This window comes from Zootoca vivipara, chromosome 3 (genome assembly GCF_963506605.1).
Source record: "Zootoca vivipara chromosome 3, rZooViv1.1, whole genome shotgun sequence".
In the NCBI taxonomy this organism is placed as follows: Eukaryota; Metazoa; Chordata; class Lepidosauria; order Squamata; family Lacertidae; genus Zootoca; species Zootoca vivipara.
In genome coordinates this window covers 9,951,705-10,023,793 of record NC_083278.1, presented here as the reverse complement: position 1 = coordinate 10,023,793, position 72,089 = coordinate 9,951,705, and the positions used below count along the sequence as shown (strand labels likewise).

General features: G+C 45.3%; 1 protein-coding gene across 1 annotated transcript; it reads left to right on the top strand.

Moving 5' to 3' along the window:
* The first annotated feature begins 34,123 nt into the window (after positions 1-34,123).
* Positions 34,124-60,244, top strand: LOC118082796 (uncharacterized). Its single transcript, XM_035110625.1, has 4 exons — positions 34,124-34,267; positions 34,370-34,477; positions 57,775-57,831; positions 59,555-60,244. Exons 1-4 carry the CDS (start codon positions 34,124-34,126, stop codon positions 60,242-60,244), a joined length of 999 nt encoding a protein of 332 aa, XP_034966516.1.
* Positions 60,245-72,089: the final 11,845 nt, after the last annotated feature.

Sequence of the window (72,089 nt, the reverse complement as noted above, 5' to 3'; positions counted from 1 at the left end):
GTCCTGGCAGAATGATGGGGTTGGAGACGCAACTTCAGGTATACTGGGCCAAGGCCGTTTAGGGCTTTGAAGGTAAAAACCTGAACCATCCCCACCTCATTTATGACCACATATGCTTTGTCCCCTGGAGAACACACAGGGCACAGGATTCAAACTTTTCAGTGATTCTCTGGGTCTTATAACTACTGTTGTAGCCTCAAACTGATTCCAATACCATTCTCCTCCTGATGACAATAGGATGAATGTTTTATATTTCTTTACACTTAGAGTGATAACTGCTTCCTTGTCGCGCGCCCCCAAAACACACACACACACACACACACACACACACACACACACACTTCATACCTGGTCTGAATAAAACATTGTCAGGTCGCCTAAAAATCCACCTCCATCAAAGTGGTCCATCAGCACCACTAGAGAAAAGGTTGTACATGGTTTCTTCGACTTTCCTTTGAAATCAACTCCACTAATAGGGGTTACAGACAAACCTGTAGTAAACATAACTGGAACTGTTCCCTGTGGTTCTACACTAAAAACATTTTGATCAGAATTGTTTGGATTCTGGCTCACATGACTGCCAGGATAGCCAAAGATGAGGAACTTTTTTAGTAGTTCTGATGGAAAGCGAGTGTAGCAGAGTGCTAAGAAATCACACCGCAAATCAGTAACTCTCTGGTTTGAATTTCAGCTCCACTATGAACTCATGAGTGAGTTATCTCCTTCTTCCTCATCTGCATTGCCGGTGCAATCATACTGACCTACCTTGGAAGGTCCTCGTGTTGATTGATACTGTTATTTATCATCAATATCAGCAGCACTTTTCCTAAATGATAATATCAATCAATGCAACAGTGATTCATTTTGCACTTATATACTAAGTGCAGTGCTCACTGGAAGGACAGATCGTGAAGCTGAGGCTCCAATACTTTGGCCACCTCACGAGAAGAGAAGAATCCTTGGAAAAGACCCTGATGTTGGGAAAGATGGAGGGCACTAGGAGAAGGGGACGACAATGGGATTTGCAAGTGTGATTTGAAGGCAAGCAAACATGACATTTGGCCACTGAAAACTTCACTGTCCTTAGTACTGTATATAAGAGCTGGGAATATACCACATTCTTCTGTGCGTATATGCACACACATACATGAAAGCCCACTATTATGTTACAGTGTGCAAAAGGAGGCAATAAAATCATACAGTGATTTAAAACATGGAATTTATTGAATTACAATGCATAACTGAAACCAGTAGAGCTAATGTAAAATGTGATGAGAGACTCGTTAATCTGGGATACTAGCATTTTACAAACCAAAAAGCATTATACACTGATGTGATGTGAGACTCGTTATAACCAGAGTGAGAAGGAAATCCAGCATATTATGAGGTGCAATAGAAACCAATATAAATGTGAGTTATGATGTGTGGAGCCGGACACTTCATAACCAAGGAAAATGGATATGAAAACAAGCTTTCTATCGAAACACGGAAAGATAAACGTCAACTTAGCAAACATGCACAACCAGCCATGTAAGCAGCATGCCAAAGGCAGTCCATTTCCTTGCTCACAAAAAGTAATTTTACACAGTGCAATCAAACTAATATTTCAAAAATGATACTTCTGTATATGAAAAAATATATAGAAATGTCAATAATGACACAAATAAAAAAGCATAAGGGCATACGTAGACATAAAATATCACAACATTTTAAATGCTTTTTTTTTTAGATTTTACTGTTTCATATCAGTGTGGTGCAGGATATAACATAATTATTCTTCTGTACTGGGATATTTTTATACCCCAGGGGCACATCTCTTGCAGCAACTTTCAAATTAGTGGTTCTGCAGCTATGCCCTTTTAACAGCATGTTGCATTTTTAAAAGTCCCTGGTTTTGCTACAGAAATTTTTAAATGCAATCTCTCAACCTTTGTAAAGATGACAAATATTACTTTATCAAGCAATTGAGTGAAACGATATACTGTTTTCGTTATTACTAATCAAATCCAAAGAGTGTGTTGGCTGGTACAAACATCTGTACCCAAATATTTCTCAGATAGCTTGCTTTTGCAGGTTCTGTTCATGAAGTGGATGAAACTATATGGCTGTATTTTAATATACTGCTGGAAACCCAGCCAGATGGACGGGGTATAAATAAATTATTATTAATATTATTATTATAACGTATGGGGCTCCTTGGTGCTGTGCACTTTGAGGGAACTGTAGGAAAGAAACATGGTGGCCTCTGGTTTTTCCATGGGGGCAGCCATGTTTGTTTCCATACAATTATCTCTGAGATTGATTGGATGTCATTAAGGCTCATCACTCCCAGGCATAGCTGCCAAGTTTTCCCTTTTCTCGCGAGGAAGCCTATTCAGCATAAGGGAAAATCCCTTTTAAATAGGGATAACTTGGCAGCTATGCTCCCAGGGGGACTTGCTCTGTTGCTGCATTTCTAAAACTTTGTTCTGCAACACCCTGGGGTTTCAAGAAGCAGTCCACGGGGTTCCCCTAAATTAAAAAAAAATGGTGGAGAAGCATAGACGTTGAGCTGCAGCCATTGGGATTAAATGCACCACTCGAGCAATTTTCTCGAGAATTTCCTTCTCTTACTGTGCTTTCCGAGGTTTAAATCAGTAGGGACTGGAAGGGTGATGTTACTTACCTGACCTGGGAATGCTGCAAATGGCTGCCAGTTACTGAGCGGAGAAATGTTGAGGCAGTGGGCAGATGGCTGCAGTGCAAGCAGAGCAGTGGACCCAATCCAATGTTCCTACTACTCCCCACTTGAAATATACTCGGAGTCGAGAGTGAATTTCATGCTCTTTATTCAGCTCGTAGTCATCAAGGAGAATAAGAGAAGAATGCCCTTTTCCCAAAACCATCTGCTTATATACATTATTTACACAATGGGCTTTGCGTGATTGGCTACTTCAGGGCTACACCTGTGGGCCAATCAGTTTGTGGGTTGACTTCTGCCGGCAGCCTGATTGGCTGCTGCTGCAGGCCAATCAGGTTGCAGATTCACTTCTGCCAGCCGCCTGATAGGCTGCTCCTGCAGGCCAATCAGGTTGCGGATTCACTTCCACCTGGAGTTGGATTGGGTGGCTCCTGCAGACCAATCAGACTGCTGATTCTGGATCCTATTGTTCTATGCTTCAGCTCAGTACATAACACCACTGCTTCTCCTTCCCCCTTCTTGGTAACTAGAAGTGACATGAGGCATTGAGAACCCAGGTAAGGTAAAAAGTAAAGGTCCCCTGTATGGTGAAGTCCAGTCAAAGGCGACTATGGAGTTGCGGCGCTCATCTCACTTTCAGGCTGAGGGAGCTGCTGTTTGTCCACAGACAGCTTTCTTTTTTCTTTTTAAAAAATATATATTTATTGATTTTTTATGACAACACAACATAAAAAAAGAAACAAAGCATAAAACATAACAAAAAACATAATAGAACAAAACAAGAAACATAATAGATAACAATACAACACAACAAAAACAACAATATTTTCAATCTATTTTATATCCCGTATCTTTGTCGACTTCCTCCATTCCCTCCCACCTACGTTTCTATATATCACTTCCTTAGCACTTTCCGAATCTTGATTCTACAGACAGCTTTCTGGATCATGTGGCCAGCGTGACTAAACTGCTTCTGGCGCAATGGGACACCGTGACAGAAACCAGAGTGCATGAAAATCCTGTTTGCCTTCCCGCCACAGCAGTACCTATTTATCTACTTGCACTGGCGTGCTTTCAAACTGCTAGGTAGGCAGGAGCTGGGACAGAACTACAGGAGCTCACCCCCTTGTGCGGATTTGAACCGCCAACCTTTTGATTGGCAAGCCCAAGAGGCTCAGTGGTTTAGACCACAGCGCCATCTGCATTCCTATATCCAGGTAAGCAATGGTGCTCTGCCCCTGCCACCTCGCTATCGGATCAAAAATACTGTTCAAACACTTCTTGTGGGAATCCTTCATTTCCGTCTTGCTGAGCCTGGCAGCAAGATTTAAATATGCTGCTCCTTTAATGCTGATGAAGAAATAAGAATTCGCTTTCTGATAGAAACAGAAGCCCTAGACATAACAAAGAAAACAAGGGCGTCTCCAATCAAAGCACTTCAGGAAATGGGCAGCAAAGTTTTTCAAAGTTTTAAAGTTGCTGCTTTTTAAAATTGCAACTCTGGTTGCCTCTCCCTTACTTTCCATCCCAACAAACCAACTCCTTCCCTCCTCCACATACACAGTGAGTTTTTTAAAAAAATAATTTAACAGTTTTGTAGGGATGTGCAAAAGCCAGGGGTAGGCAACCTAAGGCCTGTGGGCCGGATGCGGCCCAATTGCCTTCTCAATCAGGCCCATGGACGGTCTGGGAATCAGCATGTTTTTACATGAGTACAATGTGTCCTTTTATTTAAAATGCATCTCTGGGTTATTTGTGGGGCCTGCCTGGTGTTTTTACGTGAGTAGAAGGTGTCCTTTTATTTAAAATGCATCTCTGGCTTATTTGTGGGGCATAGGAATTCATTCATATTTTTTTCTTCAAAATATAGTCTGGCCCACCACATGGTCTGAGGGACGGTGGACCGGCCCACGACTGAAAAAGGTTGCTGACCCCTGGCAAAAGTGTTTCAATCCATTCTAACATCCATTCACACTTCCACTTGGGTATTGTACTTTCTGCTACAATTGTTGTTGTTGTGCAGAAGTATTCCCTTTGCTTTGATGTTCACTGATGTGGAAATATATATTTTGGGTTTTTTGCATACAGTGGTACCTCGACTTACGAATAACTCTACTTACGAATGTTTCTACTTACGGACGGAGCTCCGTCCGCCATATTGGATGCGGTTTAGATAGGATTTTTTCAACTTACGAATTTTTAGATAGGGTTGCTTCGACTTACGAATTTTTTCTCCCAATGCATTCCTATGGGATTCGAACTTACAATTTTTTTCGACTTACGAATGTGCGTTCGGAACGCATTAAATTCGTAAGTCGAGGTACCACTGTATATCATAACACACAATAGACTTGCGTATCTCATCCATCAAAAGATATTTACAATTGTGTTCTTGTGTGTTCTTTTTCAGAATTAATGAATTTCCAGAAGGGAAGCCCTGTTAGACTGCTGTAAGAAAGACATCAAAGAGTCTTATGGAATCTTAAAAATAATGCGAGAGAGAGAAAGTGCCCAACAGCCCATCACAAAGCCATCTATGGCTGCAATCCTAACCTTGCCTTTCAGAAATAAGTCCCATTCAATAAGGCACACTCCCTGGTAAGTGGGGTTTCGATTGCAGCCTATTTTACTTAACCACATTTAAGTCCTTTTTACTGCAACATTTTATGCCATAAAGTTGTATTTTATACTGAAAATAGTCATGTGTGCGTCTGTTGAAACAAAACACTCAAGCTGATTTATGTTTTAAATGTTTCTGGTAAACATGATTTTGTATTTGACAGTTTTAAATCCTCTTTTTTTTTTGTTCCAATGTATTCCTGCCATGTGAAAAAGAACAATAATGAATGATGTGTTCCATTGGTTTTGTAAAAATTCTATCGGGGTTTGGCTGGGAGAAGTGCAAGGACATCTTTAAAACAAAACTTTTAAAGCAAAGATTTGGTGGATAGATGGTAAACAAATGAGCAGTCAAATCCAGATGGTTCTCCCCAGATAAAGTCTACCGGTAACAAAGAGATCATTGCTTTCCATGCAAAAAATATTTGCAGTAGGAAGTGGACTAAGGCTGCAATCCTAACCACACTTAACCGGGAGTAGCTGCACTCAGTTCAATGGGACATACCTCTGAGTAGACGTGGTTAGCACTGCAGCCTTAGTGCTTATGGGCAGTTTCTAACAACAAACACCTTACACAGTCAACAAACAAAGAACAGAGGAAACCCCTGACTGAGAGAAATGAGGTTACAGGGAACCAGGAAGGGGGCCTTCTTGGTAGTGGCGCCCACCCTGTGGAACACCCTCCCATCAGATGTCAAACAGATAGACAACAATCTGGCTTTTAGAAGACACCTGGAGGCAGCCCTGTTTAGGGAAGTTTTTAATGTTTGATGTTTTATCGTGTTTTTAATATTCTGTTGGGAGACACCCAGGTGGGCAGGGTATACGGTAAATAATAAATTATAAGAATTATTATTATTATTATTATTATTATTATTATTATTATTACTGCACTGTTATTCGAATCATGTTTTGTTTAGAAGTAGTCAGGTCTTTTTGTCAGTTTGCATCATGCAAGCTACACACATGGAACAAATGGCATAAGTGTTGCAAACCTCATGTAAGTCTATGGGATATTTAGTCAAGAGTCGCATTGCTGTGGAGAAGGGAAGGGGGAGGAGAATCTTGCAACCCAATCTAGGAACATGAGTTTCGGTGCCCAAGCAGTTACAGCAAAGTGTTGGAATGCGGCGCTACAGCTTGTAACAGTTATCCAATGAACAATGACATTCCAAGGCCACACATACCTGGGTCGCAAGCCAGCAGCGCACGGTTTTATAGCTTACGCTGAGAAAGAAGCACTGTTGCAATCTCCCCATTAATTTAAATCAATTAGGCAAATTAGCAGTTTCCATTTAGATGTTTTGCTACATCAGCCACATTCCAGGGGAACCTGTTTCTTCTCATAAACCTTCGTTTCTCTCCCCCGCTCCCAGTTCCCGGTCCTGCTCATGGCATGGTTTTCATTATGGCCCGAAAACTATTGCTAAGTTGCCTGCCTTTGGCTTTTGTGTTAAAATCAGGTGGTCTTAACTTTTCAAGCTGTTTTCTCCATAGGAGGAGGATGGGGGGGGGAGAAGAAGAAGAAGAAGAAGAAGAAGAAGAAGAAGAAGAAGAAGAAGAAGAAGAAGAAGAAGAAGAAGAAGAAGAAGAAGAAGAAGAAGAGAACCAACTTGCTATATGGCTTGGCCTCCTGCCACCCTTTGGAATATGCAATGTTGCATTTTAGTAAGATACTGCTCTACCAGTATCTCTTTGTGTGGGAGCTCATATCTACGGGACCGCCTCTCCTGGTATGCCCTGCGGAGGACCTTAAGGTCCACAAAAAACAATATTCTGGAGATCCCGAGCCATAAGATGGCTAGATTGGCCTCTACTAGAGCCAGGGCCTTTTCAGTATTGGCCCCAACTTGGTGGAACGCTCTTTCCCAGGAGACCAGGGCCCTGCGGGATTTGTCATCTTTCTGCAGGGCCTGCAAGGCAGAGCTGTTCCGCCTGGCCTTTGGGTTAGACTCAGCCTGACACCTGTGTTTTCCTCCCTCATGGCTTGGATTTATGGACTACTTGAAATGAGGCTGCATTTTTAAATTTTAATTCTGTATTTTAATTAATTGTTTTTATGTTTTGTTGTGATTCTGTTGGTGTGAGCCGCCCTAGGCCCGGTTTTTGACTGGGGAGGGCGGGGTATAAATAAAAATTTATTATTATTATTATTATTATTATTATTATTATTATTATTATTATGTCTGGAATCACAGAGGTCATAAGCAGAGAAAGTAATGCAGGCAAAGCGATCCCTTTCACATTTTTGCCGTAGCAGGATGAGAATGTTTGCAGAGTGCCATGTTTTGATGCTCACTCCATAAACACCACAGGGCCCTGGCGGTACACATGGTATTATTAAATATCAGCAAAATTTGCATTAGAACAGAGATGGGGAACGCCCATTACCCTCCATCGAGGATAATGGGGGTTGCGGAAGAGCTTGAAAGAAACCTGGGAGGGGGTGGGCTGAGTTTAGGCTGAAGTCATAGGGTGTAACTGTGTTTGATTGACAGGCTGACCTCTATTTAAGCCCAGCTACTTTCGTTTTCAGCTCACTCTCAGCAAGCGTTTGAATCTCCCTCCCGCCTGCCCGCCGCTTTTTCTATAGGTTTTAGCCTGACGTTGCTTTGCCTTTCATGGGGTCGCCTGTATTCAGGGGCCCAGTAGGAATTTTGCCACTTGGCTGATTGGCTGTTGCCATTTGGTTTTTGCCTACTGCTTAGCAAATTGTCACAACTTGTTAGGTTGGCCGTTAGGCTTTGGTTAATAAATTGGTTATAGGAGGGGCATGGCAGTAAATTGCCTACCCCCTATTTTGCTCCTCATAGAAGTATTCCGTTAAAGGAATCCTGGGGCTCAGGGACTCTAGTCCATTCATCCCCACTGTAGAAGAAGAAGAAGAGTTTGGATTTGATATCCCGCTTTATCACTACCCGAAGGAGTCTCAAAGTGGCTAACATTCTCCTTTTCCTTCCTCCCCCACAACAAACACTCTGTGAGGTGGGTGGGGCTGAGAGACTTCAAAGAAGTGTGACTAGCCCAAGGTCACCCAGCAGCTGCATGTGGAGGAGCAGAGACGCGAACCCGGTTCCCCAGATTATGAGTCTACCACTCTTAACCACTACACTACACTGGCTCTCACCGTAGGCGGAGGTGATGGGCCATTACAGAGCCGAGCCTTGGGGAACATTCCTGGGTCGAGGGGAGAGTGCCTGTGAACAGTACCTCCACTCCCTTGGGGTGTTTACTTGACTTACCTACGCATAGGTAAGTCGGAGCTGGTCCTGCCCCAAGCGGGGCAGATGGAATGGTCTTGTCCCTTAGAGGGGACAGATGGATTAGCCAAAGCCTAAGCCAACACTCAGAATTAAATTGTATTTTAAATAAAGCTGTGGCCAAAAACAATGCCAAAAGTACCCAAACATAAAATAACGTGTGAGTTGTGATTTATTGGGGGGGGGATTTCTGGGAGCTTCGTCACGCAACCTATATCACTCTTTCCAATGTTGTCAGGCTCCAACTTCCTTCACCCTCAGCTAACACAACTAGGGGTAATGTGAGCTGCAGGCAGTGCTTTTGGTATGCATACACCTCAACATTTTGTGAGTCTTTGTCCTTTTGTCCATTTACTGTATTTATTTTTCCTGATTTGAACTATAAAATGGTGGTTTTCTTGAGTCAAAATGAGAGTACCCCTTAACATTTTTAAGGGGGTGGGAAGCACTGGGTGCAGGAGTACAGAAAATGGAGGGTCACACCCCCCCCCCGGTGTTTGAGTGGCAGGTAAGGATACGTGAATCTGTCGATAATTCAGTTTCTCTTTTTCTTTCAATGTTAAGTTCAGTTCTCTGCACTGCTATGTCAGTTTGTAGCATGAAAATCCACTAGCAGTTTAGTGCAAATGTAAACATGTTTTGGGATGCAGTTTCCCCTAATATAAGGCATTTTTTTTTCATGCTATTTTGTGCGCACTTTAGCCTAGTGCAGACATGTCCAACCGGTCGACCGCGATCGACAGGTAGATCCCCAGCTGTTCGTGGTCGACCGTGGTCTCATTTACGACCACTGAATTAAAAGAACTGGGTGGTGAGCGTCTCTACCCCACGCCCCCTTCCCCTGTCCTTCCGCCGCGTCAATTGGTCGGTAGTTAGGCATCTAATGCTGTGTGCGTTTTTTAGCAGTGGATATTTAAGCGATCCTCCCACCCCCCAAAAGGGGCGCGGGTGGCGCTGTGGGTTAAACCACTGAGCCTAGGGCTTGCCAATCAGAAGGTTGGCGGTTCGAATCCCCGTGACGGGGTGAGCTCCCGTTGTTCTGTCCCTGCTCCTGCCAACCTAGCAGTTCAAAAGCACATCAAAGTGCAAGTAGATAAATAGGTACCGCTACAGCGGGAAGGTAAATGGTGTTTCCATGTGCTGCTCTGGTTCGCCAGAAACAGCTTTGTCATGCTGGCCACATGACCTGGGGCCAATAACGCGAGATGAGCGCCGCAACCCCAGAGTCAGTCATCACTGGACCTAATGGTCAGGGGTCCCTTTACCTTTTAACACACACCCCCAAAACAGCTCATCAACTTTGGCCAATTCTCCCCTTCCACCCACCCACCCCCTCCAATGACAATGGGTAGATTACTGCCCTTTTTAATACTGGGAGTAGGTTGCAGCCTCTTGAGAGTTGGCTGTGCCTAGTGCATGCAATTTCGTACCTGGTTTCTTGAGCAGCCTGCCTCACCTCTGCTTCTTGGCCTTCCTCCTGCTGCTTCTGCCTCTGTTGCTGGACTTGTCTCTGCTCACTAAACCCTGTTATCTCTTCAGCTTCTGACCCCTCCTCCTCCCAGTCTGTTCTCCTTCTGACCCCTCACCATCATCACACCACCAATCCCCTGGCTCTAACCCTTTTTCCCTTGGGGGTTCCCCAGCTGCTGCCTTCCACCACTCCTCGCTGCATCCATCCAGCCCATTACATCCAGGATGGGTAAGGCTGTGACCAGGGCCATCTTAAGCGTATCCAGCGCCGTGGTGCGAAATCCCTCTGGCGCCCCCTCCCCGCTTGCTAGGCACCATTGTAACGGCAGCTAGTAAGCTAGTAAGCCTGCTGTTGCGAGGGGGCATGGCGGGAACAGTGCACTGAAATGAGCCCTTTCGGGTGCTGCTCCCGCCACGTCCCCTCGCCTGGGTGGGCTTGCTAGGCACCATTGGAACCATAGCTGCCAAGTCTCCCGTATTCCCCGGGAAACCCCCATTTTTCCAAGCTGTTCCCAGATTTTTTTGTTTTTCGCCGGTTTATTCTGGCGCGGCGGCCATTTTGGAACTGGGCGGAGCATGCTCAGAAGCGACTTTTGATGCAGCTCTGCCCAGTTCCATAATGGCTGCAGTGTGACTTCTGGCGCGGCAGCCATTTTGGAACTGGGCAAAGCAGCATCAAAAGTCGCTTCTGAGCATGCTCCGCCCAGTTCCAAAATGGTGGCAGCACTACTTCCAGTCTGTTACTTCCGGTCCGATCCCTTATTTCTCTGACAGGAACTTAGCAGGTATGATTGGAACGGCGGCTAGCAAGCCTGCTGTTGCGAGGGGACATGGCGGGAACAGCGCACCGAAAGGGCTCCTTTCGGTGCGCTGTTCCCACCAAGCCCCCCTTGCAAGCCTGCTGTTGCGAGGGGGCATGGCAATAACAGCGCATGGCGGAGGATACAGTCAACTGCCCCCTGCAAGTGCGACGGAGGAGGGGCAGCGGCAGAGCTAGGCTGCTTCAGCAGCAGCGCCTCGCTCACCGCCTCAAACATGAGCAGCGCGTGGGGCTGCTGGGTGCCCCAGCCCAACGCCCCTGATGGGGAGGCGCCCTGGCGCACCACGCCACTAAGCCAAATGGAAAGGATGGCCCTGGCTGCCCCATTTCCCCATTCTCAGTACTTTTGTTTGAAGCATGTCATGATGAAAGCTCTCTGTTTACCACCGCTTGCATCGCATCCCCGATCATGCATGCTTTCAAGGCATTCCTCTTTATCACATATTAATGCTGAATAAATGTGTTTTCTAGGCTTCTTATTTAAACAAGAGCTCGCATTTCGGTTTCTGACAGACACGTTAAATGATTCCCACAGCCAGTGACACAACGCCCGGTGCCATTATCATTTCTGTGCCATTGCCGGGTAAATAGCCCTCTGCAAAAAAACATATACATTTCACAAATCAGCGGGTGATTTATGCACTTGTCATTATTCATCGCTATAAAATATTATAATGCTATAAATAAGCAAAAACATTTTTGCAGCTGTAGCAAATGTTTGATTTGTAGATGTAAACTTGGCTGGAACCACAAGGAACCTTTCGAAAGTGCCAAAAACACAGTGAAGTAATTAGCAGATATATATATATAATATATATATATGAGAGAGAGAGATGTGGAACACTATCTAAAAGTAATCCATGTTTAACTTTAACCACACTGATACCCAGCCACAAAGCAATCATCTCTCAGGGAAGTTTGCCCATCTTTTCATCCAAAGCCTGTGGAAGAGCGAGGATAAAGTGTTATACAACAGAAACGATGTTCCACATTACAGATGTGTAAAACAGCTGGGTGTATGATGTCATTCAAAACACTTTGCCACCTCTGCTACTTGCTGTTATTAAAAACAGACATTAATTTTCTTTACCTAATAGCACTGTGTAAACCTGTTGTGTCAAATTCTCAAGTTCGCCCTGTTCTTAATTAGCCAAGACAACCAACAGCTGCTTCCCATAAACTTCCTCAGGCTGCTTTGAACTTTGTCATGTCATGAGGCAGATGTGTTTGACTTCTGGAAGGCACAGATTTTTATTTCCATAACAGAATCTTCTTCAAAAGTGACTCTATACATCCTAGGTTCCAAATCCTATCCCAGCGGAGGAGACACGAGAAAGAATGGGAAAGGGGGTGGAATGCATTCAAGGAACATGTTCTCCAGTTCGATTCTGTTCTCTCTCTCTCTCTCTCTCTCTCTCTCTCTCTCTCTCTCTCTCTCTCTCTCTCACACACACACACACACACACACACACACACACACACACACAAAATACACCAGACCAGATGCTTCTCACATGTAAGTGTAATGAATGACATCAAGTTCATGCAAGTGTAAACCAGTTTGGGGTGTGTGTGTGTGAATTGGCGTTTTCTTATTTTTGCCAAAAACAATGTTGTTGTTGTTGTTTAAAAAAAATCTGCCAGCAACTTCAATGCTTCATTGTTATCTCCCAACCCAGAGAGAGAAGGAGAGAGAGAGAATGGGGCTCTGAATGATATGACTAAGGATTTACTCATATGATTTATGACTAAGACAAGCCCTACTAGATCAGACCAAAGGCCTGCCTAGTCCCCCATTCTGTTTCCTACAGTAGCCGGCCAGATGCCTCTGAGCAAAATCACACGCAGTACGTGAGGGCAATATCCCTTTCCTGCTGTTCTCTAGCAACTGGTATTCAGAAGCACCCTCACTTCTGATCCTGGAAGTGTTATATATCATGACTGGCAACCCTTGATAGCCAAATCCTCCATGAATCTTACATCCCCTCCAACATTTCTCCGATGAAAATAAGGATGTCCTATTGAATAATATTGAATTGAAAATAAGGATGTCCTATTGACCCAGGTGGCGCTGTGGGCTAAACCACTGAGCCTAGGGCTTGCTGATCAGAAGGTCGGCGGTTCGAATCCCTGTGATGGGGTGAGCTCCCGTTGCTTGGTCCCAGCTCCTGCCAACCTAGCAGTTCAAAAGCACATAAAAATGCAAGTAGATAAATACGAACCGCTATAGCGGGAAGGTAAACGGTGTTTCCATGCACTGCTCTGGTTTGCCAGAAGCGGCTTTGTCATGCTGGCCACATGACCTGGAAGCTATACGCCGGCTCCCTCGGCCAATAATGCAAGATGAGCGCCCAACCCCAGAGTCGGTCACACCTGGACCTAATGGTCAGGGGTCCCTTTACCTTTACCTTTTTTATTGAATAATAATGATGATAATACAGTGGTACCTCTAGTTACGAACTTAATTCCATTCTTAACCTGAAACTGTTCTTAACTAGAGGCGTGCTTCTGCTAATGGGGCCTGTTGCTGCTGCTGCGCTGCCATCACGCAATTTCTGTTCTCATCCTGGGGCAAAGTTCTCGACTCGAGGTAACTCTTCCAGGTTAGTGGAGTTTGTAACCTGAGGCGTTTGTAACTCAAGTTATCCACTGTACTAATAATACTAATTATAATTTCATTATTTCTACCTCACCCATCTGACTGGGTTGCCCCAACCAATCTGGGCGGCTTCCAACATATATAAAAAAACACAAGAAAACATTAAACATTTGGTGGAGGAAACTTCCTTATGGAGGGCTGCCTTCGGATGTCTCCTGAAGGTTTTATAGCTACATATCTCCTTACCTCAGAGGTCGCCTAACTCCATACCCTCCAACATTTATCCAATGAAAATAGGGACGTCCTAAGGGAAAGAGGGATCAAATCAGAAACCAGGACGTCTTCTGTAAATCCAGGACTGTGCCTGGAAAATAGGGGCACTTGGAGGGTCTGCATTACTCTCCCCTTCAGAGAATGTTCACCTCCTCCCCCCTGGTCATGTTTGGTGAAATTTTTGACTTCCAAGCCATCATTTCCTCTTTTAGCTACCTTAAAGAGTCTCTGGAGTTTGGGTAACACTAGTTACCAAGCTCCAGTGATGCTCTCAGAGCAGGACTTTGGGGCAGATGTCCGGGGCCCCACTCAACAGAATAAACAGTGCCCGCAACACAGCAGGGCTGACCTAACACATGTTTATGTAAGCGAAGTAGTTCACCCATTACTGTCAAAGGCCAGAGTCTTAAAATGGCAAAATGTTACCAAGGAGTTACCAGAATTTCAAACGCACCACTAGTGTTGATGAGAGTCCTATAAATGGCCTCCTTCAGAGTATTTGCGGGGTGAGTGGGTCAGAGATATTTTTGCCCAGCAAGCTCAAGTTTCCTTTTTCCTATCTGGAGGCACCTCCACATCACCCCTCATCCTGCCCAAAATATGTATTTGTGGTAGAAAGTACACATGCCACTCTATGTAAGTAAACAAAATACATACAGTACTTTTCCCCCCTACACAACGATTCTCTATGTAATATATGGCAAAGGCTTCAAAGCTTTTCAGTATTAGCACTGCTGCTGTTTAGTTTTGTGTCAGGCATAACAAAACATACCAAGTAAAGGGCGCAAAATCTTTGCTCCGTTAAGACCGGGGGCAGAATTTCCCTCTTCTTCTTCACAGAGACTTAGAAATTCACGCAAAATTTTCAACAGAAGGAACAAATGATCTACAACAGCTCTCGTTCTCCAGGCTTGGAGAGGGGGCACTTAAAAATTAATCGGTTTAACAGCCACCTGGAAAACAAGTTCCGGTCACCCATCCAAAATTTGCCACACTTCTCCTCTCTCCCTGTGTGTTCCATCTTCACACAGGCATATTGTGATTTTGTCCATTCTAAAGTAGAATGAAGCAGAACATTGCAAGCCTCTTTTCATGGCGAGGCAGGGAGTTTTGAGAAATTAGAGGGCAGATTTTGACACAGCGCTAAACTGAAGTCCCTCTGGTGCAGTCCTAGAGCCTTCACCCCAAGCAAACTATTGAACACTAGGATCTGAAAACAGGTGGAGAGAGGAGGTTTGTCTCAGCAATAGCTGGCCCCACTGTAGCTACGAAGAAAAAGAAAAAGACCACAGCAGCTCAGTCCCAAGATGACTGCAGAAGCAAAGCACAACTTCATATGGGAGAAGTAGGATTATCTTCCTGGAGGAAAACAAAACAACAGCTTACCTTTCCACTATCTGCTCACTGAATTTTTGCTGTCATGCTGCTGAAAGGAAATGATTGCTGATGACCAAAGCACTCTGGGTTGGATCTGAGTTGGTTTGGTTTTGTCAAGCTGACATTGCCAGAATGAGGTCTATCTTTTGTCCGCAACTTCATCACAGTGAATTTCATCACACATTACTCTAGTTCGTGGGGGAGTGGACTTCTCCCCTCATTTAAAAGTGGCAGAACTGTAGCTAATAGGCTCCAAGTCCACTGACGGTATTCCAAAATAGGCCCAGCATCTTTGGACTTCCCTTCTTTGGCTCAACTTTGTAATCTTCTTACCAATATTACTTTGCAATCACATTACTGTATTATTAATATTATTAGTACTGTGCAGCCTCATTTACTAACTCGAATCACTCGCAATCACTGGCATGCACACTACTGACAGAACGAACACATTGATGTTGTGAATTTCGCCGATATTTAAAATACCGGTAACATTAATACAGAGGTGGATTTAAGGGAGCACGGCCAGTTCACTCACATTGGGTGCTGAGCTGAGAGGACACCGCAGGGCCATAGCTGCCAAGTCTCCCGTTTCCCCCGGGAAATCCCCATTTTTCCAGCTGTTCCTAGCTGAAAAAACTGATTTTTTTGTTTTTCCCCAGTTTATTCTGGTGCGGCGGCCATTTTGGAACTGGGCGGAGCATGCTCAGAAGCGACTTTTGATGCTGCTCTGCCCAGTTCCAAAATGGCTGCAGTGCGACTTCTGGCACGGCGGCCATTTTGGAACTGGGCAAAGCAGCATCAAAAGTCGCTTCTGAGCATGCTCCGCCCAGTTCCAAAATGGCGACAGCGCTACTTCCGGTCTGCTATTTCCGGCCCGGTCCCTTATTTCTCTGACAGCAACTTGTTTTTTTTTTTTTTTTAATTATATTTTTTATTAAACATTTTATCAACACACATACAGAACACAAATACAAAAAGTAAACATCAAAATACAGAAATACAAAAATACAACAAAAAAAATATATCATCTCTAATCCATTTTAATATTCATTGTCCTCTGGCTTCCCCAATTCCCTACTATCTGATTTTCTTTTTTATAAACTTCTGTAGCAGTTTCTAAATCATCCTTCTTACCCATCATATAGTCTCTTTAACACTTCAAAAATTTCATCTTTATATCATCTATCATATTTTCTCCCTTTCAATCTTCTATTATTTCCCTATTGCCTTAACTTCTTTATTTTCCTGGATGTTCAAAATCTAGTTTTCAAATTCATACCCTATGTATATTTTAAATTTCTTCCAATCTTTTAAAACTTTGTCATTTGTTTGGTCCCGGAGTCTTCCTGTCAATTCTGCCAATTCCATATAATCCATCATTTTCATTTGCCATTCCTGCCTCGAAGGCAGTTCCTCTTTTTTCCAATATTGTGCTATTAAGATCCTAGCGGCTGTGGTGGCATACATAAACAAATTAACATCGTCCTTGGGGATTTCTTCCCCAATTATTCCAAGCAAAAAGGCTTCCGGTTTTTTCAAAAATGTGTTTTTAAACATCTTTTTCAACTCATTATAAATCATTTCCCAGAAGCCTTTTATCTTAGGGCATGTCCACCACATATGGTAGAATGAGCCAACATCCTGCTTACATTTCCAACATTTATTGTCGCTTTTGTGATACATTTTAGCCAGCTTGACCGGCGTCAAATACCATCTATACATCATTTTCATCAAATTTTCCTTCAACACAGTACAAGCCGTAAATTTCATACCCTTCTTCCACAATTTTTCCCACTCCGACATCATCACATTATGACCCAAGTCCTTGGCCCATTCAATCATCACTGATTTTGTTTGCTCATCTTTCAAATGCCATTCTAGCAACAAATTATACATTCTAGACAAATTCTTGTAGTCTGTCTCTAATAACTCCGTTTCTAATTTCGACTTTTCTGTCTGGAATCCTATTTTTTTATCTAGCTTGAATGCTTCATTTATCTGCACATACTGAAACCAGTCACTCAACCTATCTTTCAATTGTTCATATGGCCTTAACTTAAAGTGGTTTCCCACCTCCATCAGGATATCTTTGTATTTCAACCTATTCTCATCCATATTTGTCCTTTTAGGTTTCTTTGCCTCAAGTGGTGAGATCCACCTAGGAGTTTTTCTTTCCAATAGATCTTTGTATCTAATCCAAACATTAAACAATGATTTCCTAATTATATGGCTTTTAAAACCTTTGTGTAATTTTACTTTATCATACCATAAATATGCATGCCAACCAAACGCATTATCATGGCCCTCTAAATCCAACAAGTCATCATTGTCTAACAAAAACCATTCCTTCAACCAACAAAAAGCTGCGGCTTCAAAATAAATCTTTAAGTCTGGCAAGGAGAATCCTCCTCTTTCTTTTACATCAGTCAAAAGTTTGTATTTAATCCTGGGTTTCTTCCCCTGCCAGACAAATTTAGACAGTGTCTTCTGCCACTCTTGAAAACATTTCATTTTGTCAACTATCGGTAGGGCCTGAAATAAAAACAACATTCTCGGCAATACATTCATTTTAACAGTTGCAATTCTTCCCATTAAGGACAATTTCAACCTTGACCATACTTCCAAATCTCTTTGGATTTCTTTCCAAAGTTTCTCATAATTGTCTTTATACAAGTTCAAATTTTTTGACGTCATATTAACTCCTAGGTATTTCACCTTTTTTACACACTTCAGTCCTGTGCAATCCTCTATATTCTGTCTCTCTTGCAATGTCAAGTTCTTTTCTAGTACTTTAGTTTTCCCTTTATTTAACTTAAAGCCTGCCACACTGCCAAACTCTTGAATTATCTGCAGTACTCTCACTGCACTCTGTTCAGGGTTCTGCAAGGTCAGTACTAAATCGTCTGCAAAGGCTTTTAACTTATATTGTTTTGTACCCACTGTAATTCCTTTAACACCATCATCGTTCCTTATCATGTTCAACAAAACCTCCAGAACGGAAATGAATAGCAGGGGGGAGAGTGGGCACCCTTGTCTTGTTCCTTTCTCAATTCTTATCTCTTCTGAGACCACATTATTTACAATAATCTTAGCTCTTTGCTCAGAGTAAATACCATTAATCCCATTAACAAAGTTTTGGCCAACCTCCATTTTTACAAAATTTCTTTTCATAAAATTCCAAGAGATATTATCAAAAGCTTTTTCGGCATCTACAAAAATTAACATTGCTTTGGTGTTTATTTTCACTTCCAATCTCTCAAGAATATCTATTATAATTCTCACATTGTCTTTCATATGTCTACCAGGCAGGAATCCTGCCTGGTCTTTATGAATTAAGTCTTTCAACACCCTTTTCAATCTTGATGCCAAAATACTAGCAAATATCTTATAGTCCACATTTAGTAAGGAGATTGGTCTGTAATTTTTAACCTGAGTCTTATCCACATCCGGTTTTGGTATCAGAGAGATAAAAGCTTCTTTCCAAGTCTCTGGTGCTTTGCCCCCCCCTAAAATCTCATTTGCTACCTCCATTAATGGTTGTATCAACCAGTTTTTTAATGTTTTGTAGTACTTGGAGGTAAGTCCATCAGGTCCTGGGGCTTTGTCGTTTTTCAATTCTTGTATTGCTGTTTCAACCTCCTGTCTTGTAATCAATCCATTCAGTAGGCTCTTTTGTTGTGTTGGAATTTTTTGCAGTCCATTTTCTTTTATAAACTTCTCAATTCCATCTAAATCTTCTTTTTCCCTTTTATATAACTGTTTGTAATATTTTGTAAAGCATTTCCGTATCTCTGCAGGGTTCTCAATAGATTTTCCTTCATCCATAATCTTTATAATTGTATTCTCTTTTTGTCTTTTTGTCTTTTCTTCAATTGCCAAGCCAACAATTTTCCACATTTATTGGCCGATTCGAAAGATCTTTGCTTCATTCTTCTAATTTTCCATTCAATTTCTTCATTTATTATTTGGGAGTACTGCACCTGCAAAGCTTTTATCTCTTTTTGAACTTCCTGACTTTTTGGATTATCTCTCAATTTTTTTTCTTTTTCTTTCAATTTGTCTAAAATCTTTTCCTTCTTTTCATTCCTCCTCTTCTTCCAAATTGTATTCTGTTGAATCAAGAATCCTCTCATTACTGCTTTGCCGGCATCCCAAACCATTGTAATATTTTGTCCTTTGTTCAGATTTAATTCAAAATAATCTTTCAACATCTTCTGGGCCTTATTATTTATCTGCTCATTTCTCAGTAAAGAGTCATTCATCCTCCATCTAAAAGAACCCTGCAGGTACTGTTTTAACTCCATTAAAACTGCGTTGTGGTCTGAATAAGTTCTGGGGCATATCTCGCTTTTTGTCACTTTTGGACATAAGTCCTTTGTAATCCAAATATAGTCCAATCTACTTCCTGACTTTTGCGAGTCCGAAAAAAAGGTGAACTCTTTTTCTAATGGATTTTTTAGCCTCCAAACATCTACTAAATCGTGCCGCGCAGCCATTCAGTCGGGTTTCAGTTCAGCTGAGCTGAAACCGACGCGTCAAGGACTGGGCGCCCTGCTCCGGCGAAGCGGGCGCCCTCAGAAATCTCAAGAGGGGCTTCTTGAGAACATGGACGGTCCGGCAGCGCAGTTTTGCGGGCTCCCCCTTCCCCGGAAAGGCTTAATTTTGAGCCCCCGAGAGCGAGGGGGTCGGAGCTGCAGCGCTATGGTGGACACAACACTCTCCTTGACAGCGTGAAGCCGCAGGACTGAATGGCAACAGCGGGCGATTCTTCCTAACAAAAGGCTAAAGAATGGACCGTGAGTACTTAGGATATTAATCTGACTTAATTTGGAATAAATTGGCCACGGATAAGGGGTTTAAAAGAAGGAAGCCAGCCCCTTTCTACTGATTGAAACGGCAGCAGCAAAAGTTACTGAAGCCGCAAAGACTTTTTTCTTTCTAAGACTCTTTCTGGAGAGCTGTCAAACCTCCCCCATAGAGAGGGGGGGGGAGACGATTTAGGTGTACTTAGAGAGCAATTAAGCAATTAAGCAATAAAGATCTAAAGGGAGTCATTTGCTGGAAACGGAGGACCTGTCAGCTCAGCCAGAGAATAGAGGCTTTGTTAGTGTAACAATGCCTCAAAAGAACTGAAAAAGAGCTGTTGAAGTCTGCCTCTTTTTAACTATTTGTAAAATTGGAGACAGTGTTATTTGGGAGTTAAGGACTTGCCACATTGTTGGAACTAAGTTATATTAAGAAGACTGCAATAGACTTTGTTGGATTTTGACTATACCCCTATGGATAGAAAGAAAGTACTTGCCGCCTGTGAGAAAGGAGCCTGATTTCCAGCACCTACCCAGTTGTTTGGGTTACAAGAAGGTTTGATGACCTTGGGAGCCAGCTGGGGGAAAGTGAGTGTTTTCCAGCATTGCAGCCTCTGTTGGTAATACAGGGGTGTTTCGAACTAAGAGGAAACGAAAGTAAATTCCAGCACGTTGGCTGCTGTGTGGATTACAAAATATTTTGGGTTTTGGAGAAAGAGAAAGTGTGTTCCAGCACATCAGCTGCTGTGTGGATTACAAATGATTTTTGGTTTGGTTGTGGAAGAACTTATGTGATTTCCAGCACGTTGGCTGCTGTGTGGATTACAAAATAATTTTAAGGGCAGGAATCCCACTGGTCTAGCACGCTAGCTGCTAAGTGGATTATAAAATTGGGGACTCTGCAAAGAAGGCATCTCTTTGGAATTAGAGACATAATAATTGCATTGTGGATTACAGTTTTCTGGCTTGGAAAGGCACATTAGCTGCCTGGTGGATTACAAATTATTTGGCAATCATAAAGGTGGAATATATAAATAAAAAATGTCGGGCACCGACAAAAAAATGCAATTGAGAAGGGATTCTAAAGATCAAGCTTTTCAAGAGCAAATTTTGGAATTTATGAAAGAAAATAAGCAGAGTCTACAAAGTTTAACTAAAGAGGTAAAAGCCACCACAAAGTGTCTCCAGGAATTTAAAGAAGAATTTGGTGTGATGAAAAAAGATCTTCAGGAAGTTAAAACACAGGTCTCTGGTTTAAATGTGAGAGTAACAGACATTGAAACAACTAAGCTAACAGACTTAGAAAAGTTGCAGGAAGAAACACAAATTAGGCTTGCTTTTATTGAACTACGGGATAAGGAGAATCAATTAAGACTCAGGAATTTGCCGGAGCTGGAGAAGGGAAAAGGAGATTTGGGAGATTTAATCGCACAAGAATTTTCTGATTGGTGGGGCCTGGACAAAGAAGAGATAAAAGCCACTATTTTGAGGGCTTACAGAGTAGGCCCAAAAAAGAAAAAGGATTCCAATTTCTTGAATGACTGTATAGTGGTTTTTCAAACAAAGGAGCAAAGAGATAAGATACTAGGTCACCACTACCAGAAAAAATTGGAAGTTCTCCAGCATACGGTAATTTTGTTTAAAGAAACTCCTAAATTCTTTTTGGCTAAAAGAAATAAATATTTAGACCTGACAACGATTCTGACGAGGAAAAATATTTTCTTTAAATGGAAATTTCCAGAAGGCCTGGCATTTAAATACAAACAAAAAGAATACAAGATCCGATCGGTTGAGGATAAAAGAAGATTTTTGGAAAGCCACGCAGAGGATTTTAAATCACCAACTGGAGGAGGCCAAGGTTTGGGAGCAGGAGCTGGACCAGGAGCATTCGATTTAGAATTGCTGGCAGGAGCAGGAGCAGGGATTGGCGCTGGACCAGGAGACGAAGATTAAACTTTAAAGTAAAACAAGATGGCGTTAAGAGTACTTTCGTGGAACGTGAATGGACTAAATTCATGCGTTAAAAGAAGGAAGATTTATCATGTAGTTAAAAAACAGAATTTGGACATTATCTGTTTACAAGAGACCCATGCAATTAGGACTCATAGAAGAATTTTACAAAATAAGTTATTGGGCCAAGAATTTATATCTTCTGATAAAGTTAAGAAAAGAGGGGTAGTCATCTATGTAAAGGAAAAATATAACCCTAGACTATTGTTTAAGGATGAAACAGGGAGATATATCGCAGTGGAAATATCTCTGCAAGGCGAAAAATGTTTGATACTTGGAATTTATGCACCAAATGAAGCTAAATCAGACTTTTTCAAGAACATTCATACTGCGCTGTTGGAATATTTGGATTATAAGATCATAATGATGGGAGATTTTAATGGGGCTGTATCGACTATGATGGATAGAACTCAAAGACAAAAAATATCTAATGATGGCAAGCTTCCAAAAACATTCTTTGATTTGGTGGAGAATATTTCTCTGACAGCAACTTGGCAGGTATGCGCAGGGCACGGTGCAATAATGACAAACAACAGAACGTGAGAGACGGGGCATCGCACAGGGCGTCATGAAATTTGAAAGCCCAAGGTCTGCCACTAATTAATACTATACAGTGGTACCTCGCGTTACAAACACCTCAGGTTACAAACGCTTCAAGTTGCAAACTCTGCTAACCTGGAAGAGTTACCTTGAGTTGAGAACTTTGCTCCAGGATGAGAACAGAAATTGTGTGATGGCAGCACAGCGGCAGCAGGAGGCCCCATTAGCAAAAGCAAGCCTCTAGTTAAGAACAGTTTCAGGTTAAGAACGGACCTCCGGAACGAATTAAATTAGTAACTAGAGGTACCACTGTACTGGATTAAGGCAGTTCAATGTTTCCAGTTTTGCTCTTTGTTTCAGCTGTTGGGTAGATAACCTGGCGCTCATCCTTGGTCCAGGGACTGCTAGTGAATAATGTCGGCTTTTAAACAAGGTTTATTAAGTTACCTAGCTTTAGGACAGGAGTGGGGAACCTATGGCCCCCCAGATATTGATGGATCCTAGCTCCCATTCGCCCCAACCAGCAAGGCCCACAGTCAGAAATGGTGACTGATATAGTACCAACATTTAGAGTACCAGAAGTTCCCAATTCCTGATTTAGGGGGTTTCTATTTTCTATGTTGTGTTTCAACCTTCTCCTGTGACTGTGCAATGCAGGGGGACACAGTACACAATTGGTTCCGGGGAGCCGTACTCTCCCTGAAAAGTACTTAAACGGAGCGGCGATAGCACACATGCGCAAAGCGCCGATAGAGCATTTCTGTGCATGTGTGCGCCGCGGAACCCAGAAGTAAACATTTCCAGGTCCACGGAGTACTCAAACCGAAAGTACTCAAACCACAGCGGACTTAAACCAAGGTATGACTGTATTACTGTTATTCTAAGGGAGCGATCTCTGATATGTTTCCAAGGAAACCGAGGTTGCCCTGGAATAAAATTTGAAAACCAGTTGTAGGGCAAAAGAAAATCCCGATTTCCCCTTTTCTCTCACAAGACGAACATGGCAAAAATGCATGAGATCATCTTTGCTGGCTGTTAGCCAGGCGTTTGAGCTAAAAGTTATAACTGCAGAGTATCTATCGTGAGTCCGTGGATCAGATTGCTTGTTTTATTTGTCTAAGGGAGCTATCAGTCAGAGTGTGTTTGCAATAAACATTTTGGCACTTGTTCTGTGGCTTTTCCTTTCTCCCTCTCTCCCCTTCCCCCCTTTGCTTTTGAGCCAAAATTTATAACCAGGGGTTATCAAGGTCATATCTCAGTAAGGAGACAGCATATCAATTGGATATAATTTACCTCGTTTGGGGCTGTGTGGTATGTCTTAATAAAAAATTAGCCTGTATATTTTCTCCCAGCTTTGCACTGACAGTCCAGATATATATTATTCTTACGCAGCCAAAGTGAAAAAGTTTCTTCTGTCCTCCACAGCTAAGCCTGTGGGGAGAAGGGGAGATGGGAATGTGTAGGGGAAAGAAGCAGCTTGGGAACAGACTTGGCTTACATCATCCAAAGTTTCATAAGATTGAAACCATGGTCCCCTGGGAGAAGGAACAGAGCAGCCATGGCTAACCCACCAAACGTTGCTGGACTTCAGCTTCCATCAGCCCCAGTCACATGCCTCAATGTGAGGAATGATGGGAGTTGTAGGCCAAAACATCTGAAGAGGACCAGGTTGCGGAAGGCTGGGATAGGGCCTAGGAAGGCCCTGCACCTGCCTCCCCACACTGCAAATGGGAGAAGGAATACATAGGGTGTTCAGGGAGGCAGGAGAGGATATATTGTTTAATGATATCCTTCCTAACTTGTGTTAGCAAGTTCTATGTCTTAGCAAAGTTTAAACATTCCCCTTTAAACACACAGCGGTTTGCTTCTTGCAGGTTCATCTGAACCTCTCTATATAAGATTCCTGGTAAGATCCCTTCTTGTCCCTCTTAAAAAGAATATACATGGCTATCTTATTAAAGTGAATATAAAAGTAGTTTACTCACATTCATTCAGTTCACAGTTAGATCCCTGAAGGCAGGCTTAGGTTACAAAAGTATATATACACTAGCTGGCCCGGCCACGCGTTGCTGTGGTTCTTTCCTGTGATTCCCCCCACTCTGTCCGGACACATGACTTATCCTGCCCCCTCCTCCCCCCCCCCCGGTTCATCCTTGTTGCTGCAAAAGGACAGTTGGTTGCTGTGGAATTTTGTGGTGTCATCTGGCAGCGCAGCTGCTGGAGTCTTCAGAGCTTCTGGTGGTGACGTCTAATTTGGGCACCACTTTTTTGTGTTTAATCATTATTTTTGGTGTGAAAGGTGTGGGGGGGTTTTGGGGGGGGACTTATGCCAGATCCCTCCCTGATGGGCATGGAACGTTGTGGCCAAATTTGCTACATTACGGTTCAGCAGTTACGGAGAAAGGCTGTTTCATCCGCGTGCGCAATGCCTACATTTTTTTATAAATAGATGTGGGACTATCCCATAAGGGAGTTAGTCCCAAGAGACTGCAGACAGGCAGTCACGTCTGCTCACACAGAGAAAAACAAAAGTGGAGAAGAGAGGAGCAAAATAAGATGGTGTGCTCCTCTGCCCTAGATTAGGCCACACCCCCTCTAGTCACATGCAGAGGAAGTTTGTCCCAGCTCAGGAGGAAACAGGAAGTTGGTACAAAGCATGTACAAAGCAGGAAGTTGGTACAAAGCATCCCCTCACTTAACATGTCCATTCTAGGAATGTTGTACTTGACTGCTATGTGTTTCACATTCCACACTATATACCTATTGTATGGAAGTTAACATTGGGGAAATGGATTCTATGCGCTCTCATGGTAGCCAAGAGACTCATATTGATGAACTCGAAGAATAAATATATGAACCCCCTTAATGAATTGATCGACAATATCATAACGCTCGCAACTTATGAACAGACTGCTCACAGACGTAGTCTTTGCATGAATAGATTTGGCAATATTTGGAATGAGTTTATACAAAATGTAGAAGGCTTTTAATATTTACATATGTATTAGGATAATAATAAAAAAATTCTAAAATAATGTATGGGTTGGGATATTTTTCATATGTATTCATATGATGTTGTTTTCTCTACACCAGGGGTGGCCAACTCCTAAGAGACTGCGATCTACTCACAGAGTTAAAAACTGGCAGTGATCTATCCCCTTTTTGGGGTTCAGGTCAAAGTTATTGAGCTTTTTTTAGGAAAGAGGAAGGCCCATGGGGGGGGTTGGGTCAAAGTTGTTGAGTTTTTCCAGGGAGGAGATAAGACGTTGAGCTTTTTTTAGGGGAGCCACAGTTGTTCAGCCTCTTTGGGGGGAGCCAATGATCTACCAGTGATCTACCACAAACGTCCAGTGATCTTCCAGTAGATCACGATCTACCTGTTGGACATGCCTGCTCTACACGTTTTTGTGCCTTTTGGTTTTTTATTTTCTTCTCTTTTTTCTTATAATTGAAAACTTTACAATAAATTATTGCTACCTCCCCCAAACAGGAATACAATGCACCCTCCAAACCTGTTCTGGGTTTCTCCTCAATCCTCCATAGCAGATTTGGGGGTGGGGCAACAATTTAGCTGAATCCCACTCTAGGAATGTGTGATGTAGTAGATGCTGTTTCAGAACAAGTTTACCATGCCAGTCTTGCTGGACATCTCAACGGAATGAGGCACAACCCCATCCCCTTCTCGCTGGTCCAAATAGCTAGCATGCTTTGCCCTTAATAGGTCTGTGGCCTCTTTAATCCCAGCTTTTTAATTAACCCTTTTTGAATGCCTTTTTTCTCAGCAGTCCACGGTAGAATTTCAAATTCTCAGGAACAGCCCTTCAACAACAATCAGAAGCCATAAACTAATTTGACAGGAAGGCCTTGTTAACATTGTTACGGCCACCCAGAAGTTGCTGGATCCAAGGTGCTTGGCTACATCTTGTAGAAGTGATTTTGTTTAAGGCAAAGTTGTTTCTCCAATGTAATCAGAAAACTCTGCTCCATCGTTGCAGCTTAGCCACATCCAAGCACCTTTGTCATCTTAACGATGACCATATGTCGAAACAGCATGGCCTGTCAGCTCTCTCATAGCTTGTAAGTGCATTTCTGTGAAAAGTACTTTAGGAAATGCTTGCAGCGCAACATTGTGTGGCAATGTCCCTCCCTCCCCAGAAATAATGCACAAGACACAGAGAAGTAAGTTTTAAGTGGGTGAAAAGGCCACAACTTTATTGGTTAAGGATGTTGAGCTGTATTGGCTTAGGCATTGGACCCTAAACGACTATATCCGACTGTAACCCGTGTGTTACAGTCTGGGAGAAATTAACCACCAGAAAGGAGCCCAGTGATATGTATCTACTGAGACACCTTCTGTGGCCACCGTTGGGGGGTGCTCTCAGGCCCTGACCTCCGTAGGCCCAGGACAAAGCTACCGCCCCCGGAACCCCTTTAACGGGATTAAATCTCCAATTTCGGGCAGAGGATGACGTAATCTGCCCCCACCATTCTTATCTATGCAAATTTCCAATGCCTAACCGCCAAACCAAGTTGTGACGAAATGCTATGAGGTAGGCGAAAAAACCAGATTGGCTAATCCAAGTGGAAAAAATCCTACCCGGCCCCACGGCCAACCGAGGCGACCGACTAATTCCATAGCAGCGTCGGCCTACCTGCCTAACTGCCTAGCCAAGAGGGCGGGTGGGTGGGTGATCCGATCGCTTGCGGTGCCAGAAGAAGAGAGGCAGTGTTCCCGCCTCCGGCCGGATTTAAACGCGGGGAAGGCCCCGCCTCCCGGCCGGCCCAATTGGACGGCCGGGGTGTGACGGAGGCGAGAACACCCCTCTCGCGAGAGGGCTGAGCTACAGCCCCTCGCGAGGGTGGAGTCGGGCCACGCCCACAACTCCACCTCCGTAAATGCGGAAGTGGTTTTGTGTGGCAATGTCCCTCCCTCCCCAGAAATAATGCACAAGACACAGAGAAGTAAGTTTTAAGTGGGTGAAAAGGCCACAACTTTATTGGTTAAGGATGTTGAGCGGTATTGGCTTAGGCATTGGACCCTAAACGACTATATCCGACTGTAACCCGTGTGTTACAGTCTGGGAGAAATTAACCACCAGAAAGGAGCCCAGTGATATGTATCTACTGAGACACCTTCTGTGGCCACCGTTGGGGGGTGCTCTCAGGCCCTGACCTCCGTAGGCCCAGGACAAAGCTACCGCCCCCGGAACCCCTTTAACGGGATTAAATCTCCAATTTCGGGCAGAGGATGACGTAATCTGCCCCCACCATTCTTATCTATGCAAATTTCCAATGCCTAACCGCCACTCGAGCCCCAAAGGCTCGCCGCCAATACCCTCACACCCGCAACCAATGCTCCAACCCCCTAATTATGTCACCTAACCAAATGTCGTTCCCTTGGGGTGAAAGGTGTACTCCGTCGTTACGATAAAGGGCCGCATCAGTGCGAACTATCTCTGGGTGGGAAATTATCTGCCCCTTCAAATCAAGGACCCTGCGCAATACAAATGAATTCAATAGCCTCCTGGTTCTGTTCAATGCCTTCGGGCAGAGCCCATCACGCCAAACGCGCCTCTGCAACAAGGCGGACCACAGCAACGTCATCCCCGGAAAAGAAGCCAGCAGCTTGTCAAAGTCCTCAAATATATTCCATTTCAATTCTACTGCGTTTCGAAACGCCAAATCATTCTCCCCCAGCTGTATGACCAGCGCATGGGGGGGCCCAACTGAAGCAGCCCTTGCCAAGACAGCAGGCAGGAGTTCTTTCCAGCGCATTCCTCGCCTGGCAATCCACGATACTTTGACATTTTCTGGGAGGCCGAGATCACTCCCAAGACCGGTTTCCAATGCCCTTTCTTTGGCCCAATGCACAATGCTGTGGCCCGCAATCCACACATTGATGCGGCGCCCATCTGAAAAGCAAACAGTGAGAGGCGGGGGATCAGTTAGGGCTTGCAGCTACGAGGTGGGTCGCAGGTAACCCCTATAAGCATTGGACTTCCACCTTCCTAGCTCCTGAATCCTTTCAGCTGAAAGGCCCAGGTGCATCGCGGAGGTTGCTGCACCAATACGAAAGGAGTGGGCGGAGAACTGGGTCGGGTCAACGCCACACAGCGAGAGGGCCTTGCGTAAAACCCGTGTGAACTGAGCACGCGTGAGCTTAGAACTGTCCTGGTGGATCAACAGTGGCTCTGTGCCAGCCGGTCTCAGATATAGAAAGTGCCTGAGATCCCTCACAGGACAAGGGCCTTGAACGCCTGATGCTGGGAGGCGAATAGTGGCACCTAATCCTCGCTGATCCGTTTTTGAGCGACGGATGTGAACTACTGCCAATGAACTGGATAAGGATACATCCTGCATCCTGATCCCCCGGGAGGATCCATTAGGGTGGTCCTCAAATACTACCTCTCCCACTCTGAGGGCCCCAAAGAATGCCAGGGAGAAGGCTGCGGAAAACAGGCTTGCCTCGTAAGGGGACCAGCAAATGGATGCCAATTGGCTGTGGATGCTGCACATCAAGTCAAAAGTAATGGGCCTCCTGTTGTCGGCGGCCGGCGGCTGTAGCCTGCGCCAGCCTTCCATGGCCCTGCGTAGGTGAAAGTTATTGCAAGGGTCCTTGGAGTACAGCAACTTGCAGAAGAAGGAGATCGCCGCTGTGTGTGTGTTAAGTGTTCTGGCCGCGCGGCCCAACTCCCTTAGGTGAACCACATATTGCATGACCTCATGCTCCGTGGGGGGGCCTACAGGTGCCGGTGGGGGGCCCTTATCTCTGAATTTTAGGAAATCCGCCCACGCGCGTTCGTAAGAGGTCAGCGTTGAGGGGGCAACCGATGCAAGTACTCCCTTTAAAATTTCTCGTTCCCAAGGCTCCATAGGGATTCCGGGAACGGTTCTGGATACTGCTGTGCCTCCGGTGCCAGCAAGCGGAAGCGGTCCATCTGTGAACGAGACAATGCATCGGCGATATCGTTATCAACACCCGGAACGAACTTGGCAGTAAAGTGCATGTTTAGCTCCAGACTGTGCAGTACGAAAGCCCGCAACAGGGCCGACACTCTGTCTGAACGGGATGATTGCCTAGAAATCACGCTGACCACCGCCTGGTTATCGGTACGAAAGCAGACCCTGCGGTTCCTGAATTCCTCGGCCCATAAGTGTACCGCCACCACTATTGGGAAGAATTCCAGAAAGGTCAGGTCCCGCGTGACTGCCGAATTCTGCCAACTGGCTGGCCAAGGCTGAGCGCACCATCTGCCCCTGAAGTAAACACCGAAACCAACGGACCCGGCTGCATCCGATTGAATCTGGAAATCCGAACCAAGGTTCAGGTTGTCCTGCCAAAGTGACACTCCATTGTAGTGATCCAAGAAGGTAAGCCAAGCCTCTAAATCGGCTTTTACTCCTCGCGGTAAACGCACCCTGTGATATGGCTGTTTCAGACCTATGGTAAGTCTAGCTAGGCGGCGGCAGAACGGGCGCCCCGGAAGTACAACCCTACATGCAAAATTGAGGTGCCCAAGTAGGGATTGAATTTGCTTAAGCGTAACCTTTTTCAGGGAAATTAGCTGCGAAATTAATTCCTTAAGAGCCGTCAATTTCTCAATGGGTAGGCGGGATGATTGGGCCTCCGTGTCCAATTCGATGCCTAAGTAAGTTAGTTTTGCTATTGGGCCTTCAGTTTTTTCATGTGCCAGTGGCACCCCCAGCTCCCGCGTAAGGGAGGCAAAGGCCTTCATGAGGCCGGCGCACTCCCCCGTATTAGCCCCGCCCACGAAAGGAAGTCATCAAGATAGTGTGTAACACCTGCTAATCCTGTCTTAAAGCGGAGGGCACAGTCCAAAAATGTGCTGAAGGCCTCAAAAGCCGAGCATGCCACGGAGCAACCCATCGGCATGGCTTTGTCAATGAAATACGCACCCTCGAACCGAAACCCCAACCACTTGAAGTCCTGAGGGTGGACCGGCAAGAGTCAAAATGCCGACTCGATATCACATTTGGCCAGCAATGCTCCTTTACCATATTGCCTGACAAGCTTAACGGCCTGGTCAAAAGATGCGTATTTCACTGTGCAAAGCTCATCTGGGATACCGTCATTTACTGATTTACCAACTGGGAAGGAGAGATTGTGAATAAGTCTGAATTCGCCCGGGGTCTTCTTGGGCACCATGCCAAGAGGGGAAATGTGGAGCCCTGTGATGGGGGGGGTTATAAAAGGACCGGCTACCCGCCCCGCCGCGATTTCTTTATTGATTTTCTTGATTGCTATATCTGGCCTCTCGCGTATTGATTTTTGGTTATTCGGGGTGCCTGTTAGAGGCGGGGTAAGCACCGGGATTCTAAAACCTTGAGAAAAACCTTCCCAGATATACGAGGAGGCGCTGGAATTAGGATAGACGTTTAACAAGGCACGCAGAGGGGGGAGTTTTATGGGTGAAGAAGCCAGTGATAGGGACAAGTTAGTATCTGTTCTGGCTGGCGGCCGATCCCTGAGCGGCTCCCTGGGGGTTCCTGGTCCCTGTGTTTGAGCCGCCACCCCTTCCGCCCCGAAAGGGCTGCCTCCCCTTGTAACAGGACGTACCGGGGTGCTGGCCGAGGCATTTCTCGCACTCATGCGCGTACTTACAGTTGGGCCTCTGACAGAGGCCCTTGTTATACTCCCAGCAGACCCTGCGACGCGGATCCCTCCTGGGTTCAAACCTGGCTGATTTTTGAGGCTCCACCTGCTTCTTTTCGACAAAGGGCACCACGTGGTTACTCCAGTAGTGCTGATTCCTCTGGTCCCAGCGCGTCCTTGAGTTCTGAGAGGCGTTTCTACGGAAATCCTCATCGTAGTTAAGAGCCGCCGCTTCCCCCGCCATTGAATAGGCCAGCCTGACATCTATTATGTAGGCCCACAAATGCATTGCCCTCTTAGGGTATGCTGCTGCGATTACTGCAGCCCAAATGTGAATACCAGTCTGCCAATTCTCAAAAGTACGGTCTGCACGCGGGGTTCTATATCTACGCTTACCGAATTGCTTCCTTTTTTCACCTTTTCCTAACATTTGTGATAGGGGCAACAGTGTAAAAACATCGATATAATCGCCATTCAAGATCTTTTCACGTTTCCGATTAGATAGGTGGGAACCCACAATTATGTCAATGTCTGAATTGGTGGAGGATTTAACCTCAGGTACCAACCCACCATCCCGCCATTCAAGCGTGCCGTTAAAGCCCTTGCGATGGGAGCTCGCCCTCCTCCTATGCACCCAGACAGGAAGACCCATCTGTTCTTCTGCCTCCCCCCAGTAATCCTCCATAGGAACCTCCGCGTCGGAGTCGGAAGACGTACCTGAGTCCTCATCTGAATCGTCCTTCCTGGTGCGCTTCCGCTTTTCCGTCTTCTTCTTTGCTTTACCTCCGGCCTGAGCTGCCTCGCCCCCCGCCGGCACGCCGGGGTGCTCGGCCACCGGCCGAGTGCCAGCATCCTCCCGTGATGACACAGATCCCGCGACCATCAACGGAGGCCCGGAATGGGCTTGTAAGGATTGGGATCTAAAGAGGTCTGAAACGGACTGAGCAGACATGAGGGGCGAAACTGTTGTGCGAACCTGGTTATGAGTGGCCTGGGGCACGCTAGCAGAGGCGGTCTGGAGGCCCTGAGTCATGGATTGGACCTGCTGAGCGGGCTGCAGGAAAGAAGCCGACGTGCCCTGCTGGGCCATCATATCCTGTTGTGAGCTTTGAAGCAAGGCAACCTGGGAGGGGTTAGTGTGAAGCGGTGCGGCCTGGATGCCCTGAGCCATGGTCTGGGCCTGTTGAGCGGGCTGCAAGATAGAAGCGGACGTGCCCTGTTGGGCTTGCGCCAAGGCCTGCCTCTGGTGAAGGCTCTGCTGAAGAATCTGTAGGGAAGTGGCCGATGTGCCCGGCTGAGAATCCATGTCCCGCTGAGAGTTAGTGGGCAGGGCCATAGATGTGCCAAGAACCCCACCCCCACTGGACTGCGAGCTAAGGAAAGAGAGAGAAGAGCTAGATAACTGACTGTTGCCCGGGGGGGATTCAGGAACGCAGGTTTGGGTATTGCTAATACCGTTCTGGGCCCCTCTGTTCGCGGAGGCTAGGGATACACATAAAGGGGCAAGAGTGGAGCACAACGGTCCCAGCTGATTGCAAATATTCTGCAAATTGGACACCACTTGGGCTAGGGCATCAGGATCAAAGGCGGGAGCAGAGCCAGGCGATGCGACGGCAGCATCCGCTGCTGTAGCAGAACCCTTAGAGGATTTGCTGCGCATACTGCGTCCCGAAGACATGTTCACACTGGTAGGAATAACTCCCAAATAGAAAGATACTAATCACCTCCTGGTTGATTAACTAAAGGCAAATGATTAAGCAAGCCAAGCGGGGAAGGGGAAACGATCACCAAATGGCACCAAGGCGGGGAAAGGGGGAACGATCACGAACTGGCACTCAAGTGTCCGAGACGAACCGGCTATGAACACTTAATGCGCTAATTGATCAAAAGATGCTAATTATTATTAATTAATTTATTGACCGAGGTTTAAACCGGAATTGAACCACTGAAGCTAATTACTCCCCGGATGGGTAATCTTATCTAGCTAAACCTGAATTAACTTGCTTCACAAGTACAATTTTTAACAATTCAACTTAAGGGACCTATCCCACGGTCAGGTCAATTCCCCGCGGGTTGAACCAGCAGCACTTAAGCACTAGATGGTAAGCAGTACTTAATATTGAGGCAAGATACACCAATAAGGCAAATTAATACCAGGAAAATTAAAAACGTGAATTGACGCGAAAAGCTAATAATTTCAAAGTGAATCAGCTAACGTGACCAATTCCAGAAGAATATAATTAAATTCAAAGAGAATCAACTGATATTGAGGCAAGATACACCAGTGAGGCAAATTAATACCAGGAAAATTAATAAACGTCAATTGACGCGAAAGCTAATAAATTTCAAAGTGAATCAACTAACGTAACCAATTCCAGAAGAATGTAATTAAATTCAAAGAGAATCAACTAAAGCAAACAATTCCAGAAGACTGTAATGAAATTCTAAGTGAATCAACTAAAGTAATCAATTGCAGAAGAATGTACTAGCGCTGATTAATTACAAATGCTATCAATCGCTAAGAAGGATCAACTACAGCTAAAACTACCTGCTGAGAAACTAACTTGAATTTGCACAACACGCATGTAATAAATGGCCCCCCTCCAGCAAGGTCAAGCAAATGTGGGCCTTATATTGCCGGGAAGGCAGCCTTAAAGGGCACAGGGAAACAGCCCCAATCGTTAATGAAGGAAAACTGAGCGCAGCCTGAGGCGAGGGGCACTCAAGATGGCTGCCTCAGCCGGCCCACGAGGACCTACCTAAGATGGCCGCCGAGACCGACGCACTCGGAATGGCTGCTGCAGCCGGCCCACGTGGCTACACAGAACCGGAGGGGAACAAAAGTTACTGGGAACCCAAAAGGCCTGGGAAAATATACAGGGAATATTTAAAGGGAACACAAGCCTTCCAAAAGACAGCCGCACGCAGCTAGCTCACCGCCTCCGGTTTGATGCTCCTCCGACGTCTAGCGCAGCTGGCCGGGCAGGTCGTGGGGAGGCAGCCGCCTCACCCCTTTAAAGCTGGTCGCCGGCCGAAGCAGGGGCCCGCGCGCGATGGAGAGCAATCCTCTGATGGCGAGCGGCAATAGAGGCAGGCCCAGCAGTGCTGGAGGCAAGCGGGCAGAAGGCTCCTACTGGCGGATGAGCCCTGTAGACGGAGGGCGAGCACGCTCCCAAAGGGGAGCAGGAAAGCGCCAGGTACGGAGCTGCTAGCTCAGCGCAGAGCCCTGTGCCGGCTCCCGGGGGGCCGTCCGCGCACGCACCGCTGAACAGCTGATCGGCGGTAGCTCCCGCCTGCAGAATAAAGCGGCGGCGCTGGCACGCTCCGGGAGCACGGAAAAGCTGGAGGAGACCTGCAAAGGGAAGAAAACCTGCCAACGAAGGCAGAGAGGATTCTTGCGCCAAAAGGTAAGCCAAAAGGTAAGCCGATCGGGAGCGCAAGGCTGATCCGATCGCTTGCGGTGCCAGAAGAAGAGAGGCAGTGTTCCCGCCTCCGGCCGGATTTAAACGCGGGGAAGGCCCCGCCTCCCGGCCGGCCCAATTGGACGGCCGGGGTGTGACGGAGGCGAGAACACCCCTCTCGCGAGAGGGCTGAGCTACAGCCCCTCGCGAGGGTGGAGTCGGGCCACGCCCACAACTCCACCTCTGTAAATGCGGAAGTGGTTTTATCTTCAACCAATGGGAAACATTGTATGGGAACTTTAAGTGTGGTGGTTGCTCATAGCAGCAACAATTCCTCTCTCTCTCTCTCTCTCTCTCTCTCTCTTTACAGAGAGGTGTTCTAAAGAATGGTAATCTTAACTAGCGAAGCCGTGCAATTAAATGTTGCAGTGTGAATTGCTCCTGTCCCTTCTTGCATGATATTCCGTTCCCACCCCCTCAGTTTTCTGTCATTTTTTGTACACCATCTTGCCTAATAAATGATTATTATTTTTTCACTAAGCGTATTTTCCTTGCTATCTGATTTTGAAAAGCACATTTCCCCTTAACATCTATATATTTTCTGTATGTTACTTTCAGCAATGCAGGCATTTTTATGGAGGGCTGCATTGTGAATTTCGAAAGATAGCTGCCTTTCAGTTCACGTACGCTTTGGAAAAGTGCAAATTAGGTAGGTTCACTTTTGCATGCAAAATGAATAAAATGTATTCTCCCCCATCTCTAGGTAAGATGGGGGTGTGGCATAGCTGCCAAGTCTCCCGTATTCCCTGGGAAACCCCCGTTTTTCCAGCTGTTCCCAGCCAAAAAAACGTATTTTTTTTGTTTTTTCACGGTTTATTCTGGCGCGGCGGCCATTTTGGAACTGGGCAGAGCATGCTCAGAAGCGACTTTTGATGCTGCTCTGTGGCCATTTTGGAACAGGGCAGAGCAGCATCAAAAGTCGCTTCTGAGCATGCTCCGCCCAGTTCCAAAATGGCGGCAGCGCTACTTCCGATCTGCTACTTCCGGTCCGATCCCTTATTTTTCAGGCAGGAACTTGGCAGGTATGGGGTGTGGGTTTGGGTGTGTTTCTTTCTATTAAATGCTTCTCCAGCACTCCGCAGCCTCCCTGGCTGTCTGTGCTTCCTGATATGTCAATGTCCCATGGGAGGAGTTACCTCCTGACAACTTCTCCTGGATTTTATTTGAAGCATGGGAAATCAGGAAGGCTGGCTACCCTAGAACCTGAAAATGGTGCACATGCTGAGTTTTGTTCTTTCTATCTACCTTTTTTTTTAAAAGAAGGAACTCTTTCTGCACTGATTTCTTTAAAAGTAAATGCCTATGTTGCACTATATGTGCCGTTGGGAGTGGATTCCAGAGGGCAGCTCCCACCCCACTAAAGCCCTGGGCCATAGTGAACATGCATTGAACCTCAAGAACACTACAGCATCTTTTGCACAACAGTAACAGCATCTCTCTGGGTTGGAGCTAAAATAGAGGGCAGTATTAGAGGACACAGAGAACCCTGAGGTTTGCAGTAATACAATTTTTCTTTAAAACTCTACCTAGAAGTTAAGGACAACATTTTCTTGCAGGACCATCTTGTAACTATTTGTGGCCTCATCCCAATCCTTTCACCTTGCATGTATGTCGAAGAAGAAGAAGAAGAAGAAGAAGAAGAAGAAGAAGAAGAAGAAGAAGAAGAAGAAGAAGAAGAAGAAGAGAAGGAGTTTGGATTTGATATCCCACTTTATCACTACCCTAAGGAGTCTCAAAGCAGCTAACAATCTCCTTTGCACGGTCAGGCGGAGCCCCCAATACCCCAGGCAGTCCCCGAGCAGAATAACAACACCAGACAATGTTCTATGGGACTAAAGTTGGCCACAACTTTATTAAGATATTTTTATTAAGATGGCTCAGGCATTGGGCGTTTATCCTTCCCATTCCCCAGCTGGGGATATATGTCAAAGAAGAGGAAGAAGAAGAAGCTAACAATCTCCTTTCCCTTCCTCCCCCACAACAAACACTCTGTGAGGTGAGTGAGGCTGAGAGACTTCAGAGAAGTGTGACTAGCCCAAGGTCACCCAGCAGCCGCATGTGGAGGAGCGGGGAAGTGAACCCGGTTCACCAGATTACGAGTCTACCGCTCTTAACCACTACACCACACTGACTCTCATGTAGTCATCCTCTCCCCCTCTGCCAGAGTGCAGTTTGTTAGTACAGAGCAGGGGTCAGCAACCTAAGGCTCATGGGCCAGAAGCGGCCCACGGAGGTTGTTTGACTGGCCCACGAGCTGCCCTCAAACTGAGCTGCCTGCTCATGTGCTGCACTAAACTGGTGCAGCGCAGGGACTCGCTTCCGCAGATGCTGAAAATCACGGGCGCGCATGCTCCCACACACACGCAATCCGGCCCACAGAGGGATCTCCATGGGACCCATCCGGCCCAGGCAAGATAAACCTTGCTGACCCCTGGTACAGAGCATCTGACACCCTGGGTCTACACCAGACACTTTCAAAACCAGTTTCACTCTGCCTTGGCATTCAACACTTCGTACGTCAAATCTGGCTCTCTTCATTCCCAAAACATCCCATCCATTGGACAGCTCTCCTTCAATTCATCTTCTCAACCCCAAACACTGGTGATACCAGGGAAGCCAACTTGAGTAAATATGGGGGGGGCATAATTGATCACACAATGCAGTGTGCCAGGAGTATGGGTTTTGCAGGACTGGGGCCCTCCTGAGCTTGTTCTGGAGAAGCAAGGTGTGGCTGCTCAGGTGAAGCCACTTGACTGCACCTGGTGGCAAGAGCTGGGAGGGATATAAGCCCAGCATTTCCCTTCGGCTCTTTGCCACAGCAACGCAATCCCTGCCTTGTTGCAGCTGGTCTCTTGCTCCTTGACCCTTGGACCGTCACCTTCGTGACGCCTTGCTCCTTGACCCTCGACCTTTGCATTTGTGATGCCCTGTTTCCCAGCCTTCGGTTCCTCATTTTCGCACCTTCCTGCTGCTTGACCCTCAGCCCCACGCCACCTGGACTTTCAGTCCTGCTTCCACACCACCATCTTGCCCCTGGTCCTGACATCCTTAGTGGAGACTGCTACCTCCCGCCGACCAGACCTTGACGCAGTGCATGTACACAATTTGGATGGCAATGCCTATCAACTTCGGGGGACCGTGGCCCGCTCAAATATTTTATTGGGGGGAACCGAAGGGACCTTGGCTCCTATGAGTGATACTCCAGGCTGTTAGTTTCCAAAAACAAACCAACACGCATCTTTTGCCTTTTGTTCACACAGTGTTTTTGAATACCTTTTCCTAAGAGTCTGAGATCCCCTTTCCGTCACATTTCCAGCCCAGTATTTTGTAATGACACTCCAAAAACAGAGGGAAACAGTGGGAGGTATCTGGTTCCAGCTGAGCCCGCTCAGGCTCATAAACCATTTTCTGGTTGCTCCTGAGAACTATCCCCAGCTCCTGGACTTTTCTCAATGACACTTCATTAGCCACATCTCGCCTCTCGATCATCTGACCTTTTGGACAGTCCAGCAGCTCACTTGCACTAAGCTAACTCTCCCCACCACTGCCAAAGTTTGGATTTGTAGTTGAAACCAAGCAGGTGGCTTGAAGGCAGCTGTGAAAAGCTGAGCGGTCATAAAAGTGCAAGCTGTCCATTCAAAGAGAGCCATCACTGTGCAAGTGTCTAAACCAGACAGTGCTCTCCAGAGTTTATTGGACTACAGCTCCCATCAGCCCTAGCCAACACAGTCAATGGTGAGAGGTGATGGGAGTGGAGTCCAGCAGTATCTGCAGGGAGCAAGTTGAGGAAGGCAGATCTAAAGCAGCAATCCCCAGCGCTCTCCACTGGTTGGGCTTACGAATCAGAGGACGGAAATGAGAGGAACTGGAAGATGTGTGAGTGCCTGGAGGCGGTTGGAGGATGGATGGCAGCTAACAGATTGAGGTTGAATCTTGACAAGACAGAAGTACTGTTTTGGGGGAACAAGGGGTGGGCAGGTGTGGAGGACTCCCTGGTCCTGAATGGGGCAACTGTACCCCTGAAGGAACAGGTGCACAGCCTGGGAGTCATTTTGGATTCACAGCTGTCCATGGAGGCACAGGTCAATTCTGTGTCCAGGGCAGCTGTCTGCCAGCTCCATCTGGTATGCAGGCAGAGACCCTACCTGCCCGTGGACTGTCTCACCAGAGTGGTGCATGCTCTGGTTATCTCCCGCTTGGATTACTGCAATGCGCTCTACATGGGGCTACATTTGAAGGTGACCTGGAAACTACAATTAATCCAGAATGCGGCAGCTAGACTGGTGACTGGGAGCGGCTGCTGAGGCCACATAACACCAGTCTTGAAAGACCTACATTGGCTCCCAGTACATTTCCAGGCACAATTCAAAGTCTTGGTGCTGACCTTTAAAGCCCCAAACGGCCTGGGCCCATTATACCTGAAGGAGCATCTCCACCCCCATCATTCTGCCTGGACACTGAGGTCCAGCGTCGAGGGCCTTCTGGTGGTTCCCTCACTGTAAGAAGTTACAGGGAACCAGGTAGAGGGCCTTCTCAGTAGATGTCAAAGGAATAAACAACTATCTGACATTTAGAAGACATCTGAAGGCAGCCCTTCTAAGGGAAGTTTTTTAATGACTGATGTTTTAATGTATGCCTTTCCTTTTCTTCATCCTAGCCCTGGCCCAATTTTCTCTCTCCTTGAGTGGCTGGGCTAAGAACCTCAAGAGGAGGTGACTATTGCAGCCACAGCTCCATCATCTTGTTTCTGGTATCAATCCTCACCCCTACATGGGACCAAATCTCAGCCTCCACTCTGGCCTTAAACTGGAGTTGACATCTGGCTAGGTTGGTCACAGTGTCAACTCCAGAGAGAAAGGGACAGAGTCACAAGCCTTCTAATTAGCCCAGTCTGGCTCAGTGTTCAGGGGGTTTGCATGCAGGGGCCCAATTGATAGGGGACATTCAGGAATATTTCATTCATTAATCAATAAAATAATATGGCCGCCCTAGATGCCCTTCTAGTATATCTAGAAGGAAGCTGAAAACCAGGCCTGTGCACAGTCCCTATTCCTCATCCCCTGATCCAGTTCAGAGACTGATTTGGCACAGTGGATCAAGCCCAATCTGATCTGGGACAATCCGGTCCCGACCTGACATGAGCCTTCAACCCAACTGGGAACCTTGCAGAGCCTTAAGTTTAATTAAGATTTTTAATCCTAATGAAATGTGGTTGGTGTGAGGGGGGGAGAAGGAGATTCAGGCAGAGACTCTCGCCTGTGACTCCTTCGCCCCACCCCACATGTGGGTTTTAAACACAAATTAAATAGATTCCTGCATTGCAGGGGGTTTGGACTAGATGATTTTCGTGGTTCCTTCCAACTCTGTGGTTCTATGTGGTTGGTTTCAAGGAGGGGGGAAATAACAACAGGTGACAGTCTCCTTCTTCTGCTCCTTGCCATTGGCCACATACTGCATTTAATTTGGGTTAAAAACCTGATTAAACATGCAGTTACATACCTGCCAAGTTCTTCTCTGAAAAATAAGGGACCGAAAGTAGCATACCGGAAGTAGCGTGGTGGCCATTTTGGAACTGGGCGGAGCATGCTCAGAAGTGACTTTTGATGCTGCTGTGCCCAGTTCCAAAATGGCCACCGCACCAGAAGTCACGCTGCAGCCATTTTGGAACTGGGCAGAGCAGCATCAAAAGTCGCTTCTGAGCATGCTCCGCCCAGTTCCAAAATGGCCGTCGCGCCAGAATAAACCGGGGAAAAACAAAAAAAAATCCAATTTTTTCGGCTGGGGACAGCTGGAAAAACGGGGGTTTCCCAGGGAAAACGGGAGACTTGGCAGCTATGCTACCCAACCACCACCACCCCTTTGGAGTCCTTAGTGGACCTTACATGATCTGGGGCTCTCTGAAACCACTCCATTGCACACCCCTATTGAAAACACCTGTTATTGTTTTGACATATGGGGCCAGGTCAGAATCACCCTTCAAATGTCCAAAGAAATCATATTGCGTGAGGGTTGGCACAGTTATCACAATCCCAACCATATCTCCAGGAAATGTGCAAAGGAGGGAGTGGTTTTCAACACTGATTGGTGAAAGCTGACGCGGTAGCAGATTTTTCCAACCTTCACCAGACCATTTGAGAGTGCGTTGTTAACATTTCCGGGCGTATCTCTGACTCCATCAACATTCTCAGACATTCGCAAGGGGAGTCAGAAAATGGCAACACCTACCAGTGGCCAATAGCAATCACAGGTCTTTATAGTAGCCTTATGTTACAAATCAAAAAGTTTCTGCCAAGTTAAAATGATGCCATTACAATTCTACCCGTCCTCAGGCAATCTGGAACTGGCATTTTTGCATCGTATTCTTGCCCTTTTTAAAATTGCCAGCAATGATTACATTTTGGCAGCAAACAGAGTTTCATCAGTTTCTGGTCTGTTTAAAATAAAAGATCTGTATCTTTAAGATGAGGCGGAATAGTTTGCTTTGGGAACAACCAATCGCATGGCCTTTTATGAGGATAGGACCATTACAGCGACATCTTGTGACTAACCCATTTAATGGTGGAGCCAGGAGTTTCCTGCGTCCGTTGTACTTTCATTTAAGATAGACAATAAACTTCTTGTCTAGGTTCTCTCGACTTGGAGTGACCTCTAAGCCTTCCATGACACATTTTATTTCTTCTTCTTTTTCCATGTACGAACTTGCTTTGAAGTTCTCGGCCCAACCCAGACAGCCTTTGAGTGTTGGGATGCTCAAGAAGCTCAAAACTGAAAGAGTGTAGCAGCAGTGCCCTTTCACAAACTTGGAGGCAAAGAGGGAAGGGGGTGTGGTGAAGGAACCGGCAAAATGAAAAATAGCCATCTTAAGTATGAGAACTACAAACGGGCACTACCAGATGATGCTCGTTCAGCTCCCAAGTCTAACTAAAACTTAACCTTTCCCTTGTTTGGGCCTCTCATGTGAGACTGTGATGTAACAGCATCAGGCTTTTACAAACAGGAAATCATATTTGAAGGCCATGGCATGTGTGGTATTTTTTTTAAAAGGTCACTTTGCTTTTTAATAGAGCCCTGTACTTTTAACTGTATTTCCCTCCCGATTCATTCTTCCGCTAATCTATTTTTAAAAACGATATACCTTCCAACGGGAGGCATAGTAATGTAATTCGTAAGAAAATGAGTGACTGATAAACATCCAATTTTTTGTGTGTGTGTTCTAGTCCAAAAGTTAATCCAGCGCTGATCAAATCCCTTTGCAAGAGGCAAGCATAAATTGTTGCTGATGTGTGTTTCAGATCCTTTTGCACGCAACACAGGCCCACTCTATTCAAGCATTCGAGCCATCATTTAGGAAAGGCCATTTACAGTGGTACCTCGACTTACAAATGCCTCGACTTCTGAAGGTTTCGACTTCCGAAGTCCGCTAACCCGGAAGTATTTTCGTCGTGCGCACGTTCTGCACCTGCGCAGAAGCGGCGCGCGCGGTCTGCGTATGCGCAAAGCACAAAAATCACGCTTTGCACATGCGCAAAATGGATGCTTCGACTTACAAAGGATTCGACTTCCGAAGAGCGCCGCGGAACGGATTGCCTTCGTAAGTCGAGGTACCACTGTACATGTTCAGAAGTTTCAGGCTGTATGTACTTAATAAGGCACATTTATGATACTGAACTGAAAACTGGATAGTACTAGAAGATGGCACAGTGACAGGAGTGATTTGCCTTAGACAAGCGTTCTTCAATTCTGGGTCCCCAGATGTTAGCAAGCTTAGCCAATGGCCAAGAATGATGAGACTTGTAGTCTCGGGTGAAGCACACTGCCTTGAACAGGGGTCAGCAAACTTTTTCAGCGGGGGGCCGGTCCACTGTCCTTCAGACCTTGTGGTGGGCCGGACTATATTTTTTTGGGGGGGTGAACAAATTTCTATGCCCCAGAAATAAGCCAGAGATGCATTTTAAATAAAAGAACATATTCTACTCATGTAAAAACATGCTGATTCCTGGACCGTCCATGGGCCGGATTTAGAAGGCGATTGGGCTGGATCCGGTTCGTGGCCTTGAACCATCCAAAAGGAGGAGAACTAATACCAAATAGTGAGTGGAAGTAGCCGCATGCGTGCAATGTCATGATGCCCCACCCTCCGGTTTTGTCGCCCAGGTGATGCTGTAGTCTGCACGCGTGTGTGCCGCCCCCGGTACCAGCTGGGGTAGGAACGCCACTGGCCCCCTCCCCTCCTCCCTTCACAGCTGTAGAGCGTAGAGCTGAGAAACGGAGGGAACAATTGGAGGCAGCTGCAGCTCGTAAGAGGCGTGGTGATGAGCCAGCTACTTAAAGAAGGACGGCTGCTCCCTTTGCTAGCACTTGCAACTGCTGTGCTGTAGCGCATGGTTGTCCTTGCTTGTCCTGTTCCTGATTCCAGTGTACCTGACTTCAGCTTCTCCTGACCCTGGTACTGATACCTGACCTCAGCTGGTTACTGACGCGGACTGCTCCTGACTTTGGCTTCGCCTGACCCCGTGCTGATACCCGACCTCGGCTGGTTCCTGATCTGGACGGTTGGACCTAGGCTCTAGCTGCATCCGACTGCTGTCTTCAGCACGCCAACCTGTTGGCGCCCTAAGGCAACTATGGGGTTGTGGCGCTCATCTCACTTTCAGGCGTTTGTCCACAGACAGCTCTCTGGGTCATGTGGCCAGCAGGACTAATGGAACACCGTGACGTAAGCCAGAGCGCACGGAAACGCCATTTACCTTCCCGCCGCAGCGGTACCTATTTATCTACTTGCACTTCTACCTGCTTTTGAACTGCTAGGTTGGCAGGTGCTGGGACAGAGCATGGGAGCTCACCCCATTGTGCAGATTCGAACCGCCAATCTTCTGATCAGCAAGCCCAAGAGGCTCAGTGGTTTAGACCACAGCGCTACCCACATCCCTGCCATGGTGAAGTGAAGGAACAGGACTGTACTGCATGATGCAGGAGCTATGGGTTTTTTCTCCCACTGCAAATATATGAATGAACTATATGTTAAGAACACATTTTAGGTTGCAATCCTATACACACTTACCTGGAAATAAGGTCAATGGATTGCATTTTTAAAAAAATCTAAAGTGCATCCTAATCAATGTAACTCAATCTCCTGCTCATATAAGAAATGCAAAATAATTTATTATGTTTAATATCATGATTAATAACAACCACATTTATTTGTTGCCTATCTATAAAATGTCTCAAAGTGACTTACAACTGTAAACAGAAGTTTAAAACAGCATATTCACCTAAAGGTCCCATCCCACAATATTATAAAGAGGACAAAGAAGTAATAATAGATTGTGGTAAAGGACCAGCAGAGTTTCAAGGTTCTGCCTTTGTAAAGATTTATCTGAAATAAAATAAAAAGTCAATGCTTTTCTTCCAGATTTTTTTTTTTTAATAAAGAAACAATGAGCTAGCCCGCATTGCTTATTCCTTCAAAAAACCAATCTGGTTGGCCGTGACCTCTTAAAAAAAAATATCTAGTTAGTATGTTAATCTCCAAAACAGCCACACTGTCAACAGCGAGTAATGTTGTGAATTGTACAAGCGTACTTGAGTTTTCTCTCTCTCATGCACACAAGAGTGTCCAGGGAGCTATTAAACGCATACACATGGCTAATTGCATGCTGTGGTATAATGAGGTGAGCTTTAGGAATGGCAAAGTTTTCCACTCCCTGCATTTACAGGTGATGTCTGATGCCCTGTATAGAATAACAAGAAGTTGTGAGAGTTCCCGAGAGCATGGCGTGATTCATTCAGTTGCAGACATTCTGGAATAGAACCCTTTGAGACACGCCAGCAGCAAAGAGGAAGGGCTCTTTGGCAAAAGGATCTCGCTTTTCCCTTCCCCATACCCCAACAAAACATTCTAAACATATTTTCCCACTTTCCAAATATCAATTCTGTTTCCACTTTTCCCCACCTAGCCTACACACACACCCTTCCCCACCTCCCACCCCCGTGTGTCTTTGTGCTTTTCCTTGAAGTGGAAAATGACCTTTATGTCTGATCTTGACATTCTAATCGAAATAATTCACCAATGCCAATGACGTCTGCTGCCCAAAACAATAACCGAGAGAGAGAGAGAGAACATTTGGCAGCCTCAAAAAGAGCAGAATTGGCTATCAAGGTATGCCTTGTCTAGGCACACAGCCCTACCGTACCAATACTGCTGGCCACACGACTAAGCATCTTGATCCTGCCTACTCCTCCCCAAAGATTACTTGCTCAGAGACACAACAAGAAGGAGATGCTGCTGGCACCTGCCCCTGGATGGAACTGGTGTGGTAGCAGCAGATGATATTTTTTGAAGCGGTGGGGAGGGAAGAGGAAGCGTGCTCAAATTGAATTAGTTTAATGTGTAGGATTAAGCCTAATGGTGAGCAGCTGGTTTATATACTTACCTAAAACCATAAGGGGCTGGCTAGATCAAACCAAAGACCTATCTCTTCCACCGTTCCAACAAGGTCAGCCAGATGTTTCTTGTACGCTCACAAGCCAAACATGAAGACTGCTGCTGTTGTGAAGTCCCTTGTTCCTCCCCGGTATCTTGTGTTCTGAAGTCTAATGCTTCTGAATATTGGTGTGTTTGCTGAATTCATGCCTCTCACAAAGAATGGCTCACAGGAATCTTCGTGGGTGGCTTATATGACAATGTGAAGGACCATGACTCAATGGTCCAACCTGTAATGATCTCAGGCAGGCAAGCAAGCCCCAATAAGAAGTAATGACTCTCCAGCAGTTTTATGTGTGTTTATTTACACACACAAAAACCCCACATCCATAGCACGGCTCCTCACCTGCTCGCATTGACAATAGTTGGTCAGTCTGAATCTCCGCTCCTCGCGCAGCAGGAAGGACACCAAATTCCCGCCCTTCCCCTCTTGCCCTTCTGTTGCCCTCTGGTCTTATCCAGTCTCCTAGAATGGGGACTGAGAGGCTGGTCTTCCCCCTCCCCACTTTCACTTGACACAGTCTCAGTACTCTGCTTATCTGCTGATTGCCTAGCAATGCTCTGGCTGCCTCCCAACTCTCCCACTTCTTGAGAGCTAACAGCATCCTCTATGGGATGGGGGGGGGGTTGAACTGCCCCTTCTCGGCTCTGTCAGCCAGCTCTCATCTGCAGAGTCAGTCCCCCTTTCACTTAGCTCATCTTCTGACTCTGACTCTTCCCCTGCGCTCTGGTGAGCTACATTTCTGACACAACCCATGCTTTGATTGGAAATGGTTCAGTCCCCATCATCTCCAGGAAAGACTTGTTCTGGAGAGCCACTGCCAGTCAAGTGTGTAGACAGCACCACTGAAATAAATGGACCAATGGTCTGGCTTGGTAAAAGGCACCTTCCTATAGATGTAAAATATGAGCAATAGATGATAGATAGAGATAGATAGAGATAGAGATATCTCAAAACATCAGAGGAGCAATGTATGAAATGTAACCATAAAATCCATACTAAGGAAGTCCCATTGATCTGTCATAGCTGATAGCCCTACACTCCATGAATCAAGGTATATTCAGGTATTCTTTTAACTCATGTAGGAACGCTTCAGTTTATGAACAGACTTATGGAACCAATTACACCCATGCTTCGTGTTAAGTACGCTTCAGGTTGAGTACTCCACGGACCCATCTGGAACAGGTCAATCCGCTTTTCATTACTTTCAATGGGAAAGTTCACTTCAGTTTATGAACGCTTCAGTTTAAGTACTCCGCGGACCCGTCTGGAACGGATTAATTCACATTCCATTACTTTCAATGGGAAAGTTCACTTCAGTTTATGAACGCTTCAGTTTATGAACAGACTTCCAGAACCAATTGTGTTCATAAACCGAGGTACCACTGTATGACCTTTCGTGTGCATGCACACTTCTTCTGAAGAAGTGTCTCCTTTTATGCGTACCAACATTAAAACTAAAAACCAATAGGAAGAACTAAGAACAGGAGATTATTTTATTTTACTATATTCACAGGTGATTGATTCCTTTGGATTGACATGAGCAATACATTTCTTTTAGGCATCAGCTTCCTATTCAGTCAGAGTGGGGGTGGAGGATGAACTTTTCAGAAACATAAATACAGTGGTACCTCTAGTTACAAACTTAATTCGTTCCGTTGGTCTGTTCTTAACCTGAAACAATTCTTAACTAGAGGCGTGCTTTCGCTAAAGTCCCTTCTGCCGTAGAAGGAGGGGAGGTTGTGGGCACCACGAACCCTCACACGTGCTGGGGGGCTGGCTGCCATCCTCCCAGCCCATTGGCTGGCTCCCGGACGCAGCGCTCCCTTGGCGCGTCCAATCTGGACGCTCCAGGGGGGTGTGGCTCACTGATTTAAACAAGCGCGCGGCCGGGGGTTCAGCCTCTCTTTCCTGACCCCCAGCCGCTTCGTTTTTCCCACCCACCCTCCCTTTAGGCAGGGCTCTCCTCTTGACATTGCTATGGACCTCGGTCGGTCGCCGTTGAGGGGCCTGGTAGGAATTTCCCCACTTGGCAAATTGGCTCTGGCCGGGTGGTTTTCGCCTACCTCGTAGCAACTCGTCACAACTTTGGTTTTTGACGGTAGGCATTGGATTATCTCTGAAAGGTTACAGGTGTGGGGGGGGAGGTTGCTGCCATCACCTCCCCCAAAATGCTGAAGGGTACTCCCTTAAGGAGTCCGGGAGCGTGGCCATGTCTGAAGCCGTGGTAGGTGAGGGCCTAAGGCACGCCCCCTAGTGGCGGCCCCAGGGTGAGTTCCTAGTTGATCTGCATCACAGGGCTCACCCAACGGTGGTTAACCCTTCACAGGCTGCCAGCAGAGCGGGCTGGAGTTGCATATAGATGGTTAGATCCAATGCCTAAGCCGATACCTCTCTACATCCATAATCAATAAAGTTGTGGCCTTTTACGCCCATTAACCTTATGCAAGGTGTCCTGTGTCTTTATTTATTCTGGGAGGGATCGGGGTATCGCCACACAATGGGGCCTCTTGCTGCCGCTGCGCCACCGGCACACAATTTCCGTTCTCATCCTGGGGCAAAGTTCTCAACTCAAGGTAACTTTTCCAGGTTAGCAGAGTTTGTAACCTGAGGCGTTTGTAACGAGGTACCACTGTATGTCTTTACAAATGTAGTTAAAGTCATGCTCTACATCTTAAGACAGCTAAAGCAATAAAGTAGGGTACACAAGAACAAAGGAAAACAAATCTCCATTCTTAGAATTTAGAAATCAGTGTGACCACAGATTCTATTTTGCTGTTTTTACAGAGTTTGTCACAGAAGTCTTGCAAAATCTACTTAATGCCCTCTTTTTTTCTGATTGCCTTGGATGTGATTCTGAAACCTGCTTTCTGGTACTGAAGCTTCTTTCATGGTGAAATGAAGTTATAGCTCCATCTTGAATGATGCTCCTGACAGATCTCATGCAGAGGCACTGATAACCAGAATAAAGTGTTTCTCAAGGACGTAATCCAGTATGCTTTGCCATATGGAATGAAATCCCATACTGCTATCGTCAATATCCTTTTGGGGGGAACTTAATATGAGGAATAAAGTGATCATAAAAAGGTGTGATTGAGATGAAATGTCAGCACTGTGTGAACCTTCAGTGAATAATTTAATGACACATATTGGGCTGGTATCAAACAAACCTGGCCAGGATTATGAAAATCAGATTTTAATACGAAAGGCGATGCCCAGCTTTAGACTGCTGAATAAAATGGATCTGTCTGCTCTCGTCAAGAATGAACACAACATGGGGACAAAGTTCAAGCAAACACATTTACCATGTTCACCATGGCAAGTGGGGAACCACTTGCCAAGTATAGTAATTTAATTCACTGAAATTGTAAATGCTTGTATGCATTAATGTGTGTTTAAATTTGATTGGTTGGCAACTGAATTCTAGAGAGTTCTCTAGTGGTTTTCGTGTGATTGGCTAACATTGGTCACATGGAAAGTATCTAGTGAAGGAGAGATTCCATTTTTTGTGAAACAAGAGGATTGTGTTTTAGAATCCACTGTGAACACTGCCAAGTTGAATAGAGTGTTGGAGTGTTTCTTCTCTGCTTGAAAGAAAGAGAGCAAACTGCAGGAGAAGGTAAAAGTGGAAATCTCTCCTAGGAGCTGCTAATGGAGATACGGAAGGCTGAGTGCCGAGCTCTGGAAAGGGAAGAAAATACAGTTGTTTGGAAGTTAGAAGAGACTGTAAGCCCATGCTTAGAGAAGCGTGTGACTGTAAATAAGATGCTTTAATTCATCTACAACCATAAGTTTATGCAAGTAAAGCTTTTGAATGCTAAAGTCTGGACATTCGTTTAATTTCCCAAGAAGGCTGTCAGTCATATATATGAACTGATGTTTTTAGCTGCAATTTCACTACTCTTACACTCAACGCCACTCTCTGGTGAGTGTAATGAGCAGAAATCTTTCTTCCCAACTTTGAAGCCGCAGAGATGGATGGGGCTGCATGAGTGGCTGCGTGGTGAGTCCCACCACCAACTCAGCTCTGATGCCAGGAGGAAGATGGAGGAGTTGTTTGGGAGCTGAGTGGTGAAGACACCCAAAGGACCACAGCCATCCAAGGGCAAAAGAACAACTTCTCCCACCTGAACTGGCCTCTCCTGCTTTGGGCAACAGAGACTTTAAAATGCATGCTACCCCTTTGGGGAAGACCAGAGGCAGTGACAGATTTATGTATAACAGGCACCCCCAAACTGCAGCCCTCCAGATGTTTTGGCCTACAACTCCCATGATCCCTAGCTAACAGGACCAGTGGTCGGGGAAGATGGGAATTGTAGCCCAAAACATCTGGAGGGCCGAAGTTTGAGGATGCCTGATGTATAAGCTAAAGAAGCTATAGCTTAGGGCCCCACTCTCTTGGTCCCCCCAAAAAAGTTGCACTATTAATATACTACTTCTTAATTGTATTTCAGTTCTACAATTATTTTGATAAAATACATACTTTGTTATGTTCATAAATTAGGTCCATAAATTACCATATAGCGTATATTCAACACAAAAAACAGCGACAATTTGTTGTTGACAAAGGACAGCTAGACATATAAAAGGCCCCATTGCCTTCAGTAGCTTGGGGCCTCATCAAACCTAAATCCGGTCCTGACCAGAGGCATGTTAAGCACCGCTGCCTGAAGGTGTTCCAGGCACCGATAAGAAAGAGTAACATCAAAAAGGCTGAATAAAAAAATTCCTTCAGTAGCACCTTAAAGACCAACTAAGTTTTTATTTTGGTATAAGCTTTCGTGTACATGCACACTTCTTCAGATACACTTGAAACAGAAGAGCCAGACCCTTATGTATATGTAGAGGGTGGTGGGGGTGGGTGGGTGGGCATGGGTGATGGGCTGATAGGAGTGGTAAACCTGTTGATGGCTGTTAACGACTGCTGATGACTGCAATTGGTCCTGCGGGGGGGGAGCAAGGGCTGAGGCGCTAAAGAAAGCTTGATCATGCATAATAAGATAAGAATCCTATGTCTTTGCTCATCCCAGGTGGCTCCACGGTTTTAAGCTTGGTAATGAGTTCCAATTCAGAAACTTCTCTTTCCAGTCTGTTTCTGAAATTTTTCTGTAGTAAAACAGCTGCTTTGAGATCTTGTATAGAATGTCCTGGGAGATCAAAAAGGCTGTACTGTGGTACCTCGAGTTACAGACGCTTCAGGTTACAGACTCCGCTAACCCAGAAATAGTACCTCGGGTTAAGAACTTTGCTTCAGGATGAGAAGAGAAATTGCACTGCTGTAGCGGCGGCGGGAAAACCCATTAGCTAAAGTGGTACCTGAGTTTAAGAACAGTTTCAGGTTAAGAACGGACCTCCAGAACGGAATAAGTTCTTAACCTGAGGTACCACTGTACGGGGAAGGGGTCCCCTGAGTATCTACTTTCTCACCCAACTCCAGAATGTAGCACTTCCTGACAAGAAAAGCTTGTGACCTTCGAGGCATTTTAGTTTAGAGAAAAGGCAAGTAAGCAAGTACACAACCGAGGTGTATCAAACGAAGCCTGCTGTGGAGAAGGTGGTTAGAGAAAAGTTTTTTTCTCCCTCTCTCATAACAAGTATGTGGAATGACTGCACTGGGGGGCTGAGAAAACAAGATACACAGCTGCCTCTTCCCACACAGAACTTCAGTGAACTTGTCTTCACAAGCCAGAGAGGAGATGCAAAGTGCATTCTTCATCCTCAGTGAATGAAGCGCGAAGGCTTCTGCAAGGCTCATTAGAGGCAAGACATGCAAGGGTGCTGTGGAAATTTGGGAGTGTCGGGATTGGGAACAGATGCTGGCGGTTTATTCTGGCAGCATGGCTGCCACAACTCTGCCTAGGCTTTCAAGTCTGAGGTTTAGCAGGCTGCACTATATCTAGGTTATGATGATATGGCCTCGTACTGTGAGACATACGGATCTGTCTAGCCGAGTCGTATTGTTGACTCTGATTGACAGCTGCTCTCCCACCCCCAGGTAGAAATCTTTCTCAAGTTGTAGGTGGTGGTGAATTAGCAGGTGGAGATGTGCATAACCAGGAGATTTATAAGGCAAAAAAGCAGAACAAGGTGAAATCTTTTGGAGGCGGGGTAACAAGCAGAACAGTGGCTAGTTGGCTAGACTTTAGACCTGGTAGAGCCACATTCAAATCCCTGTTCAAGTGCAAAGCATGTGTGTTCTGCTTTCTACACTAGAAGCTTCTCCAGATGACCTTTTTACCAAGCAGTCATCCAGATTTGCCTGCCTAAGCTAATATGGAGGTTAGACAATGTCTGTATTGAACATTCGTTATCATTTGGTGTCAGGTTCAGTGAATTCTGACCCTCCCCCCTCTCACAGCAGACAGCCAAGGAAGTAGACTAAGAAGCTTTCACCGAGTCTTTATTCAATATTCACAGTGAGCGGCCTCTGTACGCTGCCTCTTAAGTTAATGGCGTTGCTCCAACTGAGCTCCTCCCCGCTCCCTTCCTAGCAACAGCATTTCCCCTTACAGTGACCGCCAAGGGTTAATGGTCTCTGGGTCCTTTGCTCTTCCACTTTCAATGCACGCCGGGTTCCGGGAGACGGGAGGGTCAGAAATGCTCTCGAGTGACAACGTGTCAGCTGCCTGCTCTGTCTCTGCCCCCCTTCTCTTCTCCCAACACCTTCCAACTCTTCTGTTCACCTGTCTCTGAGCTGTGACCTTCCTCAAACTACTGCTGTGATTCAATACTGCCTCCTTCTTCTCTGGAAGGTTCGGGGGGACAGTCTTAACCATTCGTCCTCGGTCTCGTCCCCCTCAGTCCAGTCCCTGACATTTGGTAACATGAACGGTATATGAAAATAATACATACATCCTGATTTTCTTGACTGGTGGCGAGTGCATGAACTAATGGGACTAGCCTAGCTCCCTTAATGTTCTGGGCAGGATTTTTCCATGTACCTCAAGCATAGGCAAACTTTGCCCTCCAGATGTTTGGGGACTACAATTCCCATCATCCCTGACCACTGGTCCTGTTAGCTAGGGATCATGGGAGTTGTAGTCCCAAAACATCTGGAGGGCCCAGTTTGTGCCGGATGTACCTGCTTAGCCAGTTTCTCCACATTAAAAACATTCCAATGCCCTCCCCATTTTAGCTTAGCATAAGGTTACCAGTTGTTGTTGTTTTCAATGAATCTGGGGACACTTTTCAACTTCAATGGATTTTGTATGGGGGCTGATTTGTAAATCCGGGGACTGTCCCCAGGAAATGGGGACATCTGGTAACCTTAAAGGTAAAGGGACCCCTGACCATTAGGTCCAGTCATGACCGACTCTGGGGTTGTGGCGCTCATCTCACGTTATTGGTCAAGGGAGCCGGCGTACAGCTTCCTTTACGTTTAACCCAGAGCAACGGGCATTGCATTTATTCTTTTTCTGAAATATTAATTTTGCAACCATTTTTGCCCCCGCGAAAAGCATGACAAAGCTGCTTCTGGTGAACCAGAGCAGCGCACGGAAACGCCGTTTACCTTCCCGCTGTATTTATCTACTTGCACTTTGACGTGCTTTCGAACTGCTAGGTTGGCAGGAGCTGGGATCGAGCAACGGGAGCTCACCTCGTCGCGGGGATTCGAACTGCCGACCTTCTGATCGGCAAGCCCTAGGCTGAGTGGTTTAACCCGTAGCGCTACCCACGTCCCCTCGTAACCTTAGCTTAGCACTAATATTAACTGTATTGTGCCAGAAAGATGGTCGCTTTTTAAATGAATATCAACTCCAATATGATCATGTTGTTGGAACTGGTGGGCCCATAGATATTTTGACAGAATGCCCTTCCACTACTTAAAAAGGGGGTTAAATTAATTGTATTATTGAGATCTGCCTATAAACATCAGAGGATTGATGTGACACAGAGGCTGGCTATATGTTAAACAAACAAACAAACAACAAGATAGACATTGGATGATTTGGGTTCTCTCAAAGTTGTAATCAAATATCTGATCGACCAATGCGATGAAGCTGCGCGGGTTCAATATTTAGTGAACAAGGAATTGATCTTTTCATTTGAATTTTCTTTCCCACCCTTCCTCTGGGAAAATCCACAAATGTTTCCTGTGCGGTTCAGGTTTACCATGGTGTGCTGTTGTGCTTGTACAAGAGGGCATGTGCTTCAGCCAGGATGGCGAAACATCAGGCGGTAGGAAAGCCCAGAGTCTAGATGCAGATCATTGAAATAGATCAGTGAATGGCATTTCTCCTGCTCACAGGCTTGCGAGCTTTTCTTACCTCCTGTTCCCCCACCTAGTGGCACTGGCCTTTATAACATCACTTGTTGTCATGGGAATCAACACTTCAAGTAGTTACAGGTACAGGCTGGAGATTTGCAGGAGGAGGCAAGAGGGCCAACAGGCCACCCAAAGGACCTGATTTCTCAGTTAATAGAAGTCGCAAATTGGTAAGGACCCTTTCGGTGCCACTCTAATGCTGAGGAAATATATCGAAATGTATTTCTATTCCCCCAGCTTGATAGTTGGATGATAGGGAGCATATATAATATGACATATATCAGGGAAAGCCAATATGGGGACTTGCAAATGCATACCATCCAACATTTCTCTGATGAAAATAGGGACATTCTATTCAATCATAACAGTGATAATAATAATTCTACCCCATCTTTCTGACTGGGTTGCCCCAGCCACTCTGAGTGGCTTCCAACATATATCAAAACATAATAAAACATGAAACATTTTTTAAAAAAACCTTCCCTCTACAGCAGGCATCCCCAAACTTTGGCCCTCCAGATGTTTTGGACTACAATTCCCATCTTCCCTGACCGCTGGTCCTGTTAGCTAGGGATCATGGGAGTTGTAGGCCAAAACATCTGGAGGGCCGCAGTTTGGGGATGCCTGCTCTACAGGGCTGTCTTCAGGTGGTTCAGGGGTCGCATAACTCCATACCCTCCAACATTTCTCCAATGAAAACTGTGGGTTAAACCACAGAGCCTAGGGCTTGCTGATCAGAAGGTCAGCGGTTTGAATCCCTGTGACGGGGTGAGCTCCCATTGCTCGGTCCGAGATCCTGCCAGTTCGAAAGCACGTCAAAATGCAAGTAGATAAATAGGAACTGCTACAGCGGGAAGGTAAACGGCGTTTCCGTGTGCTGCTCTGGTTCGCCAGAAGCGGCTTTGTCATGCTGGCCACATGACCTGGAAGCTGTATGCTGCCGGCTCCCTTGGGCAATAATGCGAGATGAGAGCCACAACCCCAAAGTCAGTCACGACTGGACCTAATGGTCAGGGGTCCCTTTACCTTTACCTTTTAAGGAAAGGCAGGACTTTCTGGGATCATATCACAAACTGGCATGAATCCTGGAGTATCCCTGGAAAATAGGAATACTTGGAGAGTCTGCAAATGTTGTTTGACTACAACTCCCATCATCCCTTGCCACTGGCCAGATTGGCTGAGGCTGTTGGGAGTTGGAGTCCAACATTACCTGGAATATACCACTTTGGTTATCTCAGGCATATATGGAATGGCTTTAGTGTTAATGTTTGGGAGGGGTAACTGTTCTGCATCTTCAGGCCATGGGATTCCTCATGGGCTGAGTGGGAGCAGGTTGTATGCTTTTGAGGGGGGATTAAATATAAGGGTTGACCACTGAATCATATTCCAAACAGGAGACAATCGTTCGGAATAGAACAGAGGCTCTGATTTTCCTTACCTAATAAGAGCATACATCAAAAATGTAAGAGCTGGTCTAGGAAAAGGTTTTAGGAAAATAGGAAATCTGCCTTATACCGAGTGAGACCATTGGCCCATCTAGCTTTGTATTATCTTCACTGACCGGCAGTGGCTCTCCAGGGTTTCAAATTTGGGTCCTATCTGGAGATACTAGGTTTTGAACTGGGGACCTTCTACAAAAGCAGCAGATGCTCTACCACTGAGCTATTGGGCATGTGAGCAAGGCATCATATGGTGGTGGATTCGATCCCTGCCAAAAGCGGCCGAGTCTGCATCCATGCCAAATCCTGGTGGACCAGGCAGGTGGTCCATCCCTTCCAGCATCCTCTTCTCTCAGTGACCAACCAGACGCCTATGAGATGCCTACAAGCAGGACCTGAATGCATCAGTAGTGGTATCCAGAGGCAGAATACTTCTGATTTTGTTTTTTATTGGTAACGTTTTGAAATTTAGGAATGTTCTATTTGATGCTTTCATATAGCTTGCCAGCTGCTTAGAGGTGCTTTTGCTTTGCTTTCATGTAACGCAGCAGCGAAATAAATAAATACATTGATCTTTCAGCCAGGGAGAAATTAATTTTGGCTGTAGTGCACCTGACAGCTCATGCTGCCTCTGCAGAAAATGACGGTTGATGAATCTGAAGTGATCGGAATGGAACGTTCAACTTTTGGGCCACATTCTAGGTCTTGTTTATGCTAAATTCTTTCTCTCTCTCTCCCCACAACTCACAGGTGCACATCCATTCGTCATGCTCCTGCCACTACTTCTGGCGCTGCCTTTCGTTATGCTCATTCCTGGTGAGTGCCGTGGACTGTAACCAAGTCTTGAAAGTTTAATTCCGCCTGCTAAAATTATTAGACCGCAGTGCCAATGGAAGCTGCCTTCTGGGACTAACAGCAACTTGTGCACTGGGGAAGGGACCACAGTGGGGAGGGAGGTATGAGCCCCTCTCCCCACTGTGGTCCCAAGGAAGCACCCTTCCCCAGTGCACAAGTTGCTGTTAGTCCCAGAAGGAAGCTTCCATTGGCACTGCGATTCACCCTTCAGAAGGAGTGAAATGTCTGACCTGCAAAACTCTCTTTTTAATGACCAGGCAGTCATTGTGTCTCCTTTTATTACAGCACTGAAAGTAACTTTCAATAGCATACTAAAAAGAATCGGTTGTCATTTTCTGTATGAATCCTGTTCAGATTCATGGAAATTACTCTGCAGTTTTCCGTAAAGAGACATTGATTGCGCAACTTCAGCTCAAGGTGTGTTGAAATGGAGCCACCTGAGAGCTGTTTGTGCCAATGGAGAGATGCCCAAGAGATCTCGACAGCTGCGTCTGCGTTCTTTATTTACAGCTTAACCGCTTTGGCCAGATACGAAACACATACGAAAATAGCACTCTAAAAATAAACATGGCGCATACAATTTCTACATGGGAGGCGCCAACTATAGAATTCTTTCTCCCATTCACTGAGCGTATAAAGCAAACATCCCAGCTGAGCATAATGCAATGATGAATCACGCCTTAACAGCCAGAAAACACTTTATCCTGTGCAAGCTACCGGCACAATCCACTCCATGCCCTGTTCCTGAACAGCCACTAGGCAAACACTATTCTCTGCGCTTAGCAATCGGGCTGTTGGGTTCAGCAGTAGGAGAATCTTCAAAGAACACCATGCTGGGATGGAAGTTAAGGGATCGTCTCCTATGCCTTTTTACACTAGTACCTTGGGTTAAGAACTTAATTCATTCCGGAGGTCCATTCTTAACCTGAAACTGTTCTTAACCTGAAGCACCACTTTAGCTAATGGGGCTTCCCACTGCCGCTGCGCCACCGCCGCACAATTTCTGTTCTCATCCTGAAGTAAAGTTCTTAACCCGAGGTATTATTTGTGGGTTAGCGGAGTCTGTAACCTGAAGCGTCCGTAACCTGAAGTGTCTGTAACCCGAGGTGCCACTGTAATGGTTTACAGTCCAATCCTGTACAGTACATTTTTATGCAGATATAAACCCCACTGAGCTCAATGAAACCTTCCCTGATGTAATTCCATTAGTGCAATGACTTTTGGCATGGTGGAACTTCCTCTCCCTGTGCAGCTCCTGTACGACCCCTAATTTTGTCCCACAACCGTCCACAGCAGATTTGGGGCAGGGGCAGACAAGGAGGGGAGGGGAGGGGAAATGCTTGTGCAAATGGAATCATACCGCACACGGTTCAAACTTGTTCCCATCGACTTTTCCTACTTTTCTGTTTCATTGTCTCAACATTTTCATCTGTTGTTGTTGTTGTTGTTGTTTAGTCGTTTAGTCGTGTCCGACTCTTCGTGACCCCATAGACCAGAGCACGCCAGGCACTCCTGTCTTCCACTGCCTCCCGCAGTTTGGTCAAACTCATGTTCGTAGCTTCGAGAACACTGTCCAACCATCTCGTCCTCTGTCGTCCCCTTCTCCTTGTGCCCTCCATCTTTCCCAACATCAGGGTCTTTTCCAGGGAGTCTTCTCTTCTCATGAGGTGGCCAAAGTATTGGAGCCTCAGCTTCAGGATCTGTTCTTCCAGTGAGCACTCAGGGCTGATTTCCTTCAGAATGGATAGGTTTGATCTTCTTGCAGTCCATGGGACTCTCAAGAGTCTCCTCCAGCACCATAATTCAAAAGCTTCAATTCTTTGGTGATCAGCCTTCTTTATGGTCCAGCTCTCACTCCCATACATCACTACTGGGAAAACCAGTAGTGATGTATGATGTATGACTAACCGCTAAATGTCAACCAACGTTGTTTGGAAATGTCTTCTACCAAGCCTCTTGGCTCATGCTGCCAAGGGCAAGATTTTCTATGTCAGAAATGTTGAAGCGTACACTTTCCATCTCTACCAACTGATGAACCCAGTTGCTGAGGAACACACAATTAAACTGAGTGTCCCCAATTAAACTGTGACCCACCCCCCACTCTAGGAACAGATTAATTCGTTTTTAATTTAGTCTAATCATTCCCCAGGGTCACTTTGAAAATAAGCTGTGATTTACCAATGCTTTTCATTCCCAGAGCCAGGGAGAAGCTGCGAAGAGCCTCCTGATAGCCCTTCATGGTACCAGTCTCTGCAGGTATGGCTTGTTAGAACATACAGGGCAATAGATGTTTATGCCTTGGTTTTGCATAAGCATTCCAGTCTTCCAAATATATTGATTTGCATAGATGTATGGAATACATGGCTGAAGTTGCAGGCAATCTTCCTCTCTCTATCCACAACAGAAGTGGTGTGATTTGGGCCCTGGATTGAGGGTGCCCAGCAATGCACGCATGCAAGAGAGATCTCTCCACCTGAAGAGATCACATGTGGTCAAAGAGGGTTGTGGGTAGCAATTGTGATAAATGGGATACTATACTAGATTATGGGGAACCCAGGTGGCGCTGTGGGTTAAACCACAGAGTCTAGGGCTTGCTGATCAGAAGGTCGGTGGTTCGAATCCCTGCACGTATTTTAATTAATTGCTTTTTATGTTTTGTTGTAATTTTATTGGTGTGAGCCGCCCTGAGCCCGGTTTTCACTGGGGAGGGCGGGGTATAAATAAAATTTATTTTTATTATTATTATTATTATTATTATTATTATTATTATTATTATTATATGGGATGGGGAGTTGCCTTTATCTAATGGGACCCAGGTGGCACTGTGGGTTAAACCACAGAGTCTAGGGCTTGCTGATCAGAAGGTCGGTGGTTCGAATCCCTGCAACGGGGTGAGCTCCCGTTGCTCGGTCCCAGCTCCTGCCCACCTAGCAGTTCGAAAGCACGTCAAAGTGCAAGTAGATAAATAGGGACCACTTCAGCGGGAAGGTAAACGGCGTTTCTGTGTGCTGCTCTGGTTCGCCAGAAGCAGCTTTGTCATGCTGGCCACATGACCCGGAAGCTGTCTGCGGACAATCGCCGGCTCCCTCGGCCTATAGAGCGAGATGAGCGCCGCAACCCCAGAGTCGGACATGACTGGACCTGATGTCCAGGGCCCATTTACCTTTATACTAGATTATAGGCCGCTTGTCTGATCTAGTAGGGCTCATATTATGTTCTTATCAGTTAACAAGTCTCTCCCCACCTGCCCTGTTTCGCACTCAGGCAGGTTGTCAGATATTGCTTTGTGTTATTTAAAACAAAAAGGAGGAGCAAATCACAAAATTTATTAGTGCATAGTCTGAAACTTTATAAGTCTGATATCCAGCAACCCACTCCAAAATCCTTGTTTTCCACTAAAGATCTGCTTCTAGTACAACCAAACATTTGGACTGGATCCAAACCGAGGTAATCACACTTAAATACCATTGAAATAAATGTGAAAAGTTAGTCATTACCAGCAGAAGTCCCACTGATTTTTCTAGGACCTATGGAAGTGTGATTAATGTACTCTGGATCTAAACCATTGGTTGTAGAAGTGGGGGGGTGGGTTTGAAATGTAAGGATCAAGGAGAAAAGTGACACTAGAGGATCATTTAAATGGAAATTGAATCTGGGACCTCCTGCAAGCTGGGCATATGCTTTGTCCCTGAGTTCTTGGTCAACTAATACAGTGGTCCTCAACCTTGGGCCTCCAGATGTTTTGAGACTACAATTCCCATCATCCCTGACCACTGGTCCTGCTAGCTAGGGATCATGGGAGTTGTAGGCCAAAAACATCTGGAGGCCCAAGGTTGAGGACCACTGAACTAATACATCAGCTACTAAAAAGAGTGGTTTTCATTTACAAGACAGTATATGTGTGGGTAGGTTTATGCTGGGTACACAATATAGTCAACTATATCACTGCCATTTCTTTTAAATATATTGTGTTCTTCAGACAATGGGAGAAAGATTTGAGGACCATGTTAAGACCATAGATCTTCTTATGAAGAAACTTGACAACTGGACGCAAGATCACTTGGGGGCTTTAGACCAGTTGGTGAATGAACATGTCATAAACCTATGGGAATGGCTGGAGCAACATAGCATGGATCTCACCGCTTGGCTCCATGTGTACTTGTGGACCCTCCAAGAACTCCAACATAGGTATATGGAAGGTTCTGACTACAGGCTGGGCAAAGAGATTCTACTTCATGACAAATGTTGGGAAGAAAATGTCAGCAAAGCAGACGCATGGTTGAAACACCCAAATGCTACCCTATACAAGTGGCTGGAGGAGGACCTTATGACCCTCAACAAAGCATTGGAGATCCAGGGCAACAGTGTGGGCAGTTCACGGCAAGAGTCTGTAAAGATTCATATCCAGGACCCAGAACACCATGTTAAAATGCTAGAACAGTTATTGGCCCACTACATAGCAACTGCCACTAAGTGGCTAGAGGGATGCAGCACACCGAGAGATGCATCTTCTCAGAAATCTGCCCCAAAGCTAGGAAGAGCACAAGCAACAGCACTGGGAGTTAAGTGCCTCAGTGTCATGAAATGGCTAGAAGAGCATGTTGTTGCCTTGGAACAGTGGCTGTTGGATTCCATGAATTGGCAAAAGAAACGAAAGATCATCACCTAAGCATTGTCAGATGTATTTGAATGAGCTCTGCATGAGATATCTCCCACCAGGACTTATGAAACTTAGACTGTGGATTTCTACAGTCTATGAACTTGCAGGCTGCAATATTCCAACACGAATAAAACTGAAGCAAATATTTCCTGGATTCATTTTATTATTATTATTTTGACACATAATTTGCTGCTTCTTTTCTACCCTTCCAACGAACCCCCTACCAATCTCTCTCTCTCTCTCGATTTTATTTTCCGTTTATTGCTTGGGCTTCTCATTTGGGCATCTCAAGGGTGTGGCACAGACCATCCCAGGAAGATCTATGCTTATTTGGTGTAGTACAAAGGATTCGTCCACACATTTTTGGCTTGCTGTGACCTTGTGCCAATAAGCTAACTCAGGACAGCGCCCACAAGCAGCTTCCGTATCTCCTCACCATAAACATGCTTCAAGTTCTCAGTGGAGTCTGTTCACAGGACAGCTCTGAGCCATCCGTAATTAAGCCACCACAGTCCCATCTCCACAGGACTAGCCTTGCCTGTGACCGACGGCTTCGGCCTCACTCTTCTGATATTCAGACAAACGTCAATGCAAGCGGACACATTTGGTCTGAGCTATTTCAAACATATTGCTGTGGGTCTGAATCACAGACTTGGACGCCGGCACTCCTGAATTTCCAGTGGTTCAGATCGCGATCCCAGGTGTTTCTTGGCCTTTGCCTGCTGTAGCGAACTATTCTTCAAGTTAATTATGAGTTTCATGAGAGCAGCTCGTTGCCTCTCCAAGGCCTGGGATATTTTGGATCAGACTTACGCTACCCTTAATGTCACAGAGTCCCTCAGACACATTACTCTGAATTCTAATTCTTGCTGAAGAAACACAAAAGCTCACAAAGCATACCGCAAGGCCTTCAAAGCATGTCTGTTTATATTTGAGCTCCAGCCTGCTGGCTCACTTTCCTCTTTTTCTCTTGGGTGGAAAAGGAAGAGCCGGAGGTCAGAGAAGGGTAATCTTTTTTTAATGCAGTGCTTTGGATAAAAACACACACTGACACGGCCAGAGTGAGACAGATATTAATGACATTATAGCTTATTCCTCTTAAGTTGTTGGGGTTTTTTTTACTCCCATGACTATCTTAAATTCTATTTATCTACATTGATGGCTTTATTAAGACAGGATCTTTTGCATCCATCCTACTGTTGGGTGCAAATGTGCACTGCACATACATTCGTGTGTGCACATAAAGAACCTAAAAGCATCTGCACAAAATCAATGCCATTATTATTATTGGTTACAGGTAGGTAGCCGTGTTGGTCTGGGTCGAAGTAAAATAAAAAAATTCCTTCAGTAGCACCTTAAAGACCAACTAAGTTTTTATTTTGGTATGAGCTTTCGTGTGCATGCATGGTTACTTCTGTTTCAGTGTATCTGAAGAAGTGTGCATGCACACGAAAGCTCATACCAAAATAAAAACTTAGTTGGTCTTTAAGGTGCTACTGAAGGAATATTATTATTATTATTATTATTATTATTATTATTATTATTACTGTTTTTATTAAAGGATTTTCTTAGTTAACAAGGGTGCATGCAACATTTTCAATTCATAGAGTCTTTTCTACAGGTCAGTTACATTCGCCAACACAAGCCCATACATTCTAGAGGACGAAACGAAACAATGGGTACACGTGGAAATGGATACATCTGGAAATATCCCCACCATGGTGTACAAACAAGATTCCTCCAAAAAAAATGAAGAAAATCCCCACAATGCTAAGCAGGTTCACACAGTCCATCCGGGATGTAATTTTGGAATACCACACTGTAGGGCTGCCACATGTCTGTTTGCTTTTTCTCCTTTCATACAAAGGGCTGGTTAGCGAAGCCGAAGGAGCCACATAGTTGCCTAAGGGAGAGGCACACTGTCGCAGTAGGGGTCCATGGGAGGGACTTCCCACTGGTGGCCATAGGTTTCGAACGCAGCGCCTGAGGTACTCTGGAGACAAGTCCAATTTGGACACTCGAGGTTTTCTTCTCCTGTTTGGAGAGAGGCACAGGGAGAGCCTCTGATGTTAAAGCAGTGAGGGGGGGGGTCACAGTGACCGGGAGCAGGGCCGTCTTTAGCAGATGCAGAGGCTTGGGAGGGAAGCAGCTTCCATCCTAAGCCTCTGCGGGGATCGCTCTCCTCCTGCGGAGGCTTGGGAAGGAAGCTGTACGCCCGTCAGCCATATAGTTGGCGGGGCGCAGCTGGTGGGCGTGGAGGGAAAGGCCAGCGCCCTGGCGCAATGAACCACTAAGTCCAATGGGAAAGACGGCCCTGGGTGAAGTACTAGGAAGTGGGGGAGGCTGCCAATAAAACAGACTGGGAATCTTGCACTTGACTGCATAAGTTGCAATTTCCAAAATGCTAAGAATTTACTTCCAATGAAAACTTACCTTTCCTACTATGCAGATATTAGATTAGGGACAATTGGGTTGTTTCTCTTTTCTTTCTTTCTTTGCTTTGTGGTTGCTCAGTCGGTTGGTGGGTGGGTGTGTTTCTTTGCTTGCTTATTCTGGGTTTTATTTTCCAACTAGTGCTGCCCTTTTTTGTGGGCTCCCTCCTCGTTAGTGCTTGGATTTATTTCTGTCAGACTTGAGTTCTTCCTAATTATGAACTGCTTTTAATTTGCTCTTATGGCGAACCACCTTGGGAGCCATTATGGCTGAAAGGCAATTGTGAATACAGTAAATGCATAAAAATGAGCTGCTTAGAAGTGCAGAGCATCTAAAGGCCCTGGAGAATATGATGGTTGGGCTTAGATAGGGATTCCCCACACTGAGAAAAACTAAGAGAGGCACAATGAGAAAAGTCATCCAGGGGAACTGCCTTACATAGCTGCCAAGTTTTCCCTTTTCTTGCGAGGAAGCCTATTCAGCATAAGGGAAAATCCCTTTAAAAAGGGATAACTTGGCAGCTATGCTGCCTTATCAGGCTGCTGTAATGTTATCTCAACTCCCTGCCAGATGAAATTGTTAAATCACTTCTTCTGCTTTAAGGCCAAACAATGTGCGACATTCAATGTGTTGTTGCATTGAATGCACAAGGTTGTTCTTAAATGCAAATTGCACTCTCTGGGAGGTCTTACTATAATTGGGAAGGCACTGGGAATTTAACACTTTCCTCTCCTGCTTCATTCCTGAGGGAATTCCCACATGCACATCCTCTGAAGGTGTTAAATTGTACGTGGAGAAAATGTCTTGGGAGAAAATGTCTTGGAGGAGACACCAAATGGGAGATTTCCTCCCCCTGCAAATTAACCGCTTCAGAGATGGATTTCCTTCTGGGTCATGTAATTTTAATAATAATAATAATCCCCTCCACAGTTGCTGTAATCTCGATAATTATTGTAGCTTCCCCCTCCCCAGCTGATACTATTTGCATTTAAAAAAACACCCAACTGTTACGGTCCGGTCGGCGGGCGATTGAAGCCCTGACTGAGGACGTCAGGACCAGGGCAAGATGGTGGTGTAGAAGCGGGAACAGGTGCAGGGTTGAGGGTCCAGCAGCAGGCAGTCGCAGGGTCAAGGAGCAAGGCAGAGGCAAAGGTCTGGGAGTCAAGGAGCAAGGCGTCAGCAAGGCAAAGGTCGAGGATCAAGGCGTCGGCAAGGCAGAGGTCCAAGGGTCAAGGATCAAGGCGTCGGCAAAGGCAAGGGTCCAAGGAGCAAGGCGTCGGCAAGGCAAGGGTCCAAGGAGCAAGGAGCAAGAGGCCAGATGCAACCAGGCAGGGATAGCGTTGCTGTGGCCAAGAGCTGAAGGGAAATGCTGAGCTTTTATCCCTCCCAGCTCCTGCCACCAGGTGCAGTGAGGTATCAAGTGGCCTCACCTGAGTGACCACTCCTTGCCTCTCCAGCACAAGCTGAGGTCTTCACCTGAGTGGCCACTCCTTGCTTCTCCAGCACAAGCTGAGGCAGGCCCCAGTCCTGCAAAGCACTACAGGCCCCAGAGCCTGACTCCTGCCCATACTCCTGACACCAACCAACTACACATCAAATGCAAAGGCACATTTAACACCTCACCTGAAATGTATTTTGGAAAAACCACACTGTAGGGCTGCCATGCGTCCAGATTTCCCCAGACATTGGTGGGATTTAAAAGGCAGAATTAACATCCAGGGGGATTTCTAAAAGGCGGTGCTTTGTCCAGGATCATAGGCAAGTCAATCGAAGAATCGTGTTTTAGTAATTTTTTCCATTATGTATTTTACGTGGCTTTTTCTTTATGATGCTTTATGATGACCTATACCAGGGGTCAACAAACTTTTCCACTGTCCCTCAGACGTTGTGGGGGACCAGACTATATTTTGAAAAAAAATTAAAATAATGAACGAATTCCTATGCCCCACAAATAACCCAGAGATGTGTTTTAAATAAAATGACACATGTAAAAACACCAGGCATGCCCCACAAATAACCTAGAGATGCATTTTAAATAAAAGGACACATTCTACTCATGTGAAAACACACTGATTCCCGGACCATCTGCAGGCCAGACTGAGAAGGCGATTGGACCGGATCTGGTCCCCGGGACTTAGAGCGCCTACCCATGACCTATACCTTTTTTAAAAACCACAATTTCAGTGGTTTCCTAAAAAATCAACTCAACAACTTTTTGAAATATGGCAACCCTACCACACTGGAAGTGCAGTATAGCACAAAATGCATGCATGTGAGTCAAGGGTAGGAAGCCCATAATTCTTTAAAAGAACAATTTAAGATTCTGGAAGTTGCATCTGATACAAACAATAAAGTCTTTATGCACATTGATTACAGCAGGATCGGAGGAAACAGATTCATATACTTCCAAACAATGGTTTGGATTTTAATACAATGTTAATCACTCAGATTTTCTGCTGGCGAGAAAACTTGAATTTGCAGACGCCTGGACTAAGCTAACTATGGCCTTAATCCAATACCATAATGTTTTTAGCCTTATTTTATTTCAGACCCCTGGAATTTTGGCAGGGTGTGTGTGTGTGTGTGTGTGTGTGTGTGTGTGTGTGTGTGTGTGTAACAAGTAGTGACTTTATCCACTCTGATCTTCCTTCGTTAATTATTCCTTGCTCGACTCTGAAATCTCCAGGACAAATAAGTGTCCTGAGAAAGATCCACTAACCAAGTATCAGCACATCAAAGGTGGAATCCTGAGGGACAAAGCAAATGTTCTGTAGTTGCACCTGGAAAATGTTTCCCACTCTGTACATAGATTATAAGATCTCAACATGCTGGGATACAACAGATACTCTGTGTCCATTTGCCAAGTGGACTCAGAAGTAGACAAAAGCCAGGACGCACAACTTCACAGGATGGAAGAGTGCCTCCATTGTCCCTCCATTGAGAAGAAAGCCAACAGGAGAGGAGGTTTATACTAACACACATCATTGATCCTCCTGGTCCGGTTACGTCTGATTTGAAAGGCAATAGCAGTCCAGGACCTCAAACTGAGCTACTTGGTACCCAAGAACCTTCAAATCAGGAATGAGAAATATGTAGCACCTCTAGATGTTGTTGAACTCCCAGCTCCTAACAGCTCCGGTGCGCATGGCCAGTGCTGAAGGTTGTTGAGTCCAGCAACAACTGGCCAGCCTCAAATGGAGATATCTTCCAATATCTTCAGGTCTTTCACATGGAAATTGGAGTCAGCTTGTTCTCCCCTGCTCCGGAGGGCAGGGCCCAAACCACCGAAGAATTGATGCTTTTGAATTATGGTGCTGGAGGAGACTCTTGAGAGTCCCATGGACTGCAAGAAGATCAAACCTATCCATTCTGTAGGAAATCAGCCCTGAGTGCTCACTGGAAGGACAGATCCTGAAGTTGAGGCTCCAATACTTTGGCCACCGAATGAGAAGAGCAGACTCCCTGGAAAGAACCCTGATGTTGGGAAAGATTGAGGGCACAAGGAGAAGGGGACGACAGAGAATGAGATGGTTGGATAGTGTTCTCGAAGCTACCAACATGAGTTTGACCAAACTGCGGGAGGCAGTGCAAGACAGGAGCGCCTGGCGTGCTATGGTCCATGGGGTCACGAAGAATCGGACTTGACTAAACGACTAAATAACAAGTACATATAATCAATTTCAGCAATGGTATCATCTCACAGTCTACTCTGGCAGGGTGAGACCCAAAGGTTCTACTGCAGCCAACCTCCAGATTTTTGAACAGCAACATCCATCCCCCCTAATCTCACCTAATCTCACCTAAGAGAATCTCACCTAAGAGATCTACAGCAAACCTTTTTAGAACTAAAATATCCACCTGATGAAGTTAAACAACAGATCAACAGAGCCAGACTGATACCTAGAGAGAACCTGCTGCAAGACAGACCCCAAAAAGAAAATAACAGAACACCACTAGTCATCACATACAGCTCCCAAGTTAAAACAGTACAACGCATCATCAGAGATCTACAGCCTCTCCTGGACAATGACAGCTCCCTTTCTCAAGCTCTGGGAGGAAGACCTTTCATTGCCTACAGACAGCCACCCAATCTTAAACAACTCCTCACCCACAATAATACAACCACCAGACTTAACATGGACACTGGTACCAGAGCCTGCAATAAACCCAGATGACAACTTTGCTGCCACATACACCCAGACATCATTACTGGCCCCAACAACATCCAACATACCATCTCAGGACTATTTAATTGCTCATCTTCTAACATTGTGTATGCCATCAAATGCCAACAGTGCCCTTCAGCTCTCTATATTGGACAAACAGGCCAAACCCTACGCCAAAGGATAAATGGACATAAATCTGACATCAGGAACCAGAAGACAGAAAAACCAGTAGGAGAACACTTCAATCTCCCAGGACATTCTATACAAGATCTCAAAGTAGCTGTCTTACTACAAAAGAATTTCAGAAATAGACTGGAAAGAGAAGTTGCTGAATTACAACTTATCACCAAGCTCAAAACCATGGAGGGACCTGGTTTGAACAGAGATACCGGATTCTTATCTCATTATACATGATAAGCGATCTTCAGCCATCTCAACCCTTGCTTTTTCATGCAAAACCATTTGCAGTCGTTTTCGGTCATCAACAGCTATCAGTCAGTCAATCACCCACTTCCACCACCCTTCTGAGTGATCCCCCCTCCCCTCCCCATCCCCACCCCTTCTCTACATAAGTGCCTGGGGACTTCTATTTCACTGTATCTGACGAAGTGTGCATGCACACGAAAGCTCATACCAAAATAAAAACTTAGTTGGTCTTTAAGGTGCTACTGAAGGAATTTTTTTTATTTTAATCCATCCCCCCTAGACAATGTCCCTGTGCTGGGTGGCTGGGCTGATGGTAGCTGCAGTCTAAAACATCTGGGGGACACTCTTGATTGGGCAAGGTTGTCATTCTGTTTCCAAACCCAGCCTGGCTTGTCTTGGTCAGCGTTAGGAAACATGATAAGAAGACAGTAAAAATTCTTTTTGAGGCTGGCGAATGCCAATGCCTTTCTATGCTCCAACAGATGGAAAAATATTCTAAATGTTTATATCAATCCCAAGGAAGTGGCAGTGCTCTTTTATTTTATTTTATTTTTGCTTGGCTATAGGTGTGAGCCACAAGCATGTCTGGAATGTGTTTATTGTGAATGCAATGAAGCCGGGAGAAGAGGAGATATTCCTGTCTGGTGGAACTAGGGGGAAGTCCGACAGCTCCGCATTTTCTTGCGTCAGCCAGTAGAATCAAGGAAAGCAATTGTTTCGTTCAACCCGAGTCTGCGGCAAAAATGTGCACGGCACGCTTGTCTCCATCCATGTGTTGGCATTATTGCTAGCACATTTGCACCATCAAAGCCCAGCATATCTGGGTATTGGCCAGGATTCCCTGCCCAATGGCCCCCCCCTTCCCTGCCACCCCCCCATCAACCAGTGGTGGGAAATTATGGGACTCTCCAGACATCATTTTCATTATGGTTATTGTCCTCCGAATCTCTGGACTTCCCACCCCCACCCCCTCCCTGGAGTCCCATTTTAAACATTTAAAACTGCATCTTCTTCCAAACTCAACCGATTATATCATTCCACATTTTCCATGGTAATTATTACACTACAAAAAAAATCAAAATCCTGCCAGTGTTTCCATCTGCTTAAAGAACTTATAAATTCTTCCCATTCTTTTGTAAAGTTTTCCAGTCTGTGCTATTTCGGCATAGTCCATCAGCTTGGTTTGCCATTCTTTTTCTGGAAGCAACTTTATCTTCTTTCCATCTCTGGGCTAGTATCATCCGGGCAACTGTTGTTCCATACGTAAAAAGTCTTTTCTGGTCCTTTGGGGTGCCGGTACCTGTAATTCCTAATAAAAAAAGCTTCCGATTTTTTTAACAAAGTTATTTAAAACATTATTTTTTTCATTTCGTTATATATCATCTCCCAGAAAGCTTTTACCACCTTACAGGACCACCACATATGAGAAAAAAGTACCTTCTTTTTCTTTACATTTCCAGCAGGTATTTGTACTTGTCCTATACATTTTAGCCAGCTCAGTAGGAGTCATATACCACCAGTACATCATTTTCATATAATTCTCTTTCAAAGTACAAAAGGCCGTAAATTTCAGTTTCATTGTTGTTGTTGTTGTTCCTTATTATGGTCCGTAGCGGATGGTGGCGGATGGGGGTGGCAACACACTACCTGATACAGGTAGTTGAGTTCCAATTGCAGAGGACAAAAGGTGAGTTATTAGGGTGGCTGATGCAGCTGTAGCATACCAGCAGGAGAGAGGGGTTATCCTATATTTTTTTGTACCCTAAATGCTCAGGGAAGAGGGGTTTTCCTTCTTGAGTTTTGCTATAGGACAAGAATGCGCCTCCAGATGGCAACAAAGCAGTAACATTGGGGAAGTACCGCAGAACAACTAATAAATTTTGGGGTTTTTTTTTAATGTGTGGATGGCCCAGTATAAATCTACCACAAATGGACTGTTATTGCATCAGTAACATATGCCAGAATTCACCTACACAGGAAAAAAATAAACAGTCTGAGGTGCCTTATAAGCCACCACTGTAAATTTACCAAAGTATCTCAAAGCACTAGGAATGAAGGAGGATTTCAATTTAGTCTGCATTTAAAGAGGAACCTATCAAATACTGTACACCCTTTTTGCAACAGTATGCAAACCGACACCCAGCAGTCCTTAGAGATTTGCATTTACCTGAAATTTGCAATGAAGTTCTCCAACCAATGTTTGCAAAAAAATGTATACATTAGGGGAAAGGTTTGCATTTTTAAAAAAGAGACATTGGTGAAGATAACATGGACAAAGGCATGATATTAGAGGAAACTGCTTGCAAAACTGTGTACGTTAGTCCAAACTGCATATAAAATGTGAATTTTCGTGGGGATTTTTTACAAAAATGCAAATTGCTGCAAAATGAACTGAATTAAAGATCAGAAAAAGAGAAACTTAGAGAAGTGAAACTGACAGGTCTTTCCAACCCCACAGAGCACCTGAGGTAGCTGAAAATTCTGGGAAATTTAAAGCAGCTGCTTGAGGCCACAGATGCATAAATCTCTCAATTCCCAGAGTGGTTTAGTAATCAATCCGTCTTCGCAGGGAACTCTGGGAATTGCAGCTCTGTGAGGAGAATGGAGGTTCTCCTAACAACTGCCAGCTCCATTAATAAACTACAGTTCCCAGGATTCTTTGAGGCAAGCCATTGCCGTTGAAATGGTATAACAGAGCAACGCGTGGGGTGCCCTCTGTCACTTCCATTCTGTATTGTGTTTTTCAAATGAGATTTTTGTTGAGATGTGAGATTTCTGCTGAAATAGAAAGCAACGTACAAGTTAAATAAATAATAATAAATCAGAGAGAGAGAGAGAGAGAGAGAGAGAGAGAGAGAGAGAGAGAGCATAGATTTCCCAACATGAGATTCCACTCTCTCTCAGCTCTTACTTTTCCACTCCTAAAAATATTATTTTGATATTTCAAATATTAAAATATCTGATCTAATTTTATTGGCTGAAAAATCTATGTGAGTAAAGCCATGTAGGTGCTAGGTGTGACAGGGACAAGGCCTTTTAATATTTAGGGAAGATATTTTCACTTTTGAAGTGTTGGCAGGTACGCAGTCGCCTAGAAATTTATTGATATTGTGTAATAGGTCACCGAAGTCATACGATGTTCCTTGTGATTACTGGCTGAAGAGCAAACATTTAAAAATAGGAGTATCATAAATAGCACATACTAAATAGCCTTTTCATGTCTTTTTCGATGAAGAAGCGCCACTCCCTGCAACAAATGTCCTGTCCGTGCAAAAGGTTCATAACAATAAAAAGGGCATGAGCAGAAGAAGAATCCAGCAGCAGATTGGAAAATCCCCGTGCCAGAAGGAAATATTTTTAGAAAGTTTCGCATGATTCTACTTAGCCTTTTCTGTGGAAAAATATTTCAGCTGTCATAAAAAAGCCCCCCCCCCTTTCATTTTGGTGTTTGGACAACCAAAGCCTTTTAGCAACGGCTTTGATTTAAAATCTTCAAGCTTTGCTATTTCCCTTACGTGAGGTAAGATAGCCAGTACTGTATTTGCTTAGAAGAGGGGGAAAGTAATTGATGATTCTGAACGCTCCAAAATGTGTTTTTGCAGTGCAGTGAGAGTTTCGGACACTACGAAAATAAACTGTCAGGCTTCTGCCTTCCCTCTCCAAAGGTGAGAAGAAGTCACTTGCTTTTCCATTTCCTGCTGCACAAATAGCCTCTGCCAAGGACTCAACCTGAACTGGCCTACTTTTTCTTTCTCTCCTTCCTTCCCCTGCCAGCCTCCGTCCTTTTGGAGGGATTTCAGCACAAGATAATAATATCCAGTACTTCTCCAGTGCGACCTTTTCCCATATTCCCGTGAGAGATCACCACTTCTGTAGAGAAGCAACTCACTCCTTGCCAGCCATGCTTGGATTATAATAATTATAATAATTATATCCCGCCCATCCGGCTGGGTTTCCCCAGCCACTCTGGGCGGCTTACAATTGCATAAAACACTCCATCAACCATTAAAACACAAGATATCCTATGTAAGCAACAAACAAATCAATAAAAACCAATGACAACAATAATAGTTTACACTTATACCCAAATTAAAATAACCACCAACCCCAACTGAACATTTAACTAACACCAACCCGACTAAATGAAACAGAGGAACCAAAATTAGAACCATTTAAAACATTTTAGACAGTTGCCCCAACCCAAGAATAGGGTGCTCTGTCGCTATGGCAACTGCCACTTCCTTTGCCATTTCCTGTGCATATTCTTCTTACAGAAGGAGGAGGAGGAGGAGGAGGAGGAGGAGGAGGAGGAGGAGAAGAAGAAGAAGAAGAAGAAGAAGAAGAAGAAGAAGAAGAAGAAGAAGAAGAAGAAGAAGAAGAAGAAGAAGAAGAAGAAATAGTAGTTATTACCTGCCCTTTCGCAGGTCACAACAATTAAAACACTAAGGTGACCATTTATATATTGACCCGAAAGAGGAAATGCAGGACTAATAATAATAATAATAATAATAATAATATTTCTATTATCTATATGCAGCCCACTCTGGACGGTTCCCAACAGATATTGAAAACATAATAAAACATCAAACATTAGAAACTTCCCAAAACAGGGCTGCCTTCAGGTGTCTTCTAAAAGTCAGTTGTTTATGTCATTGACATCTGAAAGGAGGGAGTTCCACAGGGTGGGCGCCACCACCGAGAAGGCCCTCTGCCTGGTTTCCTGTAACCTTACTTCTCGCAGGGAGGGAACCGCCAGAAGGCCCTCAGAGCTGGATCTCAGTGTCCGGGCTGAACAATGGGGGTGGGGACGCTCCTTCAGGTATAAAGGA

What these genes read in the sequence shown, in the direction of transcription:
- LOC118082796 (XM_035110625.1), top strand. Translation starts at nt 34,124, where the DNA reads ATGGAGAGCAATCCTCTGATGGCGAGCGGCAATAGAGGCAGGCCCAGC. An exon ending in GGGGAGCAGGAAAGCGCCAG is followed by an intron (nt 34,268 to 34,369) that starts GTACGGAGCTGC and finishes TCCCGCCTGCAG; the next exon opens with AATAAAGCGGCGGCGCTGGC. An exon ending in CATGGTACCAGTCTCTGCAG is followed by an intron (nt 57,832 to 59,554) that starts GTATGGCTTGTT and finishes TGTGTTCTTCAG; the next exon opens with ACAATGGGAGAAAGATTTGA.